General features: G+C 40.0%; 1 long non-coding RNA gene and 1 pseudogene across 1 annotated transcript; one reads left to right on the top strand and one right to left on the bottom strand.

Moving 5' to 3' along the window:
• Positions 1-47,919: 47,919 nt before the first annotated feature.
• On the top strand, positions 47,920-64,774 carry LOC115894227. The gene is made up of 4 exons (XR_004054259.1): positions 47,920-48,009; positions 48,749-48,952; positions 52,101-52,274; positions 64,537-64,774. It is a non-coding gene; the product is annotated as an uncharacterized LOC115894227 (long non-coding RNA).
• A 6,017-nt stretch (positions 64,775-70,791) lies between these two features.
• Positions 70,792-71,674, bottom strand: LOC104656860 (annotated as a pseudogene).
• Positions 71,675-72,089: the final 415 nt, after the last annotated feature.

Genomic DNA, 72,089 nt, shown 5'->3' with positions numbered 1-72,089 from the left:
TTAAGATATTTGAAGATACTTTCTGTACTATTATTTAAATTCAAGCCTTAATGCAAATGTTATCTACATATGGTACTACTATAGTCAATGGCATACTTTACACATATTACATGTATATAGCATGTTTATTTCTAAATAGATTGGTGAATATAAACACATTTAATGAATACAGCCTTTCTATGCTACATTCTACAGATCTAAGATACAATAGAGAACTTTAAATTCAACAAATTTATACTTGAGATATAATTTCTGTAGGTCTTATGAAGTAATAAGAGCAAGAAAACCAACAACTAAAAATATTTATTCTATAATTTAATCCAGTCACAGTAGTAGATGCCTATGCACAGGTATGGTTAGGAAATATATGGTCATATAAAGGGGAGTCCTACTACATCTCTTGGTTTGAATAATATTTTATGTTTACATACACAGAAATGTAATTATCTATTTGTAACTTATTTACTCTTATTCTTACATTCTAACTTGTGTAATTGCTGAGTAGTAGATTAGGGGATGTTAAATTGAAATGTCTATAAAACTAGAAAATGTTGAAACATAAATTATCTCCCTTAACATATTACATGATGAGTAATATATATAGACATCTCCCTATAATTATTATCATACTGAACCTGGCATCACTAAATTTAAAATATTTCTGGATTATAATATATTTTATAGTATTTGGCCAGAGATTCAATAAATAACATTTACTTCAGACATTAAAATTTTTTTGTCATACATTTATAAAAATGTGTACTCGTTTGGGATCTATGAGCTGAGATTTTATGTGATTCTATGGGCAAATTCTGACTTTTCCATTTTTTACCACTTTGTGGAGAGAAAAAAAATGACATCAATGTCAAAATCCTCTGAAATAGAAATATCTAGATAGCTGGCAAAATAGGCAGTCGTGGGACCAAGTTCAATAAATTATGTGAGGAGAATTGCTAACTATGTATAATTATTTTAATATGTATCATTAGGCCATATTTTTTGTAGTATGCCATTCCACTTTTACATTGTTTCCTTGTTTCCAGCCCAAGGACATATTTCAGCATTATAATTTGTTCCTCTTAATGTGACTGTTATTTGTGTTTTAGGAATGATTTGTAGATTTTTTTGACAAGGGACAGGGGCCTTTTTATATCATAAATATGTTATAGAAAATTGGAACCAAACTATGGTTACTCATTGTTATGCTGGCAATTTAGAGAATTCACAGTTCGTGAGCTTTGCTAACTTACATTTCCAGGACTTCGTCTCTCTCTGTTAAGAATTTCTGTTTCTCCATCATTTTGACAGGGCTTTTTCTTCTAAGTGACTTGCCTTGTATATTTGACCTGCCCTGCCTGCATCTAAAGAAGAATGAAGCTTTGAGGAGGACCCACCCTCTGGTCTAAGACCATCCCCCATGCTTGAGTTAGCTGGAACAAAGAAGACCCGCATGCATCGTGCAGACTTTAACTTATTTGATCCACATGAAGATCTCTCGCCGTCAGACTTTCCCAGGTGGGAAAATGGGGGACAGAGACAATAATTGTCTGCCCAAGAGGTTCCAGTTAGTGAGGGGGTCAGCCAGGATCTGAATCCAGGCTGCTGCTTCTCAAATCCTCTCACCTTACCTTTACCATGTTGCAGGCGTCGGTGCATTTGTAGTTGGTAGAATAATATTAGGATTTTTTTTCCCCTGAAGTTACCACTTTGGTTTGTAAGCAGTAAAAACAGGAAGTTTGGGGTGCAAGATGCCCTGCAGTGGCACCAGACATTACGCACTAGACTGTGTCCATCTTAGCCTGTGAGATATGCAGTCACCTAGCTGCATCTGGGGAAAGACGGCGCATCTTTCTTATGTGTCTAAGATAATGCAGAGTCCGTCTCACCTCCTTTTATTTCTTCTCTCATATTAAGCACTGAGAGCAGTTCTGACCCTTGGAAACTGTGACAGCATAAGGCTGTCAGTCCCCACAGAAGGCTTCCTCATAAAGAATGAGTATTATGTCTTTTTCATGAGAATTAAAGATCTAATCTGACCAAAGCTCCATCGATGCTGATCGGGGATAGAGGTTTCTTCAGAAATGGAAGACACATGATTACCTTTTATGGGTGAGATATTCTAATTATTCAGCAGGGATTTGTTTCAGGTTACAGGATTTTTATTGAAAACCATTTAAATTTCAGTACCTGTCATTCGAAGTGGACAACGTAGAAGCCCATATAAGAATTACTGGAGCACAAGGCCAGGCCCTCCGTAATTTGCATACACCCATATAATATAATTTTTACCTTCTTTTCACATAGGAAGGCAGTGAATTGCAGATATCATCCACAGACTGCTGCATAGCATATTGGTCGTAGCAAACTGTTAATAATAATAATGCAGGAAATTCAATTTTAGGAACTAGCTCTATTTATCCACACAAGGAGAACTTTCTCAGATGCTAACTCGAGCAAATGAAGGGGAGAGTGTGTATTTTCTCCTGCTCTTCTGTTTCTTTACTGTTCACCAGTTCGAAATTAAACCTAGTGCATAATTTCCGGCAGCAGCTTGATCATTTTAGCAATGAAGATTAAACAAAAAGGGGACAGATGAGTAAGGAAAAAAACTGTAAGCAAATAAGTAAGAGTTGAAATCTGTAAGTTGTTTCACTAATGTATGCTCCTGGTTGATCTTCGGTCTATTAAAGCAATTTGTGAAGCTATTACATTTGGTTTATACAGCTGAGTAGTATCACCAAAGTCAGACAGCAAATACTCACACCATGCACTTAGACACTCATGCCTGCTAATATCCTTAGAGATGCTGTTTGTCACCATTCAAATGAAGCTTCCAGACGATATCTTGTCTTCAGAAAATATCACCTTGTCAATAAATCTGCATTTTATATGTTGCAGAATTATCCTAGGAAATGCCTTTTAGAATAGTGTACTTAAGGCAATGCTTCTTCCTAACTGTTTAAGATTCATACAGCACTGACTCAAGGCTTCCTACCAAGCTCCTCACACATTTCTACCCACTCACATTATCCTCCAAACACACTACCACCAGTACAGCCACAAGGACACATGATCAGATCCCATGGTCTTAGAAAGAGGTGAGTGAAGATGATGCTTTCCCTCTGGGAGAGGAGCTTTGACCCTGCCCTGTAGGACCAAACTGTTCAATAAAATGATTCATGGCTAAAACACTGTCGAAATCCAAGGACAATGAAAAACCCAATTGGAGATGTCATAGGGGACATAAGGACTCCCAGAGTGATAGGAAAGCAGGTAAATGCATGGTTATGTGGGTGTGGTAGGGCCCCTGCCTGAGGACCTGCCGGTGTCTCCAAGTGTCTGACTCTCAATCCAAGAAATACTGATTAAATAGGTGGTCATGAGAACTAATCAGTTCTTCTATGGGGTCTGTAATATAAGGTTCAACATATCCTATAAATAAGGGCTCTGGAGAGCCTGTCAGGGTTTGGAGCATGACCATGGGAAAGAAAGCAATAAACTTTAGCCATGGATCAAAGGGAGCCAGTGCCTTTCCTATGAATTCAGTTTTTTGCTAACTGAAGGCCTCCAAGCTGCTGAGCTCTCTCTGTTGCCTGCTATGAAGTTAACTCTGATGTAAACACCGGAACCAGTGGCTTACAGGCCTCCATGAAGTTTCAGTGAACAGGGCCATCCCTTATCATAATATGCCCCTTCCCAGAATGCATGGTAATCCCCAGCCAGTCTTCCAGCTTCGAGCCTTCAGTGCCCACCACCTGTGAGGAGAGACTTAAGGAAAGTGATCCGAAGACAGCCCAGTGTCGAACAATTCATATTGACACTTTGATCACAAGCAGCGTGGAACCCAAAGTTTTTGAACAACAAACCATTTGAGAGTGTGTAACGTGCTTGTGAAAATATTCGAGGCATAATTAGATAAATAACAGATCCAGTGTCTATTTTTACTTTGCCTTGATGAGAAGCTTTGCAGGAGAGACTGCTGGTAGTTAATTCTCCTTAACAACAATCTGTGTAATCACAAACCCCAATTAGCCGTGCCTGTTCTATGCTATACAAACTGTTTCCTTAGCGCTTCACATCACTACTTTGTAATTAGCTTTCATCTACACGAGCTTTGACTAAAAAAATATAAAAGAGGGTAAGTGATTGTACTGCCACTCAGTATTCTGCGAAATAATCGCTAGCGATTTCAATCAGATTAATTTTATCACCCGTATTAAGGAAAATTACCTCCCTCTTCACTCTCTACAGCTGAGGGCTATTTCATTTCCTGAGATGTTCATAAAAGCATAATATAAAGCAATCCGTAATTGTAAATATCCTTCCCTAATAACTTTGAGATATTTCCTTAATACGTCTTTACATTTGGAGTTTCCGTTCCATAAAATACAGTAACAAGTGCTCTATTATGTTTTAAGTGTGTGCTGTTAAGCTGGACAACTTAGTGCTGTCCTTCCTGTTTTTACATAGGGTTATATTTAACTTGCAGATAATGGGAACAAGGTTTAAAAGTGATGGAGCGGAATAATGGCGTTACAGCAATAATATATCTTGCCTTTGTGAGGAATAGAACTTTACAACCCTATTTCAGGTCAGCCAACACGGATGCCATTTTTCACAGCCTGACAACTTTCACCTTCACCCAAACTCCAAATGGGTTTTAAACACCCTTTCCAGCCAGGACAGAGGCCTCTCGCTGCCTGTGTCCTTCCTCGCGAACCCTTTCAGAGATTAACAGAAAAAGATCAAAAAGGAAAAAAAAAAGAAAAAAAAAAAGGTTGGGAGAAAGACTATTATACTCTCTGGTTGCAGCTGCAGATTCTTCTTTGGGTATCCAGAGATCCCCAAATGTTGCAATTCAAAGAACTGAGATCTTCCACGCAGAGTGAGTGATCACAGGAAAGGTTTCAGTCCTAGCGTGCAGGGGGCTGGGACTTTTCTATTGGATCGTATTGCTTCTATCAGGCCTGGAGTGGAGTGGAGTGGTTTTTCTGACGTGGTTGCAGGCAGCCCTCTATGCGACGCTGAACACTGATATGCAGCCCACTGCCTCCCTGACAAGACGATTTATTAGACGGGTCATTCCATTAGAGTTGTAAGTGCAAGGTGGATTTTAGAAGTCCTCTGGATTCTGAGCTCAAAAGCATGTCACAGCTGGGGACCCTGGAGAGTTTACTTGAAACCTCACTGACAACATTAAAATATAATTTGTATCCTGAGCTAACTATCCATAGTTTCATGCATAAAAAGTCTACCAGCATCTACTACCTGACATACCAAGACAACATGCAACTACATGTATCTGTCCTGGTGAGCACAGGTCATTCAAATTTGATAAAGACCACAGCGGGGAGGCTGGTGAGCAGGGGAAGTTCTATCACTCAAGGCAGTGGACCTTGAATTGTTCTCATATAGTCAGGCCCCATAGGGAAATGAAGTGTTTAGGAGACTTTAATCTGCTCCCCTGCAGCAAACACAGTGGCTTTTGCCAGCTCAACTCAAAAGTGTTCTTCCTTTCTTAATCGTCTTCCTGCCCCCGTGTCTCCTGGCAGGTTTGCACAGGTTTTTGTTTTTGTTTTATTTTGTTTTCCTGCAAAATAATGCAGTGTGAACCAAAATTTTGGGGTTCGAAATGGGAGAGGGTAAGAAAATAAAGTAAAATCATTTGTTCTTTTCTTGGCTTACCAATGCAAGAGTGGACACAACGGAGGGCTGTATTCCAGTGTGAAACGACACCCAAACCAATGGCTTAGAGTATCCATTTCCTGTATTGCTGTTTTTCTGGAAAAGAGTTATGCCCCAGTCAGTGACTGCTGATGTAGTTGATGCTTTGGAATGCCAACTGAGATCTGGGACACCCAGGGACATCATGCTGCCTCTGGGGCCAGGCCTTCCAGGATGTCAGCAATGAGCCAAAACAGACCCTGCAAATGAATAAGCCTCCTTCGTTGTATTTCCCCATCGTCTGGGTAGCCAAAAAAAATTAGGTTGAATGCATGTTCTTGCCCTTTGTAGTGTGACGTTCTCATCATGATAGAATTGGTTTTAGAAAGTGAAGATGTCATTGGCAATTATGAGAGAGACTCCAGCTTGTGCATTTTCTAAGAAATCTAGCCCGGACTCCTGGAAGGCTCACCACGATGCAGCATTCATTTGGAGTCATCAACAAGGGCCACATCAAGTTAAGGTCTGGCATAAAATCTTAACCCTGAGCTGGGAAACCCGGGTTGGTAATATCCAAATTTACAAATTCTACCTTAATGTGTATCTCCCAACGTGTCAAATGTTAATGAACTGTTACAGGTGAAGGAATTTAAGGGTAACAAATTAGAGACCTAGAATGCATAGTGGGAGGTGCGTGGAGGAAGACACTAGCCTCACATTGTACAAGTAGCTGCTTCAAAAAGAATATTTCTATTTTGAATAGCTCTCATCAGGCATTAGTGATTAAAGGAGTCTTCTGAAGGAATCTAAATCCTCCGTTATTTTCTTTAAAGTTCTAGGGTGTAAGGAAAAGCCAGCAGGCATATAAATGGTGGTGACCAGGACATACATTCACATACATTCACACTAGTGAATCCACCTAATATAAGCTGGTGTTCAAGATGGCCGAAGAACTGGGGTTCTGCTAGGACAGCTTCCCATACTGGTCTGTCAAATGGGCTCACGTAGGAACCAAAGATCAACTGCTCTTTGAGATACACAATTAATATAAAGATTTTTCTTTCCCATTGTAGAAAAATTACCTGCAGAGAAAAAGTTTAATATCAAAATACTTTTAACCGGTGAATTTTAAAGTCTTACAAAGACAGTTTTGTTTAGAATTCTTACTTTTAAATAGCTTTGAAGAGTTACAGCAATTCATTTCATAATTTCTTTATTCCTCAGGCAGTGATTTTTATTGAACATTTACTATATGTCAAATGCTATCCTTTTTTTCACACTTAGCCACTATTACACAGGTAAGTAACCTGAGGAAGAGATGCAAAGCTGAAAACTATAAAATTCTTTTACAAGTTTCTGCTTCACATTACTGGAAAATACTCCTTAGAGAGGATAAGGGTGAGGAAACTCAAATTAACCTAGCATTTTAAAAACTGTCATGTTTTAAGAAAGAATGTAACTAACAAATACCTATGCTGATTTATTAATTTACATGAAAAAAGTCAAAAATGTTTAATTCTCTTTTTATAGTAATACAGCGCCTCAAAAGAGATCCAGCTTCATTAGCAAAGGTGTCCATACCCACCCGTCTGACCCTGAGTCACACTGCTGGCTCCCATAGCTAGGAACCGAGCAGATTGCACTGGTCGGGTGCCTTCTGTCTGAATTTAACAAACAAAAGCAGGGCTGGCCAGAATGACAGCAAGACCCTGTTTGGTTTACAGGCAAGAAACACTGACATCACTCTCTTCAGCCAGCAGCACTGTTAACATGCAATAAAAGCAGAATGATGGCATTCAGACAATATTCAACTAAGCTGAAAAAGTCACAAGTGAATGAAAGGATAAAGAGGACTACAAGGCAGCTGGAACTTGTGTTCTCTAGGTTGGATGGGCTCCCACAAACCCTCCCTTTATGCTCAGTGTCTCTGGGGAGAGATGCCAACCAAAACCCCAATATATTTGGTGGAGCCACGGGGATCCTCAGGATTAAGGTATACGCACAGTTCCAATCTTGAGTGATGGGAAAATCACCGAACATTCCTCTAACTACAATTGGGATCAAGGTACAAACTACGTCAAAACTAATGGTTTCAGAATCCTCTACTTCTGGGACTCAGGGATGCATGAATCAGCTCAGGCTTCTATAATGAAGTACCCCTAACTGGGGAGCTCAGACAACAGAAATTTGTATTCTCATAGTTCTGGGGGCTACAAGTCCATGATCAAGGTGCCAGCAGGGTTGGTGTCCGGTGAAGGCTCTCCCCTTAGGCTGCAGATGGCAGCCTTCTCACTGGGTTTTGTTATGGCCTTTCTTCAATGTGTGTGCAGAAAGAATATTCTCCCTGTTTTTCTTCTTTAAAGGACACAGTCCTATGAGCTCAGAGTCCCACTCTATCACCTCTTTTAAGCTTAATTATTTTCTTAAAGGCCCTATCTCCAAATACATCCATATTGGATGTTAGAGCTTCAATGTAAGAATTTTTGGGGAAAACAAACATTCATTCCCTAATAAGAGAGTCTAAATGCCTCAAGGAAGATCACCACACAATGAATGTCCTAATTAGCTTAGATGCCATCACAAAACATAGATGAAGACAATGAAACAGGCCTTGGTGAATAAGTTTAACTGCATCATGCAGTTGAAGAATTGCAGCTGTTTACTCCAACATTTGTTAGCATTTACTATATGCCAGACGCTAGGAAAACAAAGAGTACAGCAGGATTCCTGTCCTCAAAGAGTTTCCAATCTCTCTCTCTTATTCACTGCATGAATTCATTGTTCAGAAAAGAATTCGCGAGGACCTGCTGCAACCTGAAGTACAACCGTGTTTTGCTTTGTTCTGTTCTGTTTTTTAAAGAAGCCTCCTCCTTTACCCCAAAATTTATTTAAGCAAAACCCATTAAACTGATTGTTTTCTGGGAAACTAATGTGAGCTGTCCAAGATCAACAACGTTACTACCCTTTAGAGTCCTTTACCTACTACAGCAATCGGTAGGCTGCAATCAATCGATCGATCTTGTAGTATTCACTGCTAGAGATAATTTTAGTCTACATGCAAATATCACAAATATATCAGGATACTATTATACCCAGCAAAATATCTCCCTGCTGAAAATTTTCCTTGTAGAATAATTATTGGTGATTTTGTCTTATGGGGATTGTATTTGTTTGTTTTGTTCGCTTGTTTATTTGTTTTGGGGTATATCTTTTTGTTTCCCCTTTAATGGTTGCTCTAGCATTTAAAATAGACATATTTATTTTCTCACAGTCTAACTTAAATCATATCAGTACTCATGTACTATAAGAACCTTATAACAGTATACTGCAGTTCACACTTCACAACTTCAGTGCTATTATTGTCACATATTTCCATATGTTAGACATCTCATAATACATTAGTATTACTTTTGTTTTAGGCAGTGAATTGTCTTTTAAATAACATAAAAATGAAAATATATGTTTTATATTTACCACTGTATTTACCAACTTTGGCACTCTTCATTCCTTTGTGTAAATCCAACTTTCCATCTGTTATTATTTTTCTTTAGCCTAAAGAACTTTCCTTAATATTACTGGTAGCACAAGTCTGCTGATGATGAATTATTTCAGCTTTTCTTTATTTTTAAATTTCTATTTTATCTTTATTTTAAAGGCTATTTCACGGATACTTTTAATAGGAAAAGTTTATGTTGACTTTTCTTTCCTTCCAACATTAAAAAAAAATTCATTGACATTTGGCTTGCATATTCTCTAAACAGAATAGGCAACAATTCTTATCTTTGTTTCCCTTTACATAATGTGAAGTTTTTTCTAGCAGACTTCAAGATTTTGACTTTGTTATTGATTTTTAGCTATTTGATTATCATGAATTACAGTGCTTATTCTACTTGGATGTGTTAAGTTTCTTGAATCAATGGATTTATCATTTTAATTATATTTGGAAATTTTGTTATTATTTCTTCAATTATTTCATATTCCCTCCTCTCTCCTTTCCTCCTGAGACTCCAAATATACATATTATAGGCTACTTATTATTATCCCATAGGTCTTCTCATTTTTTTAATCATTTTATTCTCTGCATTTTTGTTTAGATATTTTCTATTGTCTTGCCTTCAAGTTTACTGATCTTTTCTTCTGTACTATCTAATCTGCTATTAATCCCATCCAGTTAATTTCTCATATACTATAGTTTTTTAGTTCTATGGTTTTATTTGCTTCCTTTTTATGGTTTCCATTTCTGTCTCCATTATGTTCATGTTTTTCTTTTAAATTATTGAATATATTTATAATATCATTTTAAATTCCTTATCTGCTAATTACATCCTCTCTCTCATTTATGTTTCTGTTTCTATTGACTTATTTTTCTCCAGGTTATGGGTTACACTGTTTTCTGTCTTCAAATGTCTGGTAATTTTTATTGGCTGCTGCATATTATGATTGTAACGTTGTTGAATGTGTAGATTTTGTGCGCTTTGTATAAAGTGGTAGATTTTGTTCTGGCAGATAGTTAAGTTACTTGAAAATTATTTTTATCCTTTGGAAGCTTGTTTTTAAGCTATATTAGGATGAACCCCCAGTAGCCTTTTTGGGTGCTAGTTTAGTCATGGTAATAAGGCCTTATCCTGCTGGTGTCTCTACTGAATGTCCTACATATGCAACAAAATTTCATCACTCTGGCTGACAGGAATACAGGAAACTCCTCCTTTAATCTCTCTCTCTCTCTCTCTCGATATCTCTGTATGTCTCTCCTCTGCTTTGTAAATTCCAGTTGCATGAAACTACCTGAACTCCAACCATTTCCCAATGGCAAAAGCTTCTCCCCGGAAAAGAAATTCTTCCAATTCCAAATCTTCTAAGGGAAGCACGTTCTAATCCTCAGCAAACCTCAAATACTATCTAATAATAGAAAGAATAGTTTTAGGGTTCATTTGAACAAAATCATAAAGAGATTATCTAAAGAATATTTGAATCCTGACATTTGAGTCCTGCTGAAAGATAAGGAATTAAACCATTGATCCAGGCTTACCCCCGAACTGGCTCTAGTAAATAAAAGAAAAGCAAAAATCAAAAGAAAGCCTGAAACCTTTAGACCTAAAGAAGAGTTAATAGCAGCTGGGGATGATGTTGTGCACCTGTAGTCCCAGCAACTCCAGAAGCTAAGGTGGAAGGATTGCTTGAGCCCAGGAGTCTTGGCCTGCAGGTAGCTATGATCGTACCACTGCACTCCAGCCTGGGTGACAGATTGAGACTTTGTTTCTTAAAATAAATAAATAAGTCAATATTATGAAAAGCTTTTGTGATGAATACACATAAAAAGTTCTTATTATAAAGGAGACAACAGTTCACTAGAGTGTTGAGCACAATTTCTTCTGATGTGTAGTAGTTAAAAAAAAAAAAAAATACAAAAGCCCAGTACTGGGGGCTGATAACTCAAAATTCACAGAATGATTTTTTTGACTAAGACTCATTAATTTGTAGGGGTTAAATAAGACCAAATCCTTTTAAAATACAAGCACCCAATTTACTAATGATTTGTACCTATGCACAAATCAAATTAATTGCACTATTTCTGGAAAAATTACAAGTAGAGAGGGAAATTTCACATTCATCAAACCCATTTAAATCCATTTGAAACCCTTTTTGAGAGGCATTAAAAAGATTTAGCTGTTTAAGGAGTGAGCAAGGCTATTTGGACACAATTATTTAAAAGTATGAAAGCACGCTCTGGTTTCCCCTAAATTTAGTAGCATGATGCCTAGGACCTCTTACAACACTTTCTTATGCAGTGAAACTGTCCTATGTTTGACATTGGCCTCAGTTGTTTTATTTTAGCAAAGCTTCTGGCATTCATAAGAGCCCAGACCACTTTTGTCTTCAAGAAATATATATTATTAAGTCTCTAATTAGAAAGGAATCAAGAAATAAGCTGTCAGCTGAAATTTATGATTACTTATAAAATGTTAAGGGCCACAATGGTTCATTTTAAATGCTGGCTGCCACTAACATTTCCTTTCCTTTTGCTGCAATCACTTAACAAGAAAAAAAAAAAAAAAAAAAAGCATTTCTAAGCCACCAAAATTACATCTAAAAAGACTCACAGTACTGATGCTCAATGAAGTACTTTGCAGGATGGAATCTAATCATTGAGATGGGATTAGGTTTTAGTCTTGCTTACAGAGACTCTGTTTTACAGGCCCCTAATAACCCTTTTGGGGGAAAAAATGCAACCATTTCCTCAAATTTCACATGTCCTAGTTTAGTGGCATTAATAGACTTATATGGGTGAGGCTAGGAATGGGCACAGTGGACGGGTGAAAGAGGTAAGAGATGCATTCAGTGCAGAGCAGGAGAGTTTAACAGCACTCCTGCCATTTTTGTTAATAGAAATCATGTGGTTATAGCCCCATTCACTCTGTGGACAAGTACAGTGCTCCAGCTTGTCCTATGACAGCCTTTCATTAGGGAACAACTGCACCTCTCTTCTTTCTACATGAAACATGGGCTGCACTTTGTGAACAAAAACACTCAAGTATTGGACCAGTAACTTGGCTCCAACTTCGACTTTGTTTACCCCTTGGTTCAGTGCATTTCTGCTCCATCACGAGGCTGACATGTGCAGGCAGCAGGCGGCGGGTCTGTGCATGCATATCGCTGCCCTTTCAGAAGGGCAGCCTCAAGATTCCCAGTGGAATTTGCCTTGCCAATTGTCGAGTCCCACCTGCTCGAAGCCATAGCCACTAACAGAAAGGCTTCCTGGGATGTGCAAATAAAGGGGCCGGGAAATTTTCTTTTTCAGATGTGCGCTGCGAAATGTGTATCAATCTGAACAATTGCCTAACGCCAATTACAAAGCTGACTCTAGTGCTTTCTACTTTCTGCATCTATAGTCCCATTTTCAAGAACATTTTTCAGTATTAAAATATTGGCAGAACACAGTGGCTCACACTTGCCGTCCCAGCACTTTGGGAGACCGAGATAGGATTGCTTGAACCCAGGAGCTCAAGACCAGCCTGGACAACATAGCAAGATCCCATCTCTACAAAAACATAAAGCAAATTTACCAGGTATGGTGGTGGACACTTGTCCCAGCTACTGAGGAGGCTGAGGTGGGAAGATTTCTGGAGCCCAGGAGGTCGAGGCTATAGTAAGGCAGTAGGCCATGATAGTGCCACTGCACCCCAGCCTGGGTAACAGAGTCAGACCCTGTCTCTCAAAATATACACGCGCGCGCACACACACACACACGTACATATACCTTTCTGCTTAGCACTACATGGTCCAATGAAAAGACTGGGGAATTTTTGTAATGCCAGAATGTTAGCATTCCCATGTCTAACAGATGCTTTACTCCCTCAATCACCCCAATTTTTAATGTGTAAAATGGTCCCACTTTATCTTCTAGACTGTGTTCTGATCCAATTTCATCTATAGAGTAACAATTTCTAATAATATAACAACCTTAGTGACAGCCTTGTTCTGTAGGCAACCGGACCACCTTCTAGTCATACCCACTTACTCTCGGCAGTGCTTCAAGCTGTTACCAATGCTTTCACATACCAAGCCTCCCTCATCTCATTGAATTTGTTGATCTTTGAAAGAAGTATTTCCACTATCTGGATTGGGTCAGACATCATCTTACTAGCAGGATCAGCCAAAGGATATTAGCCTGCTCTTGCGTCCAGCATCTTCTATGCCATTGAACAGCTCACACCATGCCCCAGGCAGCAATGGCTCTCCATCCCACTTTGGAATCTTGCATTCTTCTCTGTCCCCTCGGGCCTTTAAAGTTTCCACTACTTCACCATCCTTAGTTCTACTTCTACTAAACGTAAAGGTCCACTCTTACATTTAAAGAATCATGGACTTCTAAAGAAGAGAAATAAACGTGAGGTAACCTCACCCAAATGAGGAAACTGAATAGCATGTTGATGAAGTGAGTTGCCCAAGGCCATGGCATTAGTCAGCGGCACAGCTGATGTCGGGAATTCTGTCCAATGGTGATGATTTCCCTATTTCAAGTCTGAGTGTTGCCCAATGACTAGCTATTTGTGTTGATATGATAACCTAAGTGTTTCAAGACCATGCCAGCTTGCTTTCCAAAACAAGCTTAAGGTTAATTTGCACAGCTCCTTTGTGATCTAACTGAAGGAGAGACAAGCAGAGAAGTTATAGACACGATGCCATTTCCCCTTCTTATTGGCTGGCAGCCACTTCCATCAGGACTACTACTACCTGCTAAAAGGAAACCAAAATGCACCACCAATTCTGTTGTTGAGCTGGGAAGGTTTTCTCCTTTAGCGACAATGCCATCATGAATTATTTGTGTCTCCTACCCTCCAATTTGAACTTCAAACCTTTTCTTCGACTCCCTTAACAAAGAGAACAACAACAAAAACAAGTTTCTTTATGAGGAGTTTGGAAGAGCTAAGAGACCAAGACATGCAAGGATGACTGGAAGAAAGAATTCACTCAGAGGAAATCCTCGACTCTGAGGAGTCCTGATCTGCTGGGGCAGAGACTGTGGGAGTGGTGGCTGCAGTATCAGAGGCATTTGAGAGACAGCCTTGGGTCTCACTAAACTCATGTCTGCTCATCAACAGGTGGTTGTCTTGAAGGAGCACCAGTACATACATCTGTGCCCTAAGGCAATGACCTACCTCCCTGTCCTTGGAGGTGTTCAAGCTTGGACATATGAGAGAAAAGCCTCCTTGGACAGAGGCGGCACTCCGTGAGTACAAATGCTCTGTGGTTTTGTGACGGGTTTTTCACAGTAATGATTTTGAATATTGTTATTGACATTGAAAGCTGCCATATCAGTAACCATCCCCCATCACAACATCTGTACACACTTCAGATGCCTGTAATTTCTCATGCCAATTAAGGGGCTATTGTTTTTCCAATCTTCTAGTTTGGCATCCATTTTTAACCTTATTTTTGTTTATCTTCAGAAGTCAATGACAGTCTTCCTTTGTAAGGATCAGCTGAGCACTTTAGAGACCAAAAGAAAAAAAAAAAAAAGAAAAACCATCAAAATATACGGTATTATCATTGCGGTTGTTTATTAACCTGGGGGAAAAGTGGGGAAACAATACATGTGTTGACAGGAAGTGATCCCTTTGAAAATTTAAGTGTATTTGCTTTAAAAATACAAATAATAAAATCACTCAAGATATCATGCCAAATGCCACTAACAACAAATTAAAAGCCTTATACCTTCACACTACAAGTTTTAAAAGCCTCAATATTTAGATGCAGGGAAACCATAGCTATATAAATTTAAGACACAGACACCTGATCAGTACATACAAACATATATTTTTGTATCTACAGAATTTATATGTGAAAAAGAAAATCACACATGCAAACGCATTGGCTGCTTCCAAAAACTTGGCCCTGAAAGTTGACTATATTTTGCCATCGGCAGATGTTGTTGTTGTTTTTATCATTGGAGACGACCGTATTTTTACACATTTCAGGAAGGATCGCTGAAATCACGAACGCTTTTTAAAACACACTGAAAGTGATCATTTACATTCAGGGTCCAAAACAAGGTGCACATAGGAGCTGGCATCGTATCTTGGCACTTTAATGAGATGTCCTTTTTTCTTCTTCCCTAAACAAATCCAGGATGATGTGTGATTCCCTTTAAAAGCCAGGTCACCTTTAAGAGCCCAGGGATGGCCGTCACCACTGAATTGCTAGCCGGCCCTCGCCAGAGATGTCTGCCCGTGCAAAACCTGTGACAAAGGACTGAAATGACAGCTCTCTGACTCACTCCTACATTGTGTTTGTTTAGGAAGGCCCTAGAAATTGTATTTCACCAACCACATTCGCTATCAACACACAATTATCTGGCTTAATCATGTGGAACAGTGGCAAATTCACCTGGGGCCTAAGAACTAATGACATTCTCGTCTGAGCTGCTTTAGTGAAATGGCCTAGCACCTGAAGCAGGAACAGCGAGATTGCTCAAGAAAATTTGGTTTTCTGTTTTCATTTCACAGCATAGGGCCTCTGCTCAAATCAACAAACACTCCTGATTAAATAGCTGTGGTAGTCGACTTCTTCGCACTCGCGTGCGTGGCTCTGAATGTACATCGAGCACCCCAACCTTTACAGGAAAAGAATTGTCTGTGACTTGTTGGCGATGCATTGTCTTTTTGATGGGGGGAAGTAAGTAAATAAATTGGCATTGAATAATTTGGGTATGATCACAGTTATTAGTGCGGACGACCCCTCTATGGCTGAAGACAAGCCTGAGACAGGAGCCCCCTCGATGCACTAGTACGCTCAGGTATATATTTTCATATCCTCTCTCCATCTGCGGCGAGGGCATTAAGATTCCGCTTACTCCTGAAAAATCCAGCCCCTTCCTCGGCCTTAAACCCCCAATGTGCGAGGGCTTTGTGGAGTCACTGCTGACTCTGCGGCTAAATCCCAAGGAGGGGAGAGGCCAATTTTCAAAAGCTGGCAGTGGCAAGAAATTGAGTGTTCAGACTTCCAAATGCTTCAAAGAGAGTGTCAGGTGCAGTGTTCTCCCTGAAAGGCTGCAGGAGAAATGGCCTTCATTTATCAGAATAATGATTTAGTTTCATTAGTATGCAAAGGCCAAGGCAGAATAGCGTACCAAACTCCTAGTTTCCTTTTTGGTGTGCACTGTACACCAAATGTCCTTGTATTTATTATTTTAAAAAGTTTTTATTTTATCCCTCTTGTTAGCAAGGACCATGGGGCTCAAAGCTGATAAGCAGGACTGCAGAATGTTTTAACTTTTCGCTAAGTTATTTGGTATTACTGCTAGCGCTGATGCTGGGCTTCTTGTCTCAGAGCTCCATAGCCTGCTGTTTAGAGAACATTGGAAAGTCCTTTGGTTTGCTTCTGTGAGCCCTGCCTCTAATTCATCTGCCTCTCATCTCTTTCTGCCTCTCATCTCACCACTTCTGACTGTCCCTATCACTACCACTACCCTCTGCCCCCAATAAGTGTGCAGAAATACACAGACTGAGTTAAAAAGTACTCAGGGCAGAAGCAGTATTAAACCCAAAGCAGTAAGACTCAAACAAATGAAACAGTAAGAGAAGCTCAGTAAAAGTTAAGAACTGGTAAAACTCTGAAGATTCATCATCAAACAGGCTTTAAATATTACTCTTTTTTCTTTAAAAACAAAAGGGGGGGGCATTTTATAGGAAAGTGTTTTTGACACTCGACAAGCTAAAGGTGTGCATGCGCATGCGCGCGCGCGTGTGTGTGTTTTAGGTTGAGCTCTAATACACTATAACTGCTTTATAATAAAATGTCTAAGGGCACAAACAGTGGCACAGAAGGATCCAGAGGGGGTACATTTGCTGCACTATTTCTCAGCAGCCAAGTGAAGTTCATGTAGCTCCTTGGTGTAGAGGCTCATGATATGACTGTTTCCATTGCTCTGACACAAAGTGTAATCAGCCTGCCTTGTGGAGTTCACATACAGTTACCACGCACTCATCACAAACAGGGCATGGATACTGATCATTGATTGTAACAGGCAGCTCCCAGCTTCATCAGAAAAGGGGCCATGATATAGTCCCAATACAATAAATCATGAAAGATTTCTCATAAGAAGTAGGCATTTAACAGAAGAGATGAGAGGTAGTTTACATGTGAAGAATTAGAGCTCAGGTAGGAAATACCATTAATTCAAAATCAATTAGCTATGAGAAGCTAGTCTTCAACCTGTATCAGTACCTTTTCAAGTGCTTATATGAAGTTTCCAAAGTGCAAAGCACTTACGAAAATCTAAAATCATATTCTTCCAAAATATTACATATCTGGAAGTCTCTCGTCTTGCTGGAGAGTTCGATGCTTTGCTGTATCTGCATCTGTCTTAAATCCAGTCTGCTTCCCAGAGTTTTTCTTCCCACCTGTCCTTTTACCCATCGATTCACAATGTTGATGTGTCTTTAGTCATCACCCACTAAAGGAAAATACAGATTAGCAAGACACATTCTGCCATTAAGTAGACCACAGTGTGGAGGTTGTAGGGGAATAGAAAAATAAAACTCGTAAGTTTTATAGTATGCACTATTGCCTTATGATTATAGAGAGATATGCAAAAGCTTAATGAGCAGAAATGAAAAAGAATACTTTTTTCTATTCCAGAAGAAAGTGCAGAAACTTTCCACAAGAACAAAAATAATATGATATCTAAACAGGGTCTTCAAATAGTACTAAGGGTTTTGTTTCTGTTTCTCTGGGAGAAAGGACAGGAAATAGTGCATTTCAAATGGAGCGTGAATAGCATTTCAGTGAATAGCATTCATTCACTTATTCATTCATTTATTCACTCAATCATAATTGCTATTGCTCTAGACACTGAAAATAGAATACTGGAGGGAAATGACATGATCCATATTCTTGCAGACTGGAAGTCTACCAGGAAAGACATAAAATTATCAAATAATTACATAGCTACAAATAGGGCTGAGTGGCATAAAGAGAAAGAACAAGGGGCTATAAGGCCCAGAAACAGGGACACAGTTCCAAGCACAGCCGGGACTCTCAGAGCAGGTGAGCGTAAGCTCAGACCTGATGGAAGAAAATGAGGAGACTCACACACACACACAGTGGCAAGCATTCTAGGCAGCGGGGAGGAAGCTCCTTCTAAGAGCTGTTGCTCTGATGCCTAAACCAGTTAAATCCTGACTGTGGCTGATGAGTTCAAACCTCTGCCCCAAAAAGGATAATACCAAGTCGATAGCCCAATTTACAGAATTCTGCTTGACTCTTCTCTCACTACAAGGTATGCTAGGTATGACTGTGTGTGAATCACTCCTTTTGCATGCATCCACTTCTAGTTGGGTAGAAAAAAAGGGAAAAACCCAAATCTTATGATAAAATAATAAAATCAATTCAGTGGAAAAAAAAAAAATCTCTTGAAAGCTCTGGTTTTCCTTGGCATAACTACACTATCTCTTTCCCTCTCCTACAAGGTCTTGCAGCAACAACGATCTTCCCTACTCTTCAGAGTGAAAAGTTTCCATCATCTCCCACAGATAGCTGAATTGTAAATCCCATCTGATCATTCAGATGAAGTATTTATCTAAGAAAAACAAAATAAACACTTCATCTCCTTCTTCCCTAGATGTAAACCTTCTATTTTGCTCTATAATCCACAGATTTCCAAAATAATCTGATGATTTCTAATTAAGTATGATGAAGTAAAAACACCCACATTCATTTATTATTAAAAAGAACGCCGTTGCCATCTAACCTTAGCAGCCTATTTTAAGTTTCAAAAGGAAAATAGCATTCATGAGCTATACACCAAGTAAAGACCATCAGGTAAATAGTGGGGATAATTTATAAATGCTACAAAGGGAGAGAATCAATTCTCAACAAGGGAGAAAAACTAGGGACTGAGAATGTACAGAAATCTAGACTCTACTCAGCTGCTGGCCAGCTGTGCAACCAGGTGTAATCCTCTTCAATTCTCTAGATTTTGTTGGCCTCAGGTTCTCCATTAAATGAAGATGGTCCCTTGTTTTCCAATCTACGTGGGTAATGAGACAAACAAATGAGCTTCCATGGTTTAAAAAAATACTTTTCAAATTATGCAACTAAATACATCTAAAGTTAGTATTCCTTTATTACAAATGAGGTCCCTTAGATCATCAAAAGACGGTAAGGAAAAGCTTCATCAGCCTAGTGGGAGCAAATCTTCCTCAGGAGTAAAAAGTGACAGACACAAAATATTGCACAGTGCTATGAACAAACCCAGCGTGGCCTTGTAAACCATTATCTTCATGAATTCTCTGTAAGAGACCCCATATGTATTCCAAAATAGCCTCTTCCCTTTTACCAAAAAATCCCTCTGCCACTTGCTACAAATTGTAAACACCGAACTGACTAAATGTTTTTGGCAATAGTTTTTAAACCAGGAGATTATAAGAGCTCACTGCAATCTGTAAATAGCAATCAGTCTGGCATAGCTCAAAGGATGACATTTGAAGCTGGATTCATAGGCCTTGAATGCCATGGAAGGAATTTAGGCAATAATTTTGAGAAGGCTGTTAAAATATGCCAGATGTTATCACCCAGGTTGCTTGTTAAGCAGAGCTGAGATGACCCACTGGCTCTGTTCCTGGAGACTCTGATTCAGTAGACAGGGAAGGGATCCTAAGGATCTGAACATTTAACAAGCACCCCAGGTGATTCTTGCTATCAAGCAGGGTTGAGAAACACCACCATGGGCCTTGATGAGCCACTGGAGAGTTGTAAGCAGGAGATTGGCACCATCCATCTACACTAAAAGCCAATTTACAAATGCCATCATCTGGAGAGCTTCAGACTTTAGCAGCCTGACTTCTTGGAATTGGCAGAGGAGCTATTAAAAATCCCAGTGCTCAGGCCAGAGCACCTGAGGCCAGTCACAACAGAAACTCCGGGGACAGGATCCAGGCACAGTATTTTTATTTTATTGGATTGTATTTTGGATTCAGGGGTATATGTGCAGGTTTGCTACATGGGTATAGTGGTTGATGCTAGAGTTTGGGCTTCAGTGAACGCATCATCCAAATAGTGAACATAGTACCCAATAGGTAGTTTTTCAACCCTGGCCCCTCCCTTCCTCCTCCCTTTTGGTGTCCCCAGTGTCTATTATGTCCACTTTTCTGTCCATGCAGTCACAGTGTTTTTAAAGCTCTCCAGGTTTTTTCAGTGTGCAGCCGGGTTTGAGAACTGAGAGGATACTGAGTATAGCTGTCTCTGACTCCTTACCAAACAGGATGGTTGTCCATCCTGGGGGCCTGGGGTCAGATAAGGAATAGTCAAAGCTCACTGGATTAGCAGTGTCACTTGCTTTATTTTTGTTCATTGAATTTATAATTACCTAACACTTTAATATACTTTGGCAATACTCAAAACACACACATATACACTCACAAAGGAAAATACACACACACAGTCTCCCCTTCTAGAATGTATGTTTCATCAGACCAGGGACTTAGGAATAGTAGTTCCTAGTAGATTGATCATGCATGTATATTACATACATAGTTTCAATTATGAGGAAAGGGGGGGGGGCAAATATCATTAGCCAGTGCAATCTTAACAAAGCTTGTAGATTTTTCAAAACAAAAATAAAGAAGAAAATAAGTAAGTAAGATTTTGTGGGCAACGGTAATGAAGAGAGAGATGTTATATGCAGAGGCAGAAACTGTCCAAAATACGAGGTTAATATTAGTGATAAAATGGGCATATTGGTAATGAATTCACCACTCCTTAAAGGGAAAAATTCTCATGGATAGCCAAGCATTTTTTTTTTATTACAAAGTCATTTAAATAATACAAAGATTTAACTACATCTAAACTCTATACTCACAACCTCTTGTACCTTTATTCAACTTGACTCAGACACAAACAAAACCACAAATCAATAAACTTGTATTTAACAAAATTAATGTAACACAAGATATCTTGCAGAAACAATAATGTTAATTTTGCATTTATTTCTACATTTAGTGGTATTTGTATTTTTATTTTTAAGTTTTCTCCTTTTTAACTTCTTAAGCATAATTGAACATTATCTGAATCATTGTTGTTGAGATATTGGTATTTTCTGTTTGAACAATAAATTTGTATTTCCTTAATTTTAACTAGCAAATATATTTAATATTGCACCTCAAAATAAGATACTGACAAAATGTAAAATGCCAGTTTAGTCAAGCTCTTCAGTGTATAACAACTATGATATTAACAATAAATATAAATTCTTGGCCGGGCGCAGTGGCTCAAGCCTGTAATCCCAGCACTTTGGGAGGCCGAGACGGGCGGATCACAAGGTCAGGAGATCGAGACCATCCTGGCTAACACGGTGAAACCCTGTCTCTACTAAAAATACAAAAAAACTAGCCGGGCGAGGTGGCGGCGCCTGTAGTCCCAGCTACTCGGGAGGCCGAGGCAGGAGAATGGCTTGAACCCGGGAGGCAGAGCTTGTAGTGAGCTGAGATCTGGCCACTGCACTCCAGCCTGGGTGACAGAGTGAGACTCCGTCTCAAAAAAAACAAAAAAACAAAAAAAAACAAAAAAAACAATAAATATAAATTGTTTTCTGCAGAGATTGGATGTCCTTCCACAATAAACGTTGCTGACCACAGGTTTTTTCTTTGAGAGCAACATAAGAACCCAGGTTACCCAAGGGCATGACAGTAGATAACATTTGTGTTTAGGTGTTTGTACTTATAGACAGATAACCATAAAAAAAGAAATGAAAGTACTATAAAAGGTCAATAGTACTTATGTCCAAGTAGCAAGGTTATAGAAGATCAAGTGGAATTTTGTTTTTGTTTTCAAAATAAATATGCATTAGTTGATTTATGAAAAGCTTTTTGTTTTCCCGTATAGCTCATTATTAAGTGAGGAGTTTCAGAAAGTTGCACATGGTGTGAACTAATTCTTTGAGGAAAATGATACAAATGGATTTCAATGTATTGATAAATGTCTGTATGTGCATGTACTAAAAATTTAACTCTAACTCTGCTTGGGTGATGAGATTACAGATGGGTTTTCTAAGTGCTCTTTTTTGTGCCTTTATGCATAGGGTAGGTACCTATGAATGTGGCTGCCAATGATTCCCACCAGACAGGTGTCAGGACCTTCTGTGATACGCCACCCTTGAAAATGAGCAAGACACTGATTTGCTTCTAACAGAGTACAGCAAATATGATGGAATGTCACTTTCAAGATTAGGTTTTAAAAAGACTTGCTTCCTTCTCAAGCTCTGTCATGCTCTTTCTTGGAACACTTGTCTTGGGGAAGCCAACTGCCACGTTGTGAGTCTTGTGTGGTGAGGCACCAGGGGCGAGAGAGCTTATGAACAAATTCACACTCTCCTTCCCATACCCCTCCCCAGTAGAGTCTTCGGATGAGACCACTGTCCCAGCTGTCAACTTGGCTGCAACTTCAGGAGAGACCTTGAATAAGACATACCCAGCTAATCTGTATGCAGATTCCTGACCTAAGAAACATTCAGGTAATAAATGTTATTCTTTGTAGACATTAAATTTGGGGGTAATTTGTTATGTGCCAATAGATAATTAGTTTTCTATATTAAAAAATTAACATAACTTTATAATCAGAGTTTTGGTTGATTGGTTGGTTTCCTCTTTCCTTGTTTTCCCCCTTCTTTTCTCCTTTTCTTCCCCCAGAATGATGTGGCTGAGTAGGATTGCTCAGTGGCTTTTGATAACACTGCATTCAAATCACTTGTCCTATTGTTCTGACTTCTATTGGACCCACATTTTTCATTTGCTATGGTAAGCCATTGTTAGAGTACACACTATCATACTTATTAAATAGTCAGACTATATAAAGAAATTCCTTGAGCTCTGAAAACACTTCCTAAAGACTGGCACTGCCCCACTTTCCTCTTAAAGTTATCATTCGAGTGACTCTGATTTTTGCCTTGAGATACCTTGTCATAAAGATAGAGCAGCAATTTCTTACCAAGTAACACAATTAATGGATTAGGTTCACCTCAAAACACTAAATAATATATCTGTTCCTTACTCTAGTCATAGACACAAAAATTGGAATCTTAAAGATGAAGAGGAAATGATGGAAAACGAAAGGAGAACCATGTGATTAGACATCTAAATGGAGGTATGCAAGCATGTCCCATCATGAACAGCAGCGAGCGCCACTTCCTGCACAGAAGCTACTGTATACACAGCACTTATCGCTGATCCCAGATTCCATATGACATGTCTGAATCAGGAATAATATGGTAATTTTCACAGTTACAGAGTGGAAAATCTTTATGGCGTAGCAGCAGAATGTGTCTTTATTTCACATTTTAAGAATCATGCCACAGGATGGAAGTAAAAACATTTTGAATAGATGTAGGCGAGCCTCTGAATTCAGGCCTCAGAAGCTACATAGCTTTTTGATAGAAAATACTCTTCCTGTTCATCAGGGTTGCTAGCCTATGGTGAGCTTAATTAAAATCAATGGAGAAAAAAATTGAATACTGAGAAGCACTATTTGGGGCTCATGAGAGGTAAATGAGTCAAAATATGAAATACTCAAATAACCTTGGGTCATGGACTAGTTTAGTGATCACTTTATTGATCCATTGAAAACCATCTCTCTTATTTTGCTCTCTTGTGCTATCTCAGATGGAACTGGGAGTTGATAAAGCTTCCATTTTGGAGCAAGAGTTCCTGCTTTTTTTTTAGCCCATACTATCCCCACCCTCCATCCACCTCCTGTTCTGTTTCTCTATTAGCAGTTTTTGCACCATCTCTGTTGCTCTTTTATTTGCACCCACATAGCAAAAAGAATATCAGCTGTCTAGAGGAAAAGCTGTGTCTGTGAGTGGCCTGGAACCAAACATACCTCTTGATTTCAAATATGAGATAAACGTACATTTCTTCCCTTTATCTCATTTGGGCACAACAAAATTATACTTTATGCATGTGTAACTAGAGGTCAGAAAGGAGTAAACTGAACCCCAAGTGCACTCAATTCAATGTGATCGATATTCCTTTATTTTAAAGGGATTCATAAAATAGCAAATGTGCAACTTATGAAAACAGCCAAATTATTCAACCCTCCTTCTAACCATGCCCTTTCGCATGTCACTTTGAAGTTCCTCCTATAAAAGCAGAGTATATTCTTCTACTCTGTCTATTTTGTTTGGACCAATAGACTAGAGAGGAAGTGGCAGTTCCAGGCCAAGACCTTAGAAGCCTGAGGGTTTCTCACTCTTACAACTCTATCATCAATGGGGACACACTCAGACTGGGCTGCTGGAGGAACAGAGACACGTGAAGCACAGCTAACCCGCCCTATTTTTTCTAAGTGGAAGCCATCGTGCATCATGCAACAGCTGATCCCCAGACTCCAAGTCCAACCAAGAACAGCAGAACCATTTACCCAACCCCCAGCTGACCCCAGATGGAACTGGGAGTTAATAAAGCTTCCAGTTTTATCTTTGTCTAATCACATGGTTCTTCTCTTGTTTTCCATCATTTCCTCTTCATCTTTAAGATTCCAATTTTTGTGTCTCTGACTAGAGTAAGGAACAGATATATTATTTAGTGTTTTGAGGTGAACCTGATCCATTAATTGTGTTACATGGTAAGAAATTGCATATATTGCATATAAACAATAAATGTTTTTCATTGAATGCCATTGAAGGTATAGTGGCTTTGTTGCACAGTATTCTAACGGCACTAGATAACTGATAAAGCAGTTTCAGTGTCTATCCTCATTAAAAATGAGACCTACTGTGGAGTAAAATTTTGGAAGTAAATTAGAGTATAAGCATTGCTAGTACACGTGTGCGTGTGTGTGTGTGTATGAAATAGAGAGAAAGGGCACAGTCAATGTTTTTGTATGTGAATGACTAAAACCACATTTATTTCTTCAGTCTCAAAATGACACTGGATAACTCACCCACAGAATACTCATTCATTCACTCACTCACTTCATTATCCATTACCTAGCTAACAACATATTAGATATCAGGGATCTAAAGGCGAATAGGCTGTGATCACTGCTCTTGAAGAACCTTCTGTATATTTGATGATACATTAGAAAATACTACGGTGGAATGACGGCTCTAGCTTCTCTCTCTTGTAAATTATAAACATGACCCAATGTTTCACTACAGCTGATAGTTACTAGAGGTTGTAAGTACTATCTTCTGTTTAATTGTCTATTAGAAATTTGTCTAAACTTTTCTTTTAAAAAGTCAGTTTGTTTATTCCTCGGTCCATAATGTTACACCTCAAGGTAAGACTCCCTTTCAAATCTGAAACTCTTGACATTGCCAGTATAGAAAAATAAAGTACATGTCGCACAGTGGGTGCCAGAGACCTATATTATGTCCTACTGTTGGTTACAGAATTTTCAATATTTCCTTATCCTTTTCACTCATATGAACTGCAGCTTATAGCAGTGGTAATCATTTCCTGTGTTTGAAAAAGAGATGAAAGCATTCATGGATGAAAGCAAGTTGGATTTAATCTCCTTCTCTCTCATCCAGTGCACTGTACTGATCATTTTCCAAAAAAACAAGACTTAAGCTCATTTTTGTCATGACAAAACTAGTTTCATAATAATCAGATGGCAATTCCTAGTGTACACAATTCTAATATAATTACCAGGAGGAAATGTAGAGGGAGTTGCAGGTTTGAGATAAAGAAAAGCCTGTGAATTTTGTATTAATGTCTCAGACTCTCTTATTTGTGCAAGTAATCAATCTTTCAGGGAGTAGAATAGTAATTCTTTGTGAAAAAAAATGACAAGAGTCAGAGGAAGAAAGAAGATAATCTGAGTTCCATTCGGTACACAGCAGGTCAGCTGTGATTGACAAAGCTCATCACAAAACTATAGCTCACGGAGTAATCCCAGTAGCAGAGTCTCATTTGCAGCCGAAGCAGTGTTAATGACATGTTTAACAGCTGCTTGTTGAAGTTTGGAATCTGCATTAACCCGCAGAGCAGTGAACAGAGAAATGAGGGAAAGTATTGAAATCAAGCCTTCATTATTCTGACAGCCCAGGTGAAAGGGTGCCCAGAGGTTGTGGAGCGGTGGGTAGGAGGGTCTGGAAGGTGGAGGGTTCAATTGCATGTAAGGACCATCTTGGAGATGACAGGGTCTGATCAATAAACAGAGAAGTACAAAAGTAAACTGACGTGTTCAACTCAGAGACAATAAGGCAAGGAAGTCAGGCAACCAGAATGAAACCATAACTTGGACACCAAATATTATGCAGGCATTACAGTCACTAAAGATCAACTCAATATTATGTAGCGGTGGAGGTTGTTGCATGGCAAAGACCAAGTGATGCCATGGCTTTAGGCTTCTTTACCCCCAGAAATCTTATTTTTTCATCCCAGCTCAAAAAGCAAAGGGGTATATGTATCACAGTGTATTTTCTAGACTACTTATAATAATATATGTTGAACTCACTTAAATGAACGACCAGAGTTTCTTTAAATGCAACTCTTTATAATGGTCCCTTTTTATTCCATGGAAGTATATCTCTGGCTTTTCCATTGGCTGAGGGCATCTGTTGCTGAGGGAGAAGAATGAGAACACAAAGGAGTTGTCAGGGGATTTGGGGCAAATTCTAACTTCTTCACACTTTTTTGTTTTGTTTTGTTTTGTTTCGTTTGTTTTGTTTTGTTTTTTTGAGACAGAGTCTCGCTCTGTCGCCCAGGCTGGAGTGCAATGGCGTGATCTCAGCTCACTGCAAGCTCTGCCTTTCGGGTTCAAGCCATTCTCCTGCCTCAGCCTCCTGAGTAGCTAGGATTACAGGTGCCTGCCACCACGCCCAGCTAATTTTTTGTATTTTTAGTAGAGACGGGGTTTCACTATGTTGGCCAGGCTGGTCTTGAACTCCTGACCTTGTGATCCTCCCACCTCGGCCTCCTGAAGTGCTGGGATTACAGGCATGAGCCATTGCGCTGGGCCCTTCTTCACACTTTTAAAAGTAGGCTTAGGCAGCTTGTGCAAATGCCCTGAGCTTCAGCATCCTTATCTGTAAAAACAGACTAATAACACCCACTTTATAGGGTTATCGTAAAGAATAAAGTAAAATATGTAAATGCCCCAGCACAAGTACACACTTCATAAAACATCAGCATTATTTCCTAGAGATGGCCACCATCAGTGGGTAAGTGTGGCAGACCTGCCAAAAGTACCTCAGTGGTATAAATTGGCATAAAAATCCCACGAAAACCTGCCTTTGGGTAGATGGTTACCTCCATGTTACCAATGCATTTTTTTCTACTTTGTTCACGGAGTTGTGTCAAATACCTAAAAATCATGGCTGGCACATGCTAGCCACTCAGAAAATATTGTGAGTATACCTGCTGTAGGAATCTGAAGAGTCTTTTTCTATACTGTATTTTGCTTCTATGGAGCCCCTTCTTCATCAAGAAGAATGCTGGAACTCCTGAATTATAGGATCTTGGAGCTCATTTCATCAACCCTTTCATTCTGCACATGAAGAACCAAGGCCCAGGGAGAGGCTGACTTGCTTTAGGCAAAGCAAACCATAAATGAAGGTTTCACAACCTTATGGTATTTCATATGTCATAATGTGTTCCAACCCTTCTCTTCGCTTTACCCAGGCATCAGGTAATGAATTTCCATGGTCATCAAATGGGCCTGCTCACAAGGTATTCTTTCTTTAGCTTCAAGGTATTTTACCCCTCAGGTCCTCTAGGTTCTCCTACAAAAATGAGAAGACTGGAGAAGAAACTTTTGTTTTGCACTGTTTTCTGTAAAATGTGGTGGTTTGGAGGAAGTCCTACACAAGAATGCTGTAAACTCACTTTCCATCCTTGCATTACCGTTTAAAATAGAGCACTTCTTTTTAAAAATTTTATGTATACCAGATTCTAGGTAAGATTTATTTAGGATTAGAAACAGTTTCTTCAGCTAAATAACAACTGACTAGATGATCTCTGGGATACCTTCCCTTCTGTCCGTTATGAGAGTGGAGAAAGTAAGTCCAACCCACTGGGAACTCATTTGTTTTTATCACAGCATTCACCAACTTTTCCTTCCCAAAGGCTCAGGGGCCTAACGAAGCAAGCAGGAGGGAGAAGGGAGAGAACGGAGAAAGGGGACAAGAAGGAAGAACAAGAAAGCCACCACTAGTGAGAGGAAGAAAGCAAAAAATTGACTAACACTTTCAAATTATTTTGGTCCATGTATTCCTGTACCCATTATCTTAATCTTCCCAAAAATTCTCTAATGGAAGTAGCAAAGGCATTATTTCCATTTGTCTGAGAGAAACTGAAATACTAGAGGCTAAATTAATGTCCAGGGCTCTGTGTGCCATCAGTGCTGGCACTATGGGACTGGAATGCCCATCTTAAGTTCTTTCTACATTGTACACTGATTAAGGCAAGATGACATCAGGTCCTTAGGGCTGCTTCCTTAAGGCCAATGTGTCTTATGTTTGGAAAACAAGAGTGGTCCGATGGCTTACATCTTTGAGGTCTCAGAATACAGACAATCATCTCTCTTTCCCCACAGATCATGCCATATGTCTGAAATAGCCAAACCCTTCACAGGCAACTACCATTGCCACCAACACTGTATGCATTTTTCTACTTCACATCTAGGTAGTAAGTTATGTGTTTCAGATCAATTACTTGGCCGTGAGGCCAATAAGACCAGGCATAGTGGCTCGCACCTGTAATCCCAATACTGTGGGAGGCCAAAGCAGGAGGATAACCTGAGGTCAGAAGTTCAAGATCAGCCTGGCCAACATGGTGAAACTCCATCTCTACTAAAAATACAAAAATTAGCTGGTGCATGGTGGCAGCCGCCTGTAATCCCAGCTACTTGGGAGGCTGAGGCAGGAGAATCACTTGAACTTGGGAGATGGAGGTTGCAGTGAGCTGAGATCATGCCATTGTACTCCAGCCTGGGCAACAAGAGCAAAACTCTGTCTCAAAACAAACCAACAAACAAAATATTTAATGTATCTTCATTTCCTTCATTTGGTGCAAATGAAGATAACTGGATATTATTGAAATTTTGAAGTGTGTCAGGTGTTTAGAACATGGACCCCCATCTCTGGTTTTGTGACATTCTGGGATTTTCCCCCCTCACACCTACCCCCACAACTCTCAGCCCACCTGCAGAACCTCAAAGCCTTTTTGAAATTCTTCAAATGTTTTCAAATGCAAATGGTTTTAATTTACTTTTTGCATACATCTACATATATGTTGGTATAAAAATAAATATTCATTTTATAAATATATCTACCTATATGTTTTTAAATATACATATGGAAGTCACATGCCTTAGTTCTTTCTAAAATCATAATTCAGAGAGCCACTTTGGGGACATGGTGGGGAAATTTTCGGGTCTCTCTTGCTTCCTTCTGCTCTAATACAGTGCTTCCCCATTAATTATGGTTTGCCCCAGCACCTCCCATGCTCAGACTTAAAGTGTGATGCCTTCCTTCTCCCCAACTTGGTATTAATAATAATGATAATACCTACAGGTTATTCAGCACTTGCTATATGTGAGGTACCACATTGGTTGTTTTATAAACATTATCTCTTATGATTTTCCCAATAGTGAGAATTTCTTCTATTATCTGTCTTTTATGAAAATAAACTAGTTTAGGGGTTAAATAAAAGTCCAAGGACACACAAATACTAAGAGAAATGATTTGTATTCAAACCTAGGACTAGTTTTCCCTAAAATCTATAATATTAACCATTAAATTGTGCGCCCTGGGTCCCACTTTCTAAGGTTGTTCCTATGTATGAATGTGATCTTCATTCCACAAATCTGCTGAATATCTCCTCTATGACAGGCATCCTTCTAACATGTCAGATACCACAGTGAGTGAAACTGAAAAAAGTGCCTGTGTTCAGGGAGCTCACACTCTAGTGATGAACACAACAACCACAAAAGAAGAAGAGGAGTAATCTGACACCATTCTTATTTCACAAATGATTGTGGTTGAGTCCATTAGAAAGCAGGGGAGACTTGCCTTTTATTGTAGCCCCCCTGGAAACCTCAAGCTTGGTCAAAAAGAATGGCTTATAAAGGAAGGCAGGGTCGAAGGGGATGTAAGAGGCTTGGTGGTGTGTAAGGCACATTGGCAGGCAGGCTCTGGGTTTCCAAGGGAGCTCACCAAATCATACTTGCCAGCAACCAGCTTCTTATACCATTCTTGCCAAAAATAATGGTGCTACTTCAAAACTATGAAAACATGCTTTTTAAGGGATAATTCACTGTCAAATGAGAATCTGATAGCATATTAGACAGAGTGCATAGACTGATTTAGGATACAGATTATATAAATGGGGTATTGGACGGGCACTGTGAAAGGATATGTGAAAGGTGTGATTTGGCTCCGTGTCCGCACCCAAATCTCATCTTGAGTTGCAATCCCATGGGTCAAGGAAGGGACCTGGCTGGAGGTGGCTGGATCATGGAGGTGGGTTCCCCCATGCTATTCTCATGGTAGGGAATTCTCATGAGATCTGATATTTTTATAAGTGTTTGGCAGTTCTTCTTTCCTCTTACTCCCTCCTGCAACCTTGTGAAGAAGGTGTTTGCTTCCCCTTTGCCTTCCACCACGATTGTAAGTTTTCTGAGGCCTCCCCAGTCAAGTGGAACTGTGAGTCAATTAAATCTCTTTCCTTTATAAATTACCTGGTCTCTGATATTCTTTATAGCAGTGAAAATGGACTAATACAGTAAACTGGTACCAGTAGAGTGGGGTGCTACTACAAAGAGAACCTGAAAATGCGGAAGCTACTTTGGAACTGGGTAATGGACAGTGACTGGAAAAGTCTGGAGGGCTCAGAAGAAGACAGAAATATGTAGGAAAGTTTGGATCTTCCTAGAGACTTGTTGAATGGTTTTGACCAAAATGCTGATAGTAATATGGACAATGAAGTCCAGGCTGAGATGATCTCAGATGGAGATGAGGAACTTTTTGGGAACCGGAGCAAAGTTCACTCTTGCTATGTTTTAGCGAAGAGGCTGGCAGCATTTTTCCCTGCCCTAGAGATCTATGGAACTTTGAACTTGAAAGAGATTATCTAAAATTTGAACTTACGTTTAAAAGGGAAGCAAAACATAAAATTTTGGAAAATTTGCAGCCTAATGATGTGATAGAAAAGAAAACCCCATTTTCTGAAAAGAAATTCATGCTGGCTGAAGAAATTTGCATAAGTAATGAGGAATCAAACATTAATCACCAAGACAGTGCGGAAAATGTCCCCAGAGCATGTCAGAGGTCTTCACGGCAGTCCCTCTCATCATAGGCCCAGAACTCTAGGAGGGAAAAATGATTCTGTGGGCCAGGCCCAGGGCCCCACTGCTTTGTGGAGCCTCAGGACTTGGTGCCATGCATTCCAGCCTCTCCAGCTCCAGCCATGGCTAAAAGAGGCCAAGGTACAGCTCGGGCCATGGCTTCAGGGGCGCAAGCCCCAAATCTTGGCAGTTTCCATATGGTGTTGGGCCTGTGGTTCCACAGAAGACAAGAGTTGAGCTTTGGGAAGGTCCACCTAGGTTTCAGAGGTTGCATGGAAACACCTAGATGTCCAGGCAGAAGTCTGCTGCAGGAGTGGAGCCCCCATAGAGAACCTCTGCTAGGGCAGTGCAGAAGGGAAATGTGGCGTTGGAGCTCTCACACAGAATCCCCACTGGGTTACTGCCTAGTGGAGCTGTGAGAAGAGGGTCACCATCCTCCAAACTCCAGAATGATAGAACCACCAACAGCTGGCACTGTGTGGCTGGAAATGCCACAGGCACTCAATGCCAGCCAGTGAAAACAGCTGTGGGGGCTGAACCCTTCAGAGCCACAGGGGAAGGGCTGCCCAAGGCCTTGGAAGCCCTTCTCTTGTATCAGTGTGACCTACATGTGAGACATGGCATCAAAGGGAATCATTGCAGAGCTTTAAGATTTCATTACTGTTCCACTGGATTTTGGACTTGCATGGGACCTGTAACCCCTTTGTTTCATCCAACTTCCTCCATTTGGAATGGGAGCATTTACCCAATGCCTGCACCCCCATTGAATCTTGAAAGCAGCTAACTTGCTTTTGATTTTACAGGCTCATAGGAGGAAGGAAGTTCGCTTGTCTCAAATAATACTTTGGACTGTGAAACTTTGAGTTAATGTTGCAATTAGTTAAGACCTTTGGGAGATTGTTCAGAAGGCAAGATTGGTTTTGAAATGTAAAAAGGACATGAGATTTGAAAGGGGCCAGAAGCAGAATGATATGGTTTGGTCCTGTGTCCCCACCCAAATCTCATATCAAACTGTAATCCCCATGCATCAAGGAAGGAATCTGGTGGGAGGTGACTGGATCAGGTTGTGGGGGGGGGTTCCCCCATGCTGTTTTCATAATAGGGAGTTCTCATGAGATCTCATGTTTTTTAAGAGTGTTTGGCAGTTCCTCCTTCCTCCCTTTCCCTCCGGCTGCGTTGTGAAGAAGGTGCTGGCTTCTCCTTTGCCTTCCACCATGATTGTAAGTTTCCTGAGGCCTACCCAGACATATGGAACTGTGAGTCAGTTAAACCACTTTCCTTTATAAATTACTCAGCCTCAGGTATTTTTTATAGCAGTGTGAAAACAGACTAATACAGTGAGGAAAGTGCAGAGTGAACTAAGGTGAAATGCCAGTTACAACTGAGACCTAGGCAGAAGACCATTGAGACCTGGTAACCTGTGGAGTTCCTCCCAAGGGCATGCAGAAGATGTGGTAACTGAACAGGTTAAGAAAGCACGTGACAATTCTGTGTGTGAGACACATTAGGAGTGTGGATACAACCCAAGGTCTTCTACATATCCCATTCCTTTAATTACTAATAGACTTAAAAAACTAATTTGTTAAAGGTTTGATGCTTTGATATGTATTTTAACATCATAAAGTTGCTTTGTAAGAAGTGTTATTTTATTTAACCTAGGAGTTATTTCCAAAATGTAGTTATGAGGGTCTACCAGGAAGTAAAAATATTCAGAGGATGGGAACAGGGTATGCTCACATACAATCATACTTACTATTTTTAATGAGGGTTCAAATAGGAGAATACTTAATTTTTTTATCACATAAATATTTTATCATAAAATGGGATAAAAATAAACTTCACATTTTGACCTCATTTTCATTAAAATTCATATATTTGGTACTCTCTTTACAGTTACAAAATAAAATTCATCATATTAGTAAAAAATAAATAAATAAAAATAAAAAAAAAAAAAACAAAGAAAAGAAAAGTTGGTGAAGAGCTATTAACAAAATAATGTCCAGCTCTCTTCCTTCCAGGCATATCATAGGATTTCACTTCCCTGCTTACTGTGAAGTAAACCATGACTCTGGTATGACTCAGCACGTTCCCATCCCTATGCTGCAATAATCCTGGGAGGAAATATAGAGGAGTCACCTGGGTCCAACTGACTCCAAAAATCTCAGCCCCTAGCTGACTCACAATGGACATGCTGTGTAAGTGAAATATCATCTTTTGTTGGAATAAGTCACAAGAAATGTGAGGGCTATTTGTTACCATAGCACACTGTGATGGTTAATACTGAGTGTCAACTTGATTGGATTGAAGGATACAAAGTATTGATGCCGGGTGTGTCTGTGAGAGTGTTGCCAAAAAAAGATTAACATTTGAGTCAGTGGGCTGGGGAAGGTAGATCCACTGTTAATCTGGTGGGCACAATTTAATCAGCTGCCAGTAAATATAAAGCAGGCAGAAAAACGTGAAAATGAGAGACTGGCCTGGCCTCCCAGTCTATACCTTTCTCCCATCCTGGATGCTTCCTGCCCTCAAACATCAGATGTTCTTCAGTTTTGGGACTTGGACTGGCTGTCTTTGTTCCTCAGCTTGCAGACAGCCTGTTGTGGGACCTTGTGATCATGTAAGTTAATACTTAATAAACGCCCCTTTATATGTAAAGGGGAGTTAATAAACTCCTATATATACATATATCTTATACCATATATATGTATATCTTATTAGTTCTGTTTCTCTAGAGAACCCTGACTAATACAGAATGAGGAGTGGTTCTAGAAGAATGGAATATTAAGGATGGAATTCTTTCATTGGTTTTGGGGTTTCTGGAGTTTGGCACTTAATATTATTAGACCTAAAATTGCTAAGGACTCTACTTCTAATAGTATGGAGAACACTGATAGTCCTTGGTACGAAGTGTTTAGAGAGCTATGCAAAATAAATGTATTTGACACCCTGATTACTGCTTGTGAGAGTCAAGGAGTTCAGTGACACTTTACATAATACCTTTGGCCATATGTGGAGAACCAAGGAACATAATGAAGCTGGTTGATTGCTCCAAAGTTCAGTGGACAAAGTGTTGAACGCAAATGGTGAACTCAGGGATTCTGTCTCCCGGCTTAGGAAGCAGATACTGAGCCTCAAATATGCTAAGACTACCCTGAGTGAGAGTCTTACGTCCTGTAGAGAAAGAGCTGAAATTGTGCAAAAACAGACACAAGCTCTTATCATGCGAGTGGCTGACCTGCAAGGAAAGATGCATGCACAGCCTCCCCAGGTGTCTACTGTTAAAGTGAGGGCATTGATTGGAAAAGAATGGGACCCTGCAACTTGGAATGGGGATGTGTGGGAGGACCCCGATGAAGCTGGGGACACTGAGTTTGTAAAATCTGATGGATCTTTTTTTCCAAAAGGAACAGCTTCTCCATCCCCAGTAGTGACAACATCCCCTCCCTGACCCATCAGCCTTTCCACTTTTGTCTGAGGAGACAAACTGTGTGCTGTCTGAGGCAATAGTGATGGCCTTTCCTGAGGCAGTTGTCAGGCAAGATAATGTTGATTCTCATCAGGAGCCACTCCCAACACCACTGTTTGCTTCTAGACCTATAACTAGACTAAAGTCTCAGAGGGCCCCTAGAGGTGAGGTTGAGAGTGTGACCCATGAGGACATGCACTACACTCAAAAAGAACTGTTTGAGTTCTCAAATTTGTATAAACAGAAATCTGGAGAACAGGATATTAAGGGCATGGGATAATGGTGGAAGGAATACCAAGTTGGATCAGGCTAAATTTATTGATTTAGGCTCACTAAGTAGGACACTGTTTTTAATGCTACAGCTTGGGGAGTTAAAAAAGGTTCTAATAGTTTATTTGCTTGGTTAGCTGAAATGTGGATTAAAAGATGGCCCACTGTGAGTGAGCTGGAAATGCCTGATCTCCCTCGGTTTGATGTAGAGGAAGGGATCCAAAGGCTTAGGGAGATTGGGATGGTAGGATGAATTAGTCACTTTAGACTTCCTCATCCCATCTGGAAGGGTCCAGAAGATATGTTGTTGACCAATGACTTGCACAATACATTTGTGAGGACAGCACCTGCATCTTTGAAGAGCCATGTAATTGCTCTTCTCTGTATGTATGTCAGATCTAATGGAGTGAACTGCAGTCACTCAACTACAAAATTTAAATACAATGGGGATAATTGGATGCTGAGGTGGCAGGGGCCAAGTGGTGGCAATAAACTATGAAAGGCAAGGTGGGCATAACTACCGTAATGGACAGCAGAGACAAAGCAGCAATCAGAATAGTCTGACTTGTGTAGAGCTCTGGTATTGACTGGTTAATAATGGTGTTCCCAGAAGTGAAATTGACAGGAACCCTACTGCATTCCTACTTAATTTATACAAGCAGAAAACTTCTAGGTCGAATTATAAAAACAGAATCACAGCCCCTCAATCAATTTCCAGACTTGAGCCAGTTTACAGACCCAGAACCCCTTGAATGAATGGAAGGCTGGGTCTCATTAAAGAAGGACCCCACGACATTACCAACAATTTGTGCAGTTAATCTTTCTCCCATCCTTCCCCGAGGAGATCTCCAGCCATTTATCAGGGTAACTGTGCATTGGGGAAAGGGAAATGATCAGATATTTTGGAGACTACTGGACACTGGCTCTGAGGTGACATTGATTCCAGGGGACCCAAAACGTCATTGTAGTCCTCCAGTTATTAAAGTAGGGGCTTATAGAGGTCAGGTAATAGAGTTTTAGCTCAGGTCCAACTTAGTGGGTCCAGTGGGTCCCTGGACTCATCCTGTGGTCATTTCCCCAGTGCCAGGATGCGATGCATAATTTGCATAGACATAATTAGCAGCTGGCAGGACCCCCATATTGGCTCCGTGACTGGTAGGGTGAGAGCTATTATGGTGGGAAAGGCCAAATGGAAGCTATTAGAGCTGCCTCTACCTACAAAATAGTAAACCAAAACAAATCAAAAACAATATAGCATCCCTGTAGGGATTGCGGAGATTAGCGCTACCATTAAGAACTTGAAATATGCAGTTTGTTGATTCCCACCACATCTCCATTCAGCTGTCCCATTTGGCCTGTGCAGAAGACAGACGGATCTTGAAGAATTACAGTGGATTATCATAAGCTTAACCAAGTGGTGACTCCAGTTACAGCTGCTGTACCAGATGTGGTTTCATTGCTTGAGCAAATTAATATATCTACTGGTACCTGGTATGCAGCCATTGACTTGGCAAATTCCTTTTTCTCCATTCTTGTCCATAAGACTCGCCAGAAGCAATTTGCCTTCAGCTGGTGAAGCCAGCAATATACCTTTGCTGTCCTACCTCAGGGGTATATCAACTGTCCAGCTTTGTGTCAAAATCTTATTTGGAGAGATCTTGATGACTTTTCACTTCTACAAGATATCACACTGTTCCATTACACTGATGATATTATGCTGATTGGATCCAGTGAGCAAGAAGTAGCAAACACTCTGGACTTATTTGTGGGACATTTTCATGCCAGAGGATGGGAAATAAACCTGATTAAAATTCAGGGAACTTCTACCTCAGTAGAATTTCTGGGGGTTCAGTGGTACGAGGCCTGTCAAGATAGTCCTTCTAAGGTGAAGGATAAGTTGCTTCATTTGCTCCATCCTATAACCAAGAAAGAGGCAAACACCTGTTTGGATTTTGGAGGCAACACATTCCTCACTTGGATGTGTTACTCTGGCCCATTTATTGAGCGACCGAAAGGGCTGTCAGTTTTGAGTAGGATGCATAACAGAAGGCTCTGCAACAGGTCCAGGCTGCTATGCAAGCTGCTCTGCCACTTGGGCCATATGACCCAGCAGATCCGATGATGCTTGAGGTGTCAGTGGCAAATGGGAATGCTTTTTGGAGCCTTTGGCAGACTCCAATAGGTGAATCACAGCAGAGGCCTCTAGGACTTTGGAGCAAGGCCCTGCCATCTTCAGCAAACAACTATTCTCCTTTTGAGAGACAGCTCCCAGTCTATTACTGGGCTTTGGTGAAGACTGAACATTTGACTATGGATCATCAAGTCACCAATGTGACCCGAACTGCCTATCATGAACAGGGTGTTTTCTGACCCATCTAGCCATAAAGTGGGTCATGCACAGCAGCATTCCATCATCCAATGGAAGTGGTATGCATGTGATTGGGCTCGAGCAGGTCCTGAAGGCAAAAGTAAGTTACATGAGGAAGTGGCTCAAGTGCCCATGGTCTCCGCTCCTGCCACCTGCGTTCTCTCCCCCAGCCTGCACCGATGGCCTCATGGGGAGTTCCCTGTGATCAGTTGACAGAGGAAGGGAAGACGAGGGCCTGGTTCACAGATGGTTCTACACGATATGCAGGCACCACCTGAAAGTTGTCAGCTGCAACACTACAGCCCCTTTCTAGAACATCCCTGAAGGACAGCGGCGAAGGGAAACCTCCTCAGTGGGCAGAACTTCAGCAATGCACCTGGTTGTGCACCTTACATGGAAGGAGAAATGGCCAGATGTGCCGTTATATATGGATTCATGGGCTGTAGCCAATGGTATGGCTGGATGGTCAGGGACTTGGAAGAAGCATGATTGGAAAATTGGTGACAAAGAACTTTGTGGAAGAGGTATGTGGATGGACCTTGCTGAGTCATCAAAAACTGTGAAGATATTAGTAACCCATGTGAGTGCTTACCAACAGGTGACCTCAGCAGAAGAAGATTTTAAAAATCAAGTGGATAGGATGATTTGTTCTGTGAACATCACTCAGCCTCTTTCCCCTGTCATTCCTGTCATTGCCCAGTGGGCCCATGAACAAAGTGGTCATGGTGGCAGGGATGGAGATTACACATGGGCTATGTAACATGGATTTCCATTCACTAAGGTTGACCTGTCCATAGCCACTGCTGTGTGCCAGGAGCAGAGACCAACACTGAGCCCTCAATATGGCACCATTCCTCAGGGTGATCAGCCAGCTACCTGGCGGCAGGTTGACTATATTGGACCTCTTCCATCATGGAAAGGGAAGAGTTTTGTCCTCACTGCAATAGACACTTACTCCAGATATGGATTTGTCTATCCTGAAAGCAATGCTTCTGCCAAGACTACCATCCGTGAACTCACAGAATGCCCTATCCCCCATCATGGTATTCCACACAGCATTGCCTCTGACCAAGGCACTCTCTTTATGGCTAAAGAAGTGCAGCAGTGGGCTCATGCTCATGGAATTCACTGGCCTTACCATGTTCCCCATCATCCTGAAGCAGCTGGATTGATAGAATGCTGGAATGGCCTTTTGAAATCACAATTGCAATAGCAGCTAGGTGACAGTACTTTGCAGGTCTGGGGCAAAGTTCTCCAGAAAGCCGCATATGCTCTAAATCAGTGTCCAGTATATGGTACTCTTTCTCCCATAGCCAGGATTCATGGATCCAGGAATCAAGGGGTGGACGTGGAAGTGGCACCACTCGCCATCACCCCTAGTGATGCACTAGCAAAATGTTTGCTTCCTGTTCCTGCAACATTACATTCTGCTGGCCTAGATGTCTTAGTTCCAGAGGGAGGAACACTGCCATCAGGAGACACAACAACAATCCCATTACACTGGAAGTTAAGATTGCCACCTGGGCACTTTGGGCTCCTCCTACCTTTAAGTCAACAGGCTATGAAGGGAGTTACCATGTTGGCTGGGATGACATGCCCTGTGACTAAGGTCAATGGGAAACTACAACAGCCCAGGTCAGGCAGGACTACAAATGGCCCAGACCCTTCAGGAATGAAGGTTTGGGTCACTCCACCAGGGAAAAAAACCACGACCTGCTGAGGTGCTTGTTGAAGGCAAAGGGAACATCGAATGGGTAGTAGAAGAAGGTAGTCATCAATACCAGCTATAACCACGTGCGTGCCCAGCTGCAGAAACGGGGACTGTAATTGTCATGAGTATTTCCTCCTTCTTTTGTTTAAAACAGGTTTGTGCATGTATACACTTGTCCTAAGAAAATGTCTTCATTTTATTATCTTTTTCTTTTCTCATATGACATAGGATTTATTGACTTTGTATCAGCATTTAAGTATTGTTAACTTTACGTAGTAGTATTTGGGTTATGGATTGGTGCGTTTCTGGTTGTATGAAGGATAGTTGTATTATGTTAGGCATAATTATGACCTTATTAGTGTCTTTATTTGAAGATTATGTATGATCTCAGGAGATGTGTATGGGTTCAACTTGACAAGTGGTGGACTTGTGATGGTTAATACTGAGTGTCAACTTGATTGGATTGAAGGATACAAAGTGTTGATCCTGGGTGTGTCTGTGAGGGTGTTGCCAAAAAAATTAACATTTGAGTCAGTGGGCTGGGGAAGGTAGATCCACTGTTAATCTGGTGGGCACAATCTAATTAGTTGCCAGCGAATATAAAGCAGGCAGACAAACGTGAACATGAGAGACTGGCCTAGCTCTCAGCCTACATCTTTCTCCCATGCTGGATGCTTCCTGCCTTTGAACATTGGACTCCAAGTTCTTCACTTTGGGGACGTGGACTGGCTCTCCCTGCTCCTCAGCTTGCAGACAGCCTATTGCGGGACCTTGTGATCATGTAAGTTAATACCTAATAAACTCATAGTTTATTGGTCACAAGAGAAATGTAGGCAGCTGACAATTTGTTATACACACACACACACATATATATTTATACACATATGTGTATATATATAAACATATATATACACACACACATATATTTATACACATGTGTATACCCTAGCCCACCCTGACTGATTCAGCTGAGAAGTGCCATACACCCTTGAAGTCCAAGAGTCAACACACAAGAAACTGTGTAAGGTTTAATGGCTTCAGTGTTGGCTTTATTCCTCCACTGTAGTGACTGTTCCAAGTGGGAGATTAGCAATTAGTGCACAGACTCTGTAGCCCTCAAAATACAGATTCAGAAAGCTCATTTTGTAGCTCACATTAATACACCTGCTATGTGTTCCTGAATCCCACTTCATCCTTCCACCCCTGAGACATCAATATTGTGGCAGAGTGTCTAGCCCTACCCTCAAAACAGTACATAAAATTGTTATTTGATCACTTCTTTCCACATTAGCAACAAATTAATGATAATGAATTTAACCTTCCATGCTGCCTCCTACCCCTCTGTACTTCATTGTTGAGAAACGGGGAAATGCAAACAGAAGAGAAATGTAGGTGGCTGACAATGTGTATGAAGCTGAGCAGGCTGGATTTAAAATCATGGGTTTTAGAAACATGAATGTAAGCTTTTATTTCCATTCTCTATATATAGCTCAATAAAATAGAGGGAAACTGTGTATTCAAGTAAACATTTAGCTTTCTTTTAAGAGCAATATATAAAATATTAATCTACTGCTCCTTTCCTGATTGTCGCCCAGAATTTCCCCAGGTGTTGCTCTTCTTGATGGACCTGCTGGCCTCTGTAGACCCTGGAGAAGCAGCAGGTGGCTTAGCATTGGCTTAGAAAAGAAAATATGCAACACAATATTAAATGGGACTTCTCTGGTGGTCTTGGCAGAGACCCCAAAGGTGAATATAGTGTGGAGACAATCACCTCCTGCATTCTCAAAAGAGAAGCCAGACATCTGTATTCATTTTTCTATTCTTGCTGTAATAGGTCACCACCAATTTACCAGTTTAAAGCAACACAAATTTATTATCTCATTTATACCTCCTACCCCAAACTGGGATAGGAAGGTAAATCATTATCTTGTTTTTATTATTTTTTTAATGTATGTACAGTTCACATTTATTTTAGTGTTTAATATTATAAGTGTTTTGGTCTTTATTTAGAAGTTTGGTGATGTTTTTATGACCAAAACCATGCCACAGGAACCTAACTCTTGTTTAGGTTCAATTAGCCTAAAAATTGATATCCTTATAAATACAGAGTTTTGCTTAAAGTCAGTTTCCAAAAACCTATGGATGATGTTAAGTGAAGACTTGCTGTCCTTGGACTGACAGATAGTGATAACTAAACTGTGTGGGGCCCTGGCAAGGCAGTGAAAAGGTTAATAAAGAAAGTGTCCCAGAGGGGAGGTTTCTGCTGAGTCCTGAAGAATATTGACCAGGAAAATGCATGGGGAACCAAACTGTCATCTATGTTGGGCCAGAGACACTCACTGTCTGAGAGGCTGTATTCACATGGTGAGAGAGAGAGTAGGTGGCAGGGCTCAAATTTCATTGTTTGGACCCTTGACTGAGCTAGAGAAAAATATTCCAATTAGATTGGACTGGATTATCAAATGCTCACCTTAAATAGATTGGCCATATTGAACCCAAAGTAACATTATGAAGACATGCAAAAACAACTCTCTACTGCACTTGCAATGGCCATGGTGAGCCTCCGGACATTCCCAGTAAGTAATCCCCGGGAAGTATTATAGCATATTAGCCCCTCCACAGAGACAAGTTGGTGTTGCTCTGTTGCCTCCTGCGGGGCGGAGTCCTTTCTGGCATATATGTCCAGCATGTTCTACAGCACTGCTTCCTGACAATATGCTCTGCTGAGTTCTGCACACTTCACTTCAGGTCCACAAAATATGTGGGTGCATAACAGTTGCTCCCAGGTTCTCCCACAGGAGCTAATGCTTAATAGATATCTAGTCAGTAATTAGTTCTTTTTGCACAAAGGACTAATTACTGACTAAGAATATTCAGCTGCCAAACTGGAGATTTTTTCATTTGAGGCATCCCACCACCAAAGAAATTATTGACCTCTGCTTTTGCCAGAATTAGATGTCTTGTCTATTGCCTGAAGGGCTATTTGCTAATCGTACAGACACTGGAGGAGAATTATTTGTCTCCCTAGCTTATTTATCTGTTAGGTTAAGATACTGGATACGCTCTAGACAAAGCCAGATTACTAATTTCTTCTTAGGAAACTGGTAGGTTGTGTTATTAGTTGAAATAAACACCACCTTTTCTGGTGGGAAGATAATATATCTTCAAACCATTGACATCCGGTTTAGCCATATGAATTAGAATGCCTCTCCCTACAAAAGGATTATACATTTTTGATTCAATGACATCAGTCATGGCCATATGACTTCCTTTGGCCAAGAAAATGCCAGAGCAAGTGGCATGTGACACCATGGAGCAAAAGCTTTAAAATTTCATTTGAGGCTCTGTCATGGTCTCATTATTTTCTGCCATGAAATAGGCAATATTCCAGACAGGAGCTGCTTCTTTATCCTGGGTACAAGAAATGGAGCTGACTTGCACCAGATGAGTAGCATGACCCAAAAACTAACCTAGATTTTTATAAGCCACAAAGATTTGGAGCATGTTTGTTGCTACCACATAACTTCGCCTAAGCTGACTGATGCAGTACTTGAGCCCTGAGGTCAGCTGTCAATCTGATGATGACTAGAGAGCTCGATTCTCAGAATATACATCTCACTGAAGATACGAAACACTGAGTTGATCAAACTGTGTAATATGGCCTACAGAAAAGGAATTTCTGGGATACACCTGCACAATTTGACATTGCTAGTTGACGCTACCATTGAGCCTCAGCCTGTCCCCTGGGCTCTGTGAGGAATCGAATAAAGAAGTTCAATTTCTACAAGTTACAGCAAACCAGGCCCTTCAGATACTCTATTAGTAAAATGTTGTCATGTTTACATTCAGCCAAATATTATTCAACATTCAGACACTATAATTCAGACTTTCCACAATGCACTGGGGCTTCTTCCTGAGTTGGGAATGATGCAAAGAAAGAATGCACCCAGCTCTAATAGAACGTGTTCACCAACAATATTTCAAAGATCCTCTTTGCATTATTTTAAGATTATTACCATAAAGATAAAGATTCTCTGTTACATCCATTTACTTCCATTTAAATATATGCAGCCTCCTTTTAAAATTTATGGAACCCCCTTTTTACGGATAATTATCTCTAAGGTCAGAATCCACTATTCAGATAGTAGGACTGTTATGTTCAATCCTACCTAACTGAGCAGGTCCTAAGAACACATATTCAATAATACTAAGCTATTAAAACACATCACAAACCAAAAACTATTAAATATGTATGTAACGAAATAATGTTTTTAAAGAATTTAATTTGGAGAATGTGTCTCTCTAATCACACATACATAAAATATTTAAAATTTCTGACATTTAAGTTATAATTGCTTATATAATATCTATTCTATTACAATTTGAAGAATTATAAAAGCCTGGAACATTTCTGTCTGCTTTTTTTCTTTGTTTTCACCATAGAAATGTTGTATTATTTTCCTTCAGACTGGGAGCAGAAATTATACGATTTTTTAAATAAACAATGCTATGTGACCACTGAGAAGATGGATCTCACAGAGTTTGGCTGCAAGAAGTTGACAACAGCTTTATAGATAATCTTATGTCCAATCTTGTAATTGATTCCTTACTTAAAAATTATCAATCCATTGGCTAGAAAATTTAACTTGTTTATTTTCTTTGTTATTTGTTTCCATTTGAAATGGAAATGAACCATCATTTATTTCTTTATGTATCCAAAGAGCTTCATTAGTATTGATCTGAGATGTCTGGTGAAACAAATCCTCACTGCCGCTTATTACCATGGAGGTGTGATCCTGATCAAGTTTCTTAACCCATTTGGGGTTCTTAGCAGTAGCATGGGCTATAGTAGCTCCCTTATGAAATGGTAGTGACAAGTAAAGAAGTAATCTCACGTAAAGCACAGCCCGGTGCCTCGTGCATCGTACATCAATATTAGCTTTTACTACTACTATTGCAGCTGCTTTCATTGCTGTCGCTATTTTTCTCAGTATTTATTCCTAATAATTATCCCTAAGATGTTTCAAAGAGAAAGTAGACAATGGAAGGCGTGGAGAAGAGATATGCTCTACTCTTAGCCAGGGTGTATCCATTCCTAGGCAACAGCAAAAGTGTCTCTGATTGCCTGCCGTTTACTTTCCAGATGTTCTCCTGGTTATTTGTCAATTTCCCTGTGAGGACACTATCCCTGAGGTAAATGAGGAATCTTGCCTACATCAACAAAGATCTTAAATGGGAGAATGCAAGAATTTGACTCTCTACCTTCAAAATCCCAGCCTTTTACCATCACAAAGAGCTTCCAGGCAGACTCTTACTAAAGAACCACAAAAAAGGAGTAGCACAGTCTAGTTTGGGATTTTTAAAATGTTCGGTTTGTTGTACAGTCAACATTTTCAGGTTGTAAATTACAAGGAGAGACAAAAAGGAATAACACAGCAGATTTGTATTGCCTGTGTCCTATGAAGTCTTGTAAAATTAAAGAATAATATAAAAAAAGGAATGTTGTTATAAAAACAGCACGTCCAACATCGATGTTAGTTACTGTGCTAAGTGATAACAACTGAGTAATATCTCTTCAGAATACTGAAACTTTTATTATCACTTCTCAGCCTTCTGGCTAAGATCAGGTGTAAAATTATGTTTTAAAATTATTCAAAAATGTCCACTAATATTCAGTCTGTTTAAAGCTTTTCAGTGGAAAATGGAACTCTGAGCTCCCTTGAACTTGAATCCTCTTTGAACATGGCCTGTTGCATGAATGGCTAATTTGTACTAATTATTCTCTTCTAGCCTCTCTGTTAATGTGTAATGTCCTGAAAGAGTAAAATTTTTTAAAATGAATTAATTTACATACAAAAGCAGTGGCATTGAAATTAAAAAGAATAATGTCAAAAGAACAAGAATACAAATAAACAATGAATTTCAAAGCAGCAACAGACAAACCTGAACAAGAACTTCCATGAGGGAATCATGAACCACGGAATGAAGCCCTCCTGTCCTTCTTCACTCTCGAGGGCATCTGTGGCTACCCATCTTCAAACTGCCCACCCACCTGTTGTCCCAAACTGTCCTTTTCTCTCTTTGAGTTGTGTCCTCTAGGCACCAGGAATCTACAAAACCAGGATCGTCCCAGCACCAGGACCGTCCCAGGACTGTGCACCAAATACCAAAACAGGGCAGCCCTTCTCCAGCCAACTCCTCCCTACCTGGATGCCAGTGAAGCTTAGTCTTGGGTGAATCCACAGTGAACAAAGAAATAGTCCTTCAGGGTTTAACCACGTCTTGTCAAAATTGCCTGATAATATGCACTTCTTTGTTACAGAAAGGAAAGACCTGTGGCAATGGAAGCTTTTCCTGTCATTGTTACTGCTGGTGTTTTTTTTTTTTTTTTTTTTTTTTTTTTTAAGAGTTTCAAGGGATAAATTTCCCTGACTGGGGAAAGGGTACTTTCAGCAGTGGTTTGTTTATATCACTTAGGGACATCAGAGTCACAGGCATTCTTTTTTTTTTTTTCAACTTTTACTTTAAATTCAGGGAGTACAGGTGCAGATTTGTTACCTGGGTGGATTGCGTGATGCTGAGGATTGGGGTATGAATGATCCCATCACCCAGGTACCAAACATAACACCCAAGAGGTAGTTTCTCAGCCTCTGCCCCCATCTCTAGCATTCTTAACTATGTGCCAAAGCACTGAACCTAACAGCATAGCTGGAGACAGCTCTATTGCCGAGATCACCTAGACTGAACTAAGCTGATTGTTTTTATTTACCCCTTGTGATGGGCTGAATTATGTCCCCCAAAAATCAAACATTGAAGTCCTAACTCTCAGCAACCCGGAATATGACTGTATTTGTAGATAGCAACTTTAAAGAGGTAATTAAGTTAAAATGCGATTATAGAACGAGCCCCACTCCAGTGTGATTGGTGTCCTTGTAAGGAGGAGATTAGGACACAGACCCACACAGAGGAAAGACTATGGAAAGACACAGGGAGAAGGCAGCATCTACAAGGATCAAGAAACCAACCCTGCTGACACCATGATCTTGGACTTCTGGCCTCCAAAATTATGAAAAAATAAATTTCTGTTGTCTACGCCACCCAGTTGGTGGTACTTTGTTATAGCACCCCTGTCCAACACTTTTCTTTGAGCGATTCCAATAAAAGAATGTTTTCTAAACCAAAATCCCTAAAGCTAATATTTATCGGATGCTTACAGTGTGCTAAGAGCCTCACAGCAGTATCATTGTACCTGGATATCTACATGTGTAAATCAAGAATATTAATCATACCAGCATTGCTGTATGTTGTAGTGAGTGAGGATTGCATCGGTCTATTGTAGCTGCTGGGTTCCATCATCAACCTTTAAACTTCACAGCAGCCTTGCAAGGTATTTCTGTCCCCATTTTACAGAGGACAACAGCAAGGTCCAGGTTCTACTAACAAAAACGATGGGAAAACTAAAACTCGTGTTTTTCTCCCAAGTATTTAAACACAGTCCCATGTCACTTAACGACAGGAATACACGCTAGGAAACATGTTGTGGGGCAATTTTATTGCTGTGGAAACATCATCGAGTGTGCTTACACAGACCTAGATGGTACAGCCCGCTACACACTGAGGCTCTATGGTCTGGCCTATTGCTCCTGGGCTACAAACCTGCACAGCATGCTTCCGTACTGAATACTGTAGGCAACTGTAACACAATAGTAAGCAATATGTATCTAAACATAGAAAAAATAGCAAAAATATGGTATAAAAGATTTTTTTTTCAAATGATCCTCCTGTATAGGGCACTTACCATGCATGGAGCTTGCCGGTCTGAAAGTTGCTCTGGGTGAGTCAGTGAGTGAGGACTGAATGCAAAGCCCTAGGACATTACTGTACACTGCTGTAGACTTTAGAAACACTGGATACTTAGGCTACACTAAATTTGTTTTAAAATTTCTTTCTTTCATAATAAATTAACCTTAACTTACTATAACTTTTTACTTTATAAATTTTTTAATTTTTCACTTTTCGACTCTTGTAATAACATTTAGCTTAAAATACAAACACATTGTACATCTGTACAAAAGCTGTTTCTTTATATCATTATTCTATAAACTAGTTTCTTTTGTTTTTCCCTTTTACACTTTTTTGTTAAAAATTAAGATCCACATACAATGTGCCTAGGCCTACACAGGGTCGGGATCTCGGGATTGTCAATATCACTGTCTTCCACCTCCACATCTTGTTCCACTGGAGGGTCTTCAGGGGCAATATCACGCATGGAGCTGTTGTCTCTATGATAGCGTGTCTCCTTCTGGAATCCTCCTGAAGGCTGTTTTACAGTTAACTTTTTCTTTTTTATCTCTTTCATAAGTTATTAACACTCCAAAATAACAATTAAAATTATAACCTAATAAATAAACCAGTAGCACAGTTGTTTACCATCATTATCAAGTGTTCAGTACAGTACATAATTGCATGTGCTATACTTTTATACAAGGGCAGTGCAGTAGGTACCTACACCAGCATCACCACAATCATGTCAGCAATGCATTATACTGTGACATCCCAATGGCTATGCAGTCACTAGTGAATAGGAAATTTTCAGCTCCAAGATAATTTCACATGACCACCATTGAATGTGCGTTTCCTTGACCAACCTGTCCTGATGCAATGCCTGACTGTACTTCGGCAACTCCACTGAAGAAGAGGCACTGAGGACTAGAAGCATCCAGGGGATCACAACTCAAAGAGGTTAGTGACCTGCTGGCTCATATCCCAGCAGGTGGCTGATGGGTGTGAGAAAGAATTGGCTTCCAGGGCCATGTGCTTAACCATGACAACTTACCTCCCCTTTCTTCCTGTTCCTGGAATTGTCACTTCCGGTGAGCCTCAGCTACCAGGAACCATCGCTGAACTAGTGTGGACTTACACAGTGCACAAGAGTACATAGCATGACCTGTTTAAAACTTGAGCCTGGATTCCTACTGATCTTAATTCAAGCCATTCCAAATTTAACACATGCGTTCCATTCCCATTTAACACACGCGTTTCACGTAATGGAATTAGAAAACGAGACAATGCCTTTTCTCCGGGAAAGCTCCATTGCATCTCTTTTTGCTGTGAGGCTGGAGGAGCCACCTTCCTGAGAGGCAGAGGAACGCACTGTCTTGTCCTTGACATTCAATTCCTACCCCATTCAGACACTGAGGCCATCCACAGAACAGACCCAGAGAATATCCAAGCAAGGTACAGGATGCCAGCTCTGTGTCCACTTGCAGACCCATGTTTGTAGGACCACCCACTTTCATCTGCTCTGACCTCAGAGATTAGCCTAACCAGCCCCTACAAGCTGCAACTCAGTTCCTGCCCTTCCAGCCTGTCTCCTCCATCCTACCAGATGGTTCCTGGTAGCTAAGGCTCACCAGGAGGGGAAGGGAGATCTGGAATACATCTCTTTGCTGACTCTGTATGCTTTGTTTTTCATTCTTAGGTTTTCCAGAACCAGTTATTTCCAAATTATGTTCATTAGGAAACAGAACTAAAGAATATGCCTCTGATCTACTTATTTATCAGCCTGAATACTGACTTCGTAGACTTTCAAAGCAAAGCAATAGGTGAAGAGTAAAGAAAGCGTTTCTGCTGATGCTTCAGGACCTGCTGTGTGGGTAGGGTGGCTCACTAGTCATCCTGAAAGGTAAGCTCTGACATGGAGACGTTCAAGCACGAGCAGCCTGGGTTCCCTGGAACAGCGGTTCCCAACCTTTTTGGCACCAGGGACTGGTTTTATGGAAGATAATATTTTTCCACAGACAAAAAGAGTGGGAGATGATTTGGGGAGGATTCAAGAACATAACATTTATTGTGCACTATCTATTTCTATTATTATTAGATTGTAATATATAATGAAATAATGATACAACTCACGATAATGTAGAATCAATGGGAGTCCTGAGCTCCTTTTCCTGCAACTAGATGGTCCCATCTGCAGGGGGCGGGAGACAGTGACAGAGCATCAGGTGTTAGATTCTCATAAGGAGCCCACAACCTAGATCCTTCACATGCACAGTTCACAACAGGGTTTATGCCTCTGTGAGACTCTGATGCCGCCACTGATCTGACAGGAGGCAGAACTCAGGGGGTAATGTGAGCAATGGGGAGTGGCTATAAATACAAATGAAGCTTCACTGGCTCACCAGCCATTCACCTCCCACTGTGTGGCCCAGTTCCTAATAGGCCACCAATCAATATCGATCTGTGGCCCAGGGATTGCGGACCCCTGCTCTGCAGCATTCGATTGGCATTGGTGTCAACCATTCACCTCAAACTTGCTTCATTTAAGATGCAAATAACATAAGTGACAAAGCCGGTTTTGAATCTGCTGGGATCGCTGCTCTAAAGATGAAGTGAATGAGAATCACAGTAAGAAGTAGAGAAGTGTTTGCATGTTGAATTAAAAATGACTTTTTTCCTGGATTTTCCTCATCTAATTAAAACACTAGTAAAGTTGGGTTATGAAGCTTTTAACTATTAAACTATTTGGCCAGTATAAAGATTAGCCAGAAAGGGACCAAATAATTATTTTTTTAGGTTTTTGAAGTGATCTTATCACCATGAGAAAAAAATCCTCACTCTTGAGATAAATGTTATAATTGTACTTGTGATAAAAATCATTCCTGGTTTGTTCTAATCTCAATACAATCTTGGCTGTGTATTTAGTATTTTAAAAGGTTTTCTACAAGACTTTTTACAACAATAAAATATTAATTTTTCTCTTAAACATTATTCTAATCAGCTTGGTTAATGTGATGAGAAGTGCATCGCAGGGTAACGAGTGCTGTGTTATTAGCCACCAAATGCTCCACACGATGCTGCAGTCTTTCAGAAGCAAAGGGCACATTGAAATAAAATCACACTAAAAGTGTTCTTCCAGGTTTATATCCTATAATAGCAATCACCGCCTCAGTGCAGGTGTTTCTTAGGAAGGACTGACTGGCTGAGGTTAACTGCCCAGAGTACAGTTGAAGGCCACCAATTCCTCCCAGCTACTCATTAATCCCCAGGAAATCTCCTGAATCCTGGCAGTTATTGTTCAATCCTTTATAGATGATTTTCTGAGTATTTTGAGTGCTTGTTCTCCCCAGGAACACCTACAGCTGGCCAGATCGTGTGTGTATAGAGAAGAAAACTCTTTTTCTTAAAAGTGGATTGAATTTCAACCTCCCCATAAAGACCCCTTATGGGCCAATGACTCAGAAAAAGCCACTTAAATTGCGTTTTGGCTTCTCTCCTTTTCTAAGGGAGCAAGAGACTAGAGAAGCCAGGGAAAGTCAGGGAGGGAAGACAGAGGAGCCCAGTCACTCAAATTCTTTCTGGCTCCTAGCAATCACCCAGTCAAAGGTGGGGCTGCTGGTGAGGACAACAGGACCTGGCAGAACAGGTGCACCTGGGAGGAGGGTTCAGAGCCAAGACATCAAGCGCCCTCCCTCAGGACAGCCGGGGTGGCCAACTGGACCCCAGACTCAACTCGGCAAATGGGGGCAACTCCAACAATCTACTTCTGCCACACTGAGAAATTTCTAGCCACAAAGCCCCACACATGCAGTTTTAGTATTATAAAAATGTGAAGACAAATTAGTCAAGTCAGGGCACTAAATAAAATGAAAAATTGTTGTCCTCTATTCAGAAAGGATTTTGCATTTTTATCTCAGCATTTAGTGTTTTCTAATTCAGGTTTCTGATATTTAAAAGCTATGTAAATAAGAGAGGTTATTCTAAACTACAAATTAATTATCATTGTCCAATGTTAACTAAACTTGCTAGGAAGATATCATTATCTTGTGTGTCCGTGTGTGTGTGTGTGTGTGTGTGTGTGTGTGTGTGTGAGACGAGAGAGAGAGAGAGAGAGTCTTCTGAAGTCAAAATGACCCTTTATGTTTGATATGTTAATATCCTTTATTCCAAAATCAGTTTTCTACCACTTATTTGTATCCCATAAGAGAAATAATTCTTCAGGAAAAATACAGATTTATCAACTATATAGCTGAAAATTAGTATATCCCTATTCTGACTGAAGACTGTTAGATTCTCTTCCTAAGTCACTTAATATTAAAGACAAAAGACTGGATACATAGAAAAGACCCATATTTTGTTTATAAATTAAAAAGAAAAAATGTGAGGACCCCATCTCAAAGCAGCGTCAATAAGTCTTCTGAAGTTATCATCAGGAAAATCTCCAGTGTCTTCTTTTGAAAAAGACAGTGGAAGAAAACTTGTTCTCAAAATCAAATCCATTCCCAATAGCCTTATATCCATAGACTCATTCTCTTACTTCTTGCAGTGGGTTTCCCAATGTAGATGTATGAAACGTTGTCTTTAATTAGTCCAATAAAAGTCAACAAGCTGTGATGGGGCAGCTGGCGGGAAAGTCTGGCTCCGTAGCTCCATGAGGAGTTTAAGGTGCATTGTGATGTGGTCAACACAAAGGGAATAATGAGAATTGCTTTTTAAACAGGGTGGAGTTTGGGGAAATTCCTTTTCACTGTTTCCTAATTTCACAACGTCCGCACAAGCAAAATTACAGTATTTCATTATTTCTACATCTTAGATGTTCACAGAAATACACAGCAATTCAGCCAGACAAAAACAGTGTTGGGTCCAGTCTTTATGTGCTTTGGTATTGGCATGGCTTTAATCACAAAATGCTTCAAACAGAGCCCTGAGCCAAAAATGTGGGTTGGAGGAAGTGTTCTTACACCATCGGCCTTTGTGACCTCTAATTCAGAGGGAAGCAAACCGTTTAGCTCAATTGAACTTCCTTTCCGTAAAATGACTCCAAATTCCAGAGCATAAGAAGGAGAAATACTGTCTGTGGCTGACTTCGAAGCCTTACACATGATCACCCTTTCCCTGAAGGCTGTTGGATGACTTGCTAAATGCAGCAAATCCTGTTGAAACCTGCAAAGTTGTTATAAAAACAGATGGACCAGGACTTCTGCAACAACTGTTTGGATGGGCAGGTATATAGTTAATTATTATGTTTTTGCTCACCCTTTCAGAATTCATAGACTCTGTTTCAAGGTCAGGGCATGGTTTTGCTGTACTTTTAACAGGTCATTTATTCCTAAAATGTTTGGGGGCTGGGTTTTGTGTTTTTGGTATCTTTGTTTTTGTTTTTTTAATAGCTACATATCTCTATGGGGAAAACCAACAGCCCAGTTTGAAGGAGATGACATGTGACCAAATGTTATTTTTCTTAAAATTTTTATTTTTTACCCTGGTTTTCTTAAAAAGCTGTATGTTTCCAATTATTGGTATATGTCAAACACTCTGCTAAGAACTTTGTGTATGTTATCTTTTTAAATCTTTACAGTAATTTTATGAAGCAGATATTTCATTACCATTCTCATTTTATACACTGGAAGTCAGAAAATTTTTAAACCTTTGCTGAATTTCTTTCTCTTACTTATTGCAAAATTTTGCAACTGAAATGTGTTTTTGTGAGGATTGACTCAGTAAACAAAATGAGATTTGTATTTCCCTCCCTACAGTCATATTCACTCAAAGGACTTTTTTAAGCACTGTATCAGATATTCATTACCTTGTCATTTTCTTTAGTTTTCTTAATTTCATGAAACAAGACCAAATTACAAACCTCAGGTAACTAACTGTACCCCATTTTCACATAAGCAAACTCCTCTAAACCACCAGAGCTTTGTAATGACAGGTTGAAATCATGCTTTTCCTTTTTACACTAGTGTAGAACTCACTAGAAAATTACTAGAAAATTCAAATAATCAACATAGACATGTTACAGAATAAATAAATTCAATCTCTGTGGTCCCCTTGGAATGTTGAAGTCTTTACATCTTTTTAAATAAAGATTTTTTTCTCTTCTCTTCCCAAGGTCTCCTCAAAAAAATGGTACCAATATCATTAAAATCCTACTTTTGCCTCACACACAGACACACACATACACACAACAGTCTCATTCTTAGAGGAAGAAATAATGAACAGGGTATTTGAATAAGCAGCTAATTAACCGCATTCAGCCTACACTACTATCAGCTTTCTATTCAGCTTAATGTATATTACCTATGTAATCAAGAACTACACCTTGGGCTATCAACACCTCAGCCCAAATAATCAAAGCAGCTCCTGGCTTAAAAAAAAAAAAAAAAAAAAAAAAAAAAAAAAACAATATGCAAGCAAAGTAAATCTATATTCTTATGAATTTATGTATGGCTCAAAGTTCTTAGATATTCTTTCTGTGAATTTCTGATTCTATCATCATTGTTAAAAATTAGTGAAATATTCATGAACAGTTTCTTATGTCAGTTTACACTATTAATACAAACATTTACTTAATAAACCTTTTATCTAAGTATAAAAGAGTCTTCATCATAAATTATAACAAAGTAGCACATGTGGCAGAATCACAGGAAACATGTTATCTCCTAAAAGGGTATCTTTTAAAGAGTTCAAATACAGCATAACTATTAAAATGGCTGTTTCAGGCATCTGAATGTTTTCACAGGAGAAACCTGTAAATCTGTATTTGTTTTACAAATATATTTCACATTGATTACCAGATCATTATCAGTCTGGAAGGAATTGTTGTTTTTCTAAATTTCAATAAATAGGAAATGATCCCTTGAGGAATAAATACATAATAAAATACAAAGTGGAATTGCCTTGTTTTCCAGCTGCAAAATCGCTAATCTGTGACCCTGGTTTATATCACCACAATTCTGAAGGGGAGAATTAGGTTATGAATGGATGTGGCTGAGAAACAGAGGTTGAAGAGAAAGGATATGACACTTCTCAATCAAGACCAGGGTGTTATGAAAATGCATAATGCAGTGTGAGGTCCTTCCTGATAAACCAGTGACCAGTACAACTAAAATACATCCTCCAAGGCCCGTGGTTGGAGGTCAGGCAAAATAGACATGGAGAAATTATCTTCTTAGATAAACATCACATTGCAGATTATATTTATGTGTTTTTACTAGAGTTGATAATAGACTAAGGTGTATGCACATTATAAACACTCAGGATATGCAATGATTTTAATGTGACAATCCGTGCTCCAGGGAAATAGAACAGTTACGTGAAGGTAAAAATCAGGAAAATGTATTGATACTGAAAAAGTTTAAAACTTTACCAACTTTTATTTTATTCTAGTGTAGTACTAAGATTTTAATTTAAAAATAATGTAATGATCAATGTAGAGAGGCTATAAAATAACAAAATCAACCCTTTCGGTTTCAAAGTGATTCGATATCTCTGTTAGCCACACAGCGTTTTAAAAGTGGAAAGATTTATTGCTTTGTGACAAACATAATAGACTGTAAACCAGCTACCATAACAACTATAAAAGCTTATCTTGCGATTCTCTACCTCTAGGCTCACCTCTGCCCAAGGAAGATCTGAAAACTTTTCTATTCAATCGATAGACTATGTTTTGAAACATTTATCACATCCTGTGATAAGGTAGCTCAACTATTGCAGTGAAGTGCCTAGACACTTAGTTTGTCTTAACTTGTAGTAATAAGAACAAAGGAAATTTTGATTCACTCGGGTGGGATGAAATGTATCCATATCATAGCAACATTAGGACCTTTTAATCGTCTTTCCGTAAGAAAAGATGAAAATGCCTTAGTTATGGGAGACTAAATGCTCATTCAGTAATTGCAATGGACAGTATGCTTTCAGAGTGGGAGAATTAAATTAAAAGAAAGACAACTCTGGAAAATGTAGTAGTGGTAGAATTAGAGAATGTTTCATCAGATCCTGATGTCTCTACAGTAATGAATCTGCCAAAAGATAATAATATTTTAGTGAAAGGTGTGATTGGATAAGTCACATTATTTATTAACTGTTACCCTAAAATATCACTTTTGTCTTATTATTAAGAATGGTGAGAGGGCAGCAGGGATGCCTGACACAAGGCATTAAGAATGGATTGTGTCTATCAGAAATCCTGGAAGACGTGATCTGCCACACTCTATGTGTGGTGATGGAACTCAAGTCCCCAAGATCAGCCAGTTGTCACTTGATCTTTTTCAATGGCCTAAATAAGAAGTGGTCTTTAATTTCTAAATTTGCTTTTTGAAGAATTTCAAATAGATACAGGTGTTCAAGAAGATGGCTAGAGACCAGGGAAGATGAGGGTTATGACTGATAGAGAAGAGTCCTCAAGCTATCTCCAGAGGTTACTGGCATTCTTCTGCCTTTATTAGGAAATAATTATTTCCCTGTTTTCATGACCAGTTTAATTTAACTACTCATATTCATTCCCAAGGAGTGTATGTAATATGGATTATGATGTGAAAACAGATGCCACCAAAGAACAAAATAATATACACTGCTTCAAGCAAAGCAGGCATGAAGGCTAAGGAAGCAACTGGCAATCCAGGGTCTTAGGTTTCTGAGAGCTTGGAATGAATGCCCTGAATGATGATATTAATCATAAGTCTAAAACAGTTCTGACAAATTGATAGGCATTTAGTTGGTCACCATTAAAAAAAAAAAAAATGCTGGAGGAGAAGTAAGGAAAAATCCAAGATGGAAATAGGGTGGTAAGGCCAGGCACGGTGGCTCACACCTGTAATCCCAGCACTTTGGGAGGCCAAGGTGGGCAGATCACTGTCGGCAGAAGTTTGAGATCAGCTGATCAACATGGTGAAACACTGTCTCTACTAAAAATACAAAAATTAGCCAGGCATAGTGGTGGGTGCCTGTAATCCCAGTCACTCAAGAGGCTGAGGCAGGAGAATCGCTTGAACCCGGGAGGCGGAGGTTGCAGTGAGCGGAGATCATGCCACTGTACTGCACTCCAGCCTGAGTGACACAGTGATGCTCCATCAAAAAAAAAGAAAGAAGGAAGGAAGGGAGGGATGGAGGGAGAGAGGGAGGAAGGAAGGGAGAGAGGGAGGGAGGGAGGGAAAGGGAAGGGAAGGAGGGAGAGAGGAAGAAAGGTAGAAGGAGGAAAAGAAAAGAAAATAAAAGGAGAAGAGAAGAAAAGAAAAGAGGAAGGAAGGAAGGCAGGCAGGCAGGCAGGCAGGCAGGCAGGAAGGAAGGAAGGAAGGAAGGAAGGAAGGAAGGAAGGAAGGAAGGAGAAGGAAGAAGGAAGAAAGAGGAAATAGGAAAGAGGGAAGAAGGAAGAAGGAAGAAAGAAAGAAAAACAAAAAGCTAACCACCCCGGGATATCCTTTCATGAAACACTGGGTAGACATTACACCCATAGGAGACTTTCTAAGTGTGACGCCTCTTTCTCTAAGTCTCAAGCAGGGTTAATGTTAGCAGGAGAGAGACAGGTCCTTATGTACTGGGAAAATGATCTAAATTCTCGGTACATTTCTGTTTAAACTCCTTGTGGATTATAGAAACTTAAAAGTGAAAAGAAACCTCAGGGATAGCAAGAAAGAAACCTCCCTCCTAAGGTGAGCCCACAGGCAGGCAGGAACAGAGCTATGCTTGCTCCAGCTGTGCTAGCACACTGCTAGGACTGCTGAGACACTGCACAACGTCCACAACACCACCCTGGTCAGTATTCCTGAAATTGTTTGCATCAGAGTCTTGTCACTTTTCTTCCAAAGACTTTGAAATGTGGCTCTAGCCCTCTTGGGTCACTAGAGCATATTTATTAATAGCATCTCATTATTCTGGTTTTATTTTTCTTCTTACTGATCACAATTTTACAATCTGGCCCATAGCTTCACCTACTAAATCCCTGCACATGTAAAGTGCCAAATATTATTAAATGAAACTTTTTATTTAATTACCCTGTATTTACAAAATTCCACCGAAAGTCCACAATAGTGAAAACTTCAGTAAGTTAACTGGTTATTTCATGTAAAACAAACCCTCAAAAGTTAGTCTTCTTCCCCTAACAGCCATGCAATGAGTTGGCTTTTTGTTGAGTTGCCTGACTTCGTTGTTTTTGAACACATTCTGTGTCCAGATCAGGTATTTCCAATATTTTCTACATAAAATTCCAATTTCATGATTATCCATGTCTCACATTCTTTCGAAAATTTGTCTACCAAACTGCCTTTATGAGGAAATAATTATTTCCCTGATTTTTGTTTTTTAAAAGGGCAGCAACTGAAATTGCCACAAAACAGTTAATAGCAATGGGAATCAGAACGAAAGCAGCTTCTCCAACACTGAGCACAAGGTCAGCTGTATACTTTCTAGGTCCTAGTGCAAAATGACAATGGGAAGCCTTGTTTGAAACAGCAGGAATAAAAAAGCTTTTTTTTTTTCTTCTACCTTTCTTTTGAGCTATCGTGGTATTTTTAAATTGTTATTTAATATGGTATTGCTGGCACAGTGGTAATTGCCAGGTAAGTGTGGACAACTCTGTGTGAGGTGCGTGCACCTGCTCTCGCCCCTCCCCATGCCATTTCCAGACCCGTGGGTGAAGTGAGAAGTCAGCAGCCTAGAACTCGTTCTGGGGAGCAGGAGGCTGAAGGCAGCAAGATGCAGTCACCAGCACACACTTGAGTCCCACCTGATTTTATTTACAAAACATAAATTCAAAGAGAAAATTATAAGAAATTCAAAGTAGTGATCATAGCACATTCAACCCCTTCTCACCCTAGATGACCACACAGTCCACATACCCTATCTTAAATCCTAAGTGTTAGTTTGACTTATGTAATGATATGACTGTCATTGACATTAGTCTGCCAGTATATTTTTAAAATAAATGTATAACATTAAAATAGACTTTTGAAATATGGAAAGTTATTAGTTAATATTTGAATACCTTCAGGGAACCCAAAGTCCTGAAGACCTAGGTAGAGAAATAAAATTATCATTCCAAATATTACCACTAACTCCCAATATCTATTAGGTCCTATTTTGGGTGTCAGGCAATTGCTTTCCTTGCCCCTTTAGTAGGTACCTCTATTTGACATTTCCTCATTCTTCTAGAGCAGCATCGTTCAACAAGATTGTCACTGGTCGAATGAGGTTATTTTGCTCTCTTGAAAGGTGGCTACTCTGAATTGAGATGTGCTAAAAAGTAGAGGGTACATACTGATTCATAAAAAGGGTTATAAAATATTATATATATACATATATATGTATGTGTATATATATACATATGTGTGTGTGTGTGTGTATATGTATATATATAGAGAGAGAGAGAGAGCATCTTGCTGGGTCGCACAGGCTGGAGTCCAGCGGCATAATCTCAGCTCACTGTAGTCTCTGTCTCCTGGGTTCAAGTGAGTCTCATGCCTCAGCCTCCCAAGCAGCTGGGATTACAGGCACACACCACCACGCCAGACTAATTTTTTTGTATTTTTAGTAGAGATGGGGTTTTGCTATGTTGGCCAGGCTGGTCTCAAACCCCTGACCTCAAATAATCTACCCATCTCAGCCTCCCAAAGAGCTGAGATTACAGGCAGGAGCCACCACTCCCAGCCTCATATATAATTTTTAAAATATTGATTACATGTTAAAATGATCATATTTGGGACACGGGTTAAATAATGTATATTATTGCAGTTTCAGCTCTTTCTTTTCATTTTTGTAAATGGTTACTTGAAAATTTTAAATTACATATGTGACCCAAATCTGTGGCTCACATGATATCTTATTTATTTATTATAGAACCATCACCTTCTGCTGTTATTATCTCAAATACACATCCCCAAGAATAGCATAATCTATCCTTGTCCATGGTGTCCCTTTGCCTTCTTTTGATTGTCCAAGATTTTGCTCTGGTTCTTGAAGGACTAAGTAAATGCACCTCAAAAACAACTAGAACGAAAATTGGACTGGAATCAAGGGATCTGGAGTATGGTTCTTACTATTTCACTGAGATGACTTGAGCTCCTTTTCTGTAAATAAAAAAATGAAATTGAACCAGATTATCACTTGGGTCCCTTCCAGCACTAACTTGAGTGTCTTTTCCTGCATATGGAAAAGCACGCTTCTGTAATCAGTAAAGTCATGTTGAACTTTTACAAGAACTTCCACCAACACCCAACTCCCCAAAACTGACTCAGAGCTTTAAGAACTATGAATTAGCATGTGCATTAATACCACTCCTCAGATTAGCTATTAATTAGAAAGGAGGTAATGCATCTTTACAATGGAGAGATCTGTCAATCACCCTCTGGACAAGAAAGAAGTCGAACTGGGTGAGCATCCTGCCAATCAGGAGTCAACCTGGCATCACGTGCCCCGCAATGGGGCGATGAGAGCACCTCCCAAAAGAACAGGAGTAGTGCTTTCCTCAGAAAGGTTTGTCCTGCATCTAATAAGGAGGAATGTGTCACATTCAGAATGTGGCACATTCTGCAGGACATAGCAAAGCCTTCCACATCTTGAAGAGCACAGAGTGGGTTTAGGGGTATGGTTGAGATTGGGAAAGAGCACAAAAATTCAGCAGTCAAATGTAATGAATGAGTCTCAATTAGCTCCTGAATCAAAAAGCAACTCAAATAAAAAAGTTATAAAGGCACTTGATCAGACTTAAAAAAGGAGGAAATCCTGCCACTTGCAGCAACACAGATGAATATCCTGGAGGACATTATGCTAAGCAAAACAAGTCAGTTACAAGAGGACAAATACCGCAGGATCCCACTTAGGTGAGGAATTTAAAGTAGTCCAACTCATAGTAGCAGAGAGTAGGAGGGTGGTTGCCAGGGCTTAGTGGGGAGAAGGAGATGGGGTGGTTTTGGTCAAAGGGTACAAAGTTTTAGTAATTCAAGATGAATAGGTCCTAGAGATCTACTTTACAGCATAGTACTTACAGAAAAAAGTTTATTTTATTTTATTTTATTTTATTTTATTTTATTTTATTTTAATTTTTTATTATACTTTAAGTTCTAGGGTACATGTGCATAACGTGCAGGTTTGTTACATATGTATACTTATGCCATGTTGGTGTGCTGCACCCATCAACTCGTCAGCACCCATCAATTCATCATTTATATCTTGTATAACTCCCCAATGCAAGCCCTCCCTCCTCCCCCCTCCCCCCTCCCCATGATAGGCCCCAGTGCGTGATGTTCCCCTTCCCGAGTCCAAGTGATCTCATTGTTCAGTTCCCACCTATGAGTGAGAACATGCGGTGTTTGGTTTTCTGTTCTTGTGATAGTTTGCTAAGAATGATGGTTTCCAGCTGCATCCATGTCCCTACAAAGGACGCAAACTCATCCTTTTTTATGGCTGCATAGTATTCCATGGTGTATATGTGCCACATTTTCTTAATCCAGTCTGTCACAGATGGACATTTGGGTTGATTCCAAGTCTTTGCTATTGTGAATAGTGCCACAATAAACATACGTGTGCATGTGTCTTTGTAGTAGACTAATTTATAATCCTTTGGGTATATACCCAGTAGTGGGATGGCTGGGTCATATGGTACATCTAGTTCTAGATCCTTGAGGAATTGCCATACTGTTTTCCATAATGGTTGAACTAGTTTACAATCCCACCAACAGTGTAAAAGTGTTCCTATTTCTCCACATCCTCTCCAACACCTGTTGTTTCCTGACTTCTTAATGATTGCCATTCTAACTGGTGTGAGATGGTATCTCATTGTGGTTTTGATTTGCATTTCTCTGATGGCGAGTGATGATGAGCATTGTTTCATGTGTCTGTTGGCTGTATGAATATCTTCTTTTGAGAAATGTCTGTTCATATCCTTTCCCCAATTTTTGATGGGGTTGTTTGTTTTTTTCTCGTATATTTGTTTGAGTTCTTTGTAGATTCTGGATATTAGCCCTTTGTCAGATGAGTAGGTTGCAAAAATTTTCTCCCATTCTGTAGGTTGCCTGTTCACTCTGATGGTAGTTTCTTTTGCTGTGCAAAAGCTCTTTAGTTTAATTAGATCCCATTTGTCAATTTTGGCTTTTGCTGCCGTTGCTTTTGGTGTTTTAGACATGAAGTCCTTGCCCATGCCTATGTCCTGAATGGTACTACCTAGATTTTCTTCTAGGGTTTTTATGGTATTAGGTCTAACATTTAAGTCTCTAATCCATCTTGAATTAATCTTCGTATAAGGGGTAAGGAAAGGATCCAGTTTCAGCTTTCTACTTATGGCTAGCCAATTTTCCCAGCACCATTTATTAAATAGGGAATCCTTTCCCCATTTCTTGTTAAAAAGTTTACTAGGAATGTAGATCTGATGTTGTGTTCTTATCACCAAATCATATCAATAATAATAAATAAAAAGGCCAGGAAGGATCTTGTGGAAGGGATAGATATGTTTTGGTACAGATAGTAGTAATCGTTTCACAGATGTCTGCTTGTCTCCAAACTCACCAAGTTGTTCATGTTAAATATGTAGGCAATTTTTGTATGTCAATTAGACCTCGATAAGTGGTTTCAAAAAAGATATTTGAGAACAACTGAGAAATCTGAGTGTGGATTGTGTGTTAGATCTCATTTTTACATCAGAGACTTTCCTGAGTGTAGACATGGTGAAGTGGTTATACAGGCTAATTCTGGTAACAGTGGGGTGATTTGTCATGGTATCTGTGAACTACTTATGAACAGTTTGATAAAAGAGGAGATAGAGCATGAGAAAGAGAACAGATATGACCACAGGCTAAGCGGTGGTTAATCTGAATCTAGCTGGGGGACATAAAGATGTTCATTGTATTATCCTTTTAACTTTTCTGTGAGTTGGAATATTTTCAAAATTAAAAAAAATTAAACTAATAATTTCTTCAAGAACATTAATAAAACTTGCATAGAATTAATATGCCTTGTGTTTGCCATTGTATAACATTTTGTCATTATGGAATTATTATTTTTATAAAACAGACTGTCATTAATTACATTGTATTTGCTCTTCTCAGTTTTTACTTCAGTCCGACAATGTCTACCCTGGCCGGCACATGTATGAGCCCACTAGGGATTGCTAATGCATCATGAAAAACAATCATTTGGACCAAAGTGGATGTTTCTTAAACTTACATTTATTTTAAAGATAGGACATTCTTCTTGGGCACATTTTGCCAAATGTTTGTTTTCAGGAATTTGTCAAATATTTATTTTACAGGTCAATTTGCCATGCATGATTTTTTTTTCTATTTACTATCTATCTTCCTATTCCTTTCCCTACTTTTTTTAATGTTATCTTTCAAAGGAATTTTTTAATCAGCTATATTTGTGTTACTCCAAATATGTAATATAGCTATTCTTTCCCTGTCTTATTGTTTATTTCACAGATAATGAAGTTCAATTGGATATAAATCAAGTCACATGAGCTAAAACTTGCCATGTCATTAGTATCATGCTCTATACAGGGTATTTGATGGGGTGTGAGTAAACACGCTACAAGGTCCCTGTCATTCACAGGGTGAATGGGATTGACACCTAAACCACAGTTAGAATTATAGATTGGTAATCAATATGTAAAATATGCAAGCATATTTTTGCTTGAAATTCTTCTCCTAGAATCAATTCCCAACTTCTTCCCCTGACAGCAGGTCACTCAACCACTGACTGCAGTCTCCCTCTCCAGCATTACTCCCTCTTCCTCACTTCATCTAAAACATCCTCCTCTCTGATCAGTCTTTGGAACTTCCTGCTCTGCTGGGCATGCACTCTTTTCTCTCCACCAAACACTGGTCTCACTGTCCTCTCCTGCCATATCTCATCCTAAGAGATCCAGTTCAAATGACATGTTCTTCTTTACTTTCTTCTTTTGGAAGCAGCCTGTGATTAATCCCACTTTTTCTTTCAGACCACCTAGTTTCACGTTTCATTTTCTTATATCAGCCACTCCATTCTGGTTTGTTTTTCCTATGTTCTCATCTAAATAAAGGCAGAGACCAAAACTTACTCATCTTTCCTAAAACTGCACCATACTTTACACATAGTACTTATTCATTAACTATTTGTATTTAAATGTATAAAAGATGCTTATAGCTTAATTAACTCCCCTCAAAAGAATCTTTAAATTTTAAGAAATTTTATGTATTTATGTAAAAAAATACATAAACCCATGGCTCCAAGAAGTTCCGTCAATCAGAGTGCTAGTTTATCAGATTAGGAAGTCTAAACATTTGGGCAACTGAGTTGGTCCCTAGGAATACCTAGAAACCAGAACTCTGTAGGGCCCTATCACAGGACCACTCTGATCCATCCCGAGTTCCTCCCCCGGCTACAAAACATGAACCTCCAACACTGCATCGTCTCAGTTCTCTGAAAGCAGACACCAAGATGGTACAAGACATGCAAGAGATTTCTTAGGAAAAAGAGCCTAAGAGGGGAATGAGGAGGGAAGGAACCAGACAAGGCTGAGAGGACTCACAGACCACAATGAAGCTGTGACAAAGGGAAGGAAGTCGTGATGAGACCAGAGTCACAAAGAACACCGCAGAAGGTTTTCTTCACATAACAAAATCATGTAAACCAAGGGTGTCCAATCTCTTGGCTTCCCTGGGCCACACTGGAAGAAGAATAATTGTTTGGAAGCACACATAAAATACACTAACAATAGCTGATGAACAAAAAAATGTAAAAACAACTCATAGTGTTTTAAGGAAGTGTATGAATTTGTGTTGGGCCGCATTCAAAGCTGTCCTGGGCCATGCGGCCCCATGGCTCGTGGGTTGGACAAACTTGATTTAAACATTTAAACTTTTCTCAAATTGGACCAAGTAAATAATTACATGAGAAAAACAAAATCTTTTTACCTAAGATATTAAATCAAGCCCGTGTATAATTGTGTAAAAGCATGTGATGGATAATTTTAAGTGGCAACCTGGTTAAGGTATGGTGCCCAGCTATTTGGTAAAACGCCAGTCTAGATGTGGCTCTGAAGTTGGTTTGTGTGTGTGTGGTCTTTATTTAGGGTAACATTCAAATCAGTAGACTCTGAGTAAAGCAGTTCACCCTCCATAATATGGCTGAGCCTCATCCAATCAGCTGAATAAGAAAAAGCACTGAAGTCCCCTGAGAAAGAGGGAATACCTCCTATCTTATGGATTTTGTCTCTCTGGAGAACCCAGACTAATATAGTGAAGGAGTGAGTTTTATCAGAAAATGAGCCTAGTACCGAAAATACTTCTCTTCCAAAATTGGTGTGCTGGTCTTTAAATAATCCTTATATCTTTTTTTAAGTATATGTTTACATCTGTTTACTTTTATGTTACATGAGACGCACTTCACAAGCAATTCACACAAAGTTCTGGGAGGCGGCTACTTACTCTAAGTGTGCCTGGGATTTGTTCACTGTCACAGAGTGAGCACTTTTTGAGTGAATAAAGCTTACTAATTATCACATATCTTGCTACATTACAGTTAAATTGTTTAGCCGTTTCTACAATATAACTATAACCCAGTTACAGGAAGATGTTTGTGTACTCTCCAGTGACTCTAACAGGAGGCTGCCTATGCAAGTACAAAATGGGTGGAATGATGTTCTTTAGCTGATAGCAGAAATGGACAGTCAGCCTTCACCAACACACCCCACCTTGTGTCTCATACACAAGTTTTAAAGATTTCCAGGAAACATATTTTACCAACTTCCTTAGTAACTAATTCCAGAAGAAATGAAGAAATCCACCTGTAAGCTAGAAATGATGTTCGCTTGATGGCACAGAATATTCAAGTGAGTTTCTAACTCAGTTAACAATATGATAAAACCAAATATATGCACATGCAAAATTATTAAAGATTTGTTTATGTGAGACTGATATTTGCCATGAAAATTCCTACAATTAAAATTTGATTAAAAATATAGAAATATTTTCCCCCTTTCAAAATCAGTTTCAAGAAACCCTTGATAGAATCAGCTCATTAATTCTCGGCCCCTTTAACTAATACCACATTTGAAGTCACGTGTTATAAATCAGTTTCAGTTGAGATATTAAAATCAGATTATAAGAGAAAAGCCTTGTAAATATTTGCCTCCAAATGAGTTTAAGAATAAATATATATTCAGTAATTCATCCATATTTAGCAGATATTAATAAGACAAAGCATAGCTTTAAGTTCACTTATCATTTAATACAAAGAAGAGACTAGAAAACTGTGCCTGATTAGCTTGTTTATTCTTGGGCTTGGTAATACCTTATTAAAATTTGAACTTCAGAATTGATATAATCAGTCAAATGTCAGCAGAAATATTTATTCTGTAAATGAAGCTTTAGTTAATACAACTTCAATTTCAAGTACTTTATATTTTCTTCTCCTCCATAAGAAAAAAGGAAAGAAAGGATACAGGAAACTTTGATAGAAGTAACGCAGAGGTTTGAATTTTCCTTCTAGGTCTGTGCCAACACTAGAGGTCAGCAACCTTCCAGAAATGACGGGTCAAGTTTCCACATAATGTAATTTACTTTTATTTTATTTTATTATTTTTTTACATTGGAAGAACTGCAGAATTTTAGGTCAAAAAAACAGTCTAACCAATGACCTAATTTGCTGTCTTTTTAGAGGTAAAGTTCTGCAGAGGTGTCAGGACTTGGCTAGTCTCACAGTTATGCTGAGATAGAACTAAACTCAAGCTCTCATGAGTTGTGTAGGGTTAGGAACCTCCATGGCCCTTGAGAGGGACAGAAATTAGGTGTTATTAATGGTGGATAATTGTGTGGACTGATGGTGTCAGAAGGGACAGGGAAAGGAAGAAGAGTGGTTGGGAGCTTTGACAAATCTTGGCTCCTGGAGAAGACAAGGGATGAAAAAGGCATAAAACGTACTAAGAGTTGAAAGGTGCCAACTTCAAAGTTGCCACCACCTCTTCTTTCTGGACCTCTTCTCCACATGGATCCCAGGACTTGGACCCTTGCTTCATTTCTTTTCAAACCCCAAAGAAAATTCCCGCAGAGAAAACTGCTCCAATGTCTAATTAACCTGGAACTATACTAGGTTCATGGCCCTCAAAACCACTCTTGGCCTCAACGCCATCACTTGCCAGCCCTGACCCCACTCTGTGTGGCAGGTTTCATGTGGATCATGAGACCCCACTCCCTCTGTTGTGGTGCAGCGTCTCAGAAATGATCATCCACAAGGGGAAACAAGGAGGAATGGCTAAGCTTGGGCTTTGGGAAGCCAAAGTCTTTCTGAATCTCTGTCCAGCCAGGAGCTAGGTAATTTTAGGCAACTTAGTAAGCTTCTCTAAACCTCAGTTTTCTCATCTTTACAATGGGAATTATAATTATACTGGTCTCACGAGTTTTTATAGGCATTAAATAAGATGTGTGTGGCCAGGCGCGGTGGCTCAAGCCTGTAATCCCAGCACTTTGGGAGGCCAATGCTGGTGGATCGCCTGAGGTCAGGAGTTCGAGACCAGCCTGGCCAACATGGTGAAACCCTGACTCTACTAAAAGTACAAAAATTAGCCAGGCGTGGTGGCGGGTGCCTGTAATCCCAGCTACTTAGGAGGCTGAGGCAGGAGAATCACTTGAACCCAGGAGGTGGAAGTTGCAGTGAGCCGAGATCGTACCATTGCACTCTAGCCTGGGCAACAAGAGCAAGACCTCGTCTCAAAAAAAAGAAAACAAAAAAGATTTGTGTATATATCCCAGTTTGTTTGTATGTGAAAGGAATCTGGCCCAAACTTTCTTATTAAAAAAACAAAATGGGCGTAGGATGAGGAGGAAATACCTGGACATTTAGCTGCCAGGAGGGGAAGATGCCTGTGCCTCAGTGTCCCTAGCCATGTCTTGACCGTTCTCCAATCTGCCTTTCCTCCTGCAGGTGCCTTTCTCCAAAAAAACAATGAGGGGAAGAGATGGAGAGTCCTGATTTGGTGTAGGTCTGTGCTTGGCACTTGATAAGCGTTCAGTAAATGTCACCCATCTTTACTGTTGCTGTCATCAGTATCGTAAGTCACACTCACCTGTGTCTTGCTGACTCATAACAAACCGCCATGATTTTACTAAACAAGGGATCAAAGCTCATGGAAGTGAAGAAATGTGTTCGATGATTTGGATGGTATATTCATACTTATACTTACACCATTCTCAATTCTCCCATCATGGTCCGGGACTACACCCTGGTTTTATTAATGCACGAGGCTCACTAGGAATGGCTCCTTCTCTGTGCTGAAATGTGGATGTTACTGAAGACACTGAAATAAAATTGGCTACGATACTCAGATTGATGCTGAGTCCAAAGATACCAAGATAATTGGCTGGCAATTTGTTTTAAGATGGAAAGGAAAATTGTATTCAATAACCAGGTTGTCTATGAGACATCAAATGATCAATTTCAAATTTTTTTATTGAGAAAATCCACTTGATTTCAATGTTTTCAATACCACATAGACATGATCTCAGTACAGTGATTTTTGTAAAATTGGTCGCTGAATCTATTCCAATTCAGGTTTGTAAAATGTCTACTTATTCCACAGTGGGAAATGTCCAACATTAGCTAGAGGATGCATTCAAAGTTTTCCCTCCATTGGGTTTAGAATACATATGACATTAGGGAGACAGAGACCCAACTGTTTCGCTTATCTTGGAGAGGCTCAAATAGTTGTTCCTCTTCTGTCCTCCCTCCACCTGATACTATCTTTGGGAAATACAGAAGAAGAATATAAGTTTATGACTCTTGAAAAGGTCAATTAGAATATCGGCTTAAGTGAATACGTAAAACAACCTAAACACTCTAAATACCCCCAAATTAAACGTATTGATGATAATTTTTAAAAGAAAATAGTCGCTACCAAAAGTAAATAAATCCAAATGAGCTAACATAAATAAACATCACTTTTCCATTATGGAAATGGATAAACTGTACATAAGGAAACTCAAGTGATGGGCAGACTTCCAGAATGACCCTTTCATAAGTTATGCTTTTTTGCATCAGAACTGACAACTTTCTCTCAAGCATCTTTCCTTTTTTTTTTTTTTTTCTGAGACATGCAGCAGGTCAGGAGAAGAGAATTAGCCTTACTCTACATCCCTTCTTTTCCACCAAAAATTGTACAAACTGATTTCCAGTTTGGGTGAATTTGCATACATTTTTCAAAGGTAGAAGGTTTTTCAGACCAAAATTTTTTAGTGTTTCTGTAGATCATACATTTATTAACATCTCTTATAGTTAATTTTGAGCCTCTTCTCTCTTTCTATAATACTGTCATTCAAACTTACTCAACTGAAAAGAAAAATTATGTTTGAATAGACACAATGTATTTGTTTGCCTTTGTAGCATCATTAACGACAAAAACGAGAGATTCTCTTGAAGCAAACACACGATAGTTTCCAGTAAGTACCATTTTTAATATAACTCTTAAATCCCCTACATCTCTGAGTATTCTTTTGGCATTTGTACCAGGTATCATTTCACCTCTGTAAGACTGTATCTGATAAGCGTGACAGAAAGCCCATTGCGGCTACCATGTGCCTTTGGCCCACCTTTTCTCCTTCCTGTCTGGATCTCAGACAAATGTGCAGAGTTAGACAAGGTACTAACAACTGAGAGAAAGAAATCTGTGGGCTATGGATAGAAGAGTGGGGAGCTAAGGATCACTGGGGTTCCCAATGGCATCACTGAGCCACCAGGCCTAAGCTGCCTATCCCCAGGCCTTCTGTTACTTGCAAAAGAGGCAACTTCAAGTTTCTTTAAGAAATGATGGGTTTGATTTATCATAATCCAATGTAAACTTATTTATTTATTTATTTTTTGAGACAAAGTCTCACTCTATCGCCCAGGCTGGAGTGCAGTGGCGCGACCTTGGCTCACTGCAAGTTCACGCCTCCTGGGTTCACGCCATTCTCATTCTCCTGCCTCAGTCTCCCGAGTAACTGGGACTACAGGTGCCCGCCACCACACCTGGCTAATTTTTTGTATTTTTAGTAGAGATGGGGTTTCACCGTGTTAGCCAGGATGGTCTCGATCTCCTGACCTCGTGTTCTGCCTTGGCCTTGGCCTCCCAAAGTGTTGAGATTACAGGCATGAGCCACTGTGCCCAGCCATCAACTCTTAAGATTATAAAAACAAATGCTATTATTTTTGGTTTAGTTTCTGCATTTAAATTATAAGTTTCTTGAGGGCAAAAGCCATATCCTACCTCTTTAGTACCTTTGCATAACAAAGTAATGTGATCAAAGCAAACATAAGAATGATTAATAATAAGTAGGAAATGAATAAAACCTCCTGGCCCACATTGGGCTTCATGGATACAACCTTTTGTGTTGAACGCAAACTTTAAAATAGATTATGTGTTATCTATTGCCACATAACACGTTAACACAAAACTTAGTGGCTGCAAACATGAGTATTTATTATCATATGTTTTCTGTAAACCAGAACTCCAGGAGTGGCTTAGCTTGGAGACCCTCATGAGACTGCATTCATGGTTTTGGCCAGGGCTGCAGTCACCTCAAGGCTTGCCTAGGAGAGGATCTGCTTCTGAGCTCACTCATTTGGCTACTGGAAAGACTCCCAAGATCTGAACCCAAGACAATGCACATGGACCTCCCCAGGTGGCCTTCTCACGACATGGGACATGGCAGCTGCCTTTCCCAGAGCAAGCAAAAAGTCGGAAAGAGAATGAGAGAGACAGAGAGAACCCAAGAGAGAAACCACTGTCATTGATAACCTCATTTCAGAAGTGCCTTCCCACCACTGTGGCTGTATCCATTGATAATACATCACCAAGTCCTTCCAACAACATGAAACCCAGAGGACACACAAGGAGAAGGAATCACACCAGTGCACAAGGCCAGGGGTCACTGGGACCATCTTAGTGGCTACCTACCACACAAATGTAGATTTCATACCTGCTATAAAAACACTTAATATATCACTCACATGTGTGAATGTTTATAGATTTTTAACAGTGAAGGTCGATCAGAATCTATTCTTCATGATTCACAGGGTTTTCTCTCAGTGACCTCTACTCAACTGAGAGAGAAAATTGAAAAGCTATAGAGAAATACATTTCAAATATTTATCATCACAATGTTTTTCCAGAATCTAGCAAAATCTTTTTTGGGTAATTCTGCGGTCCATCACCAATGGCAACCTAAAGCCAGCAACGGCAGTGACTGCCCATTGTCCTGTCATATCTGCTTTTCTTCTTCCAACTTAATAGCATTGTTAGCTGCATGTATTTTATGGTAGCTTGGGCTACCATTAAAAAAAAAAAAAAATACCACCGTTTGAATGGTTTACACAACAGGCATTTATTTTCTCACAGTTCTCAAGACCACACGTCATGATCAAGGTGTCAGCAAATTTGGTTTCTACTGAAGGCTCCCTTCCTGGCTTGTAGATACATTCTCACTCTGTCCCCACAAAGCCTTTCTGGTCTTTCCTTTTTAAATTTAGTTTGTTGTTGTTATTGTTGCTGCTGCTGTTTCTGTTGCTGCTGCTGCTGCTGCTGCTGCTGCTGCTGTTGTTGTTGTTGTTTTAAGAGACAGGGTCTCACTTTGGAATGCAGTTGTACAATCATTGCTCATTGTAACCTCACACTCCTGGGCTCAAGCAATTCTCCCACCTCAGCCTCCTAAGTGGGACTACAGTGTGAGCCACTGTGCCCAGCCCTCTCTTCCTTTAATTTTTTTTTTCAGGCTTAATTCACTTTATTTTTTTTGTATAAAAAGCCTATGTTGTAGCCACAGCTGGAGCCTGGGTCCGCTGCACGGAGACTCTGGTGTGGGTCTTGACAAGGTGGTCAGTGAATTCCTGATAGGGAGACTTGGTAAACACAGTCTCCTTCCAGAGGTCAGGGGTCAAGTAGCTGTAGGTCTTAGAGATGGCATCAAAGGTGGCCTTGGCGAAGTTGCCCAGGGTGGCAGTGCAGCCCCGGGCTGAGGTGTAGCAGTCATCAATACCAGCCATCATGAGCAGCTTCTTGGGCACAGGCGTTGAGACGATGCCAGTGCCCCTGGGTGCAGGGATGAGGCGCACCAGCACAGAGCCCGCAGCGGCCTGTCACCTTGCAAGGGACGGTGTGGGGCTTGCCGATCTTGTTCCCCCAGTAGCCTCTGCGCACCGGGACAATGGAGAGTTTGGCCAGAATGATGGCCCCACGGATGGCGGTGGCCACCTCCTTGGAGCACTTAACACCCAGGCCGACGTGGCCATTGTAGTCCCCGATAGCAACAAAGGCCTTGAACCTGGTGCGCTGGCCAGCACGGGTCTGCTTCTGCACCGGCATAATCTTCAAAACCTCGTCTTTGAGAGAGGCCCCCAAGAAAAAGTCAATGATCTCAGATTCCTTAATGGGCAGAGAGAAGAGGTAGATCTCCTCCAGGGACTTGATCTTCATGTCCTTGACCAAGCGGCCCAGCTTGGTGACGGGCATCCACTCCTTATCCTCGGCCTTGCCTCCGCGAGCTCCGCGGCCTCGGCCCCGACCCCGTCCACGGACGCGACCCCGGCCCCGGATGCCACTGCCGAAACCTCCGCGGAAGCCACCGCAGTTCCCCATCCCAGGGCCACCAGGGCCTCCGGGCCCCCCTGCTGCACCGGCGTCATCCGCCATTTGGTGTTTTCTCGGAGAAGAAGCCCTCTCTTCCTTTAAAAGCACCAATTATATTGCATAACGACTCCAATCTTAGGACCCCATTCAACATCAGTTACTTGCCCAAAGGCCTTATCTCCAAATTGCTATCACATTGGGTGTTAGGGCTTCAACATATGAATTGTGTCGGGGACAGCACAATTCAGGGCATAACAGTGAGTATTCAGTACGTGAGTGCTTAGTGTGAAGGCCGTGTTTCCCAGCCTCCTCTGAAGTTAGGTCACTAAGTTCATCATCAATGAGATGGAAAAGGAAGACTTGTGAGACAGTTTCTGGTCTTCTTTAAGAAACAGTCCTTTGTTCTTGCTTCTTCATCCCTTCCTCCATCTCAAAGCCTGGAACAAAGACTATGGGGACAAGAGTCCTTTGGAATGGC

This window comes from Rhinopithecus roxellana, chromosome 17, assembly GCF_007565055.1.
Source record: "Rhinopithecus roxellana isolate Shanxi Qingling chromosome 17, ASM756505v1, whole genome shotgun sequence".
Taxonomy (NCBI): Eukaryota; Metazoa; Chordata; class Mammalia; order Primates; family Cercopithecidae; genus Rhinopithecus; species Rhinopithecus roxellana.
The sequence above is the reverse complement of the archived record's forward strand: the minus strand, read 5'-3'. Positions and strand labels throughout refer to the sequence as shown.